The 72089-nt window shown below is 40.6% G+C and overlaps 1 protein-coding gene and 1 long non-coding RNA gene across 2 annotated transcripts; one reads left to right on the plus strand and one right to left on the minus strand.

Annotated features, from left to right (window-relative positions):
- The first annotated feature begins 40942 nt into the window (after positions 1-40942).
- Positions 40943-43790, plus strand: LOC149210176 (uncharacterized). Its single transcript, XR_016252942.1, has 2 exons — positions 40943-41906; positions 42003-43790. It is a non-coding gene; the product is annotated as an uncharacterized LOC149210176 (long non-coding RNA).
- An 895-nt stretch (positions 43791-44685) lies between these two features.
- LOC149210177 (pentatricopeptide repeat-containing protein At3g24000, mitochondrial-like) lies at positions 44686-45789 on the minus strand. The gene is made up of 4 exons (XM_089398897.1): positions 45555-45789; positions 45206-45439; positions 44913-45117; positions 44686-44800 (listed from the first exon to the last, which is right to left on the minus strand). Exons 1-4 carry the CDS (start codon positions 45787-45789, stop codon positions 44686-44688), a joined length of 789 nt encoding a protein of 262 aa, XP_089255023.1.
- Positions 45790-72089: the final 26300 nt, after the last annotated feature.

Genomic DNA, 72089 nt, shown 5'->3' on the forward strand with positions numbered 1-72089 from the left:
GTTTGCATTGATTGATAAGCCAATTCAAAAGGGCTCAAAAGCATCTCATTGCCATAAGAGGATAACTTAGACTCTAAAGGCACTATCCATGGATCAAGAGATTGCTTAGTGCTTGATGTAATGATGTTTACCTCGGAAAAATTAGAATAAAAATTCGGTGGAGGCATTGCAAAGGTTCCCACCAATGATGAGTCTTTGAGTAGACCAACACTAATATCCTCATACGAAGAATTCGTTTTTCCACAAAATGTATATTGCTCGTAGAGTTAGGGTCTGAAGTGTAGTAAAACAATTGGTCTACTTTGAAAATTTTTCCTTTGTGAGGAAACTGTATCATTCAGAATAATGACGAGACTACCGCTGACATCGCATAGGTCCAACTTCGACCAAGCAAAAAGTTATAATCTAGCTGAGCATCTACAAATTCAACTTCGATTACAACGGTTTTTCCTTCTAGATCTATGGGAATATCATTCAGGATCCCATATTGAAAAAAACCTCTTCCATCAAAGGCTATCAGAGTGGTAGGAAATTTATTAATGGTTGGAGAGCCTAAATCTTTCCAACAAGAAATCAACATAATGCATGTAGAAGCTCCTTCATCAACAACCACACAAAATAATCGTCTAGTTTTAACAAAAATTGGAATCTAGATTTCCAGTTGATGAGGGACTCTCAGGATATGACTCTCAAGATCAAAGATAATTAAGTTAGAATGTTATGGCTCAATAGCTCCTATAGATGACAATAAAAACTTTCACTGTGTCAGCCATGTTTGCAACATTTCTAGAGTTGACATTACGGAAGAAGACATAGACAAGTCTTCAACAATGTTATAATTTTGTGCAGCTCTAGCATGCAGGTTGAAAGTTGATTTCCAACGTATGTTGGGTTGTGTTATATTCTTTCCACGACTAGCCCACGTAGTTAACCGGGGGTTTAGAGGGGGGGCAAAGCCCCCCCCTTCATTGCACCAATTGCGTAGCGGGGGGCTCACAGGGGGTTTGAGGGGTGCAGTTAACCCCACTCTATGGGGTCTCGGGCAGCGCCCCAGAAAATTTTGGTTTTGGAACTTATGTTAGGTTGGGTGGACCCACCTATGGTTTTGTGCATGATTTTCACACATGTTTTTGGACGCGGTGGTTTTCGGTCCATGGTTTTCGACGCGATGGTTTTCGGTCCATGGTGTTGGTTGCTTCGGCATGTATAAATATGTATTATAACATTGAAAAGAACATAATGAAAAATCAAGCTGGTAGTCCTGATTTTGGATCCAGGGGAAAATCTTTGTGTATATGTGTTTTATGTGTTATGCTCTCGCATTGTTTATTTTTTGTGTTTTAGAATTCGTATGCAGATAATTTTTGGACGGGATTCAAACCTACATTTGTATCAAAGCTGTTTTTGGCTTCAAGGGGATGCCTTTGTTGCTGAGGAGTTTCGCTCAGGCCTGTGATAGACCTTGTTCAGTGGGAGATCTATGAGATCGATTTTGGTGGTGAAAGAAGATGGTGAGCAGTGGAAAGATAGAGATCGAGAAATTTAATGGTCAGAGTTTTGAGTTGTGGAAACTCAAGATGGAGGATCTGTTGGTGGATAAAGATCAGTGGATCGCAGTAGATCCGGGGACCAAACCCAGATGCGGTCAAACCTACATTTGGTATCAGAGCTATTTTTGGCTTCAAGGGGGCGATTTTGTTGCTGAGAGGTTTCGCTCGGGCCTGTAGTGGACCCTGTTCAGTGGGAGATCTGCGATATCAATTCTGGTGGTGAAAGAAGATGGCGAGCAGTGGAAAGATAGAGATCGAGAAATTTAATGGTCAGAGTTTTGAGTTGTGGAAACTCAAGATGGAGGATCTGTTGGTGGATAAAGATCAGTGGATCGTAGTAGATCCAGGTACTAAACCAACGGGAGTGTCCGATGAAGAATGGAAGAGGTTGGATCAGAAGGCAAAGAGCACAATACGATTTTGTGTCTCAAATTCAGTATCGTTGAATGTATCAGGGGAAGCTATGGCAAAGGCTTTGTGGGACAAGTTAGGGACTTTGTACCAATCTAAGTCTCTGGTGAATAAACTGTTCTTGCGGAAAAAGTTGTATAACCTGAGGATGAAACATGGAGACTCGGTGATAGAGCATATAAATGCATTTAATACTATGGTAAGTCAGTTAGCATCTGTTGATATTAAAATTTTAGATGAAGATAAGTACATCAGTTTGTTGTGTTCTCTACCAGATTCGTGGGATAGTCTGGTTATTGCAATAGGCAGCAATGCAACTGCCTTGCAGTTCGATGAAATAGTCTCATCATTGCTGACGGAGGAGATGAGACAGAAAAATATGGAGAGCCAGAATGGTGATTCCTTGTCTGTACGAGGACGGTCCCATAAAAGGAACAAAAATAATTCATCGAGTGGGAGATCTAAATCTAGAGGGAGATCTAAATCTCCAAGAAAACCTGTAAAGGTGGTGTGCTGGAAATGTGGAAAGGAAGGGCACTAAAAAAGGGACTGTAAATCTAAAGCTCCTGATAAAGGAAAGGGATCTGATGATGCTCCTTCTGTAGAGGTGAAAACCACCTCAGATGAAAGTGGGGATGTGTACTTGGCTTCTTCAAGTACACATGTAGATCATGAGGCATGGTTGATTGACTGAGGTGCATCCTTTCACTTCACTCCCCATAGAGAGTGGTTCTGCGAGTATAAGAAATACGATGGTGGTGACGTCTTCTTAGGGGATGATAGGAAGGATAGAATCGTTAGTCACGGAAAAATAAAGTTGAAGTTGCAAGGTGGAAGGATTAGAACACTTATGGGTGTTCTGCATATTCCTGCATTGGCCAGAAATCTGATTTTTGTAAGCAAATTGGATGATGCAGCTATAAAAACAGTGTTCGAGAAGGATACCTGCAAGATGGTTCGAGGAGCATTGGTATTGATGCAGGGAGTTCGGATTGGAACTCTGTACAAGCTGCAAGGTAGCATGGTTGTTGATGGGTGCAACAGTTCTGTGGTTCCTGAAAGTGGAGTAGAAAATATAGTATTCTCTGGAGATAAGACCATGCTATGGCATCAAAGGCTTGGACATATTGGAGAGAAGGGCCTTCGAATACTTCATGGTAAAGGTATGGTAGAAGGTATGAGTAATAGCTCTCTGGATTTTGATTTATGTGAAAATTGTGTATATGGACAGATAATGGTGGAGAGTTTTGCAGTAAGGAATTTGAAGAATTCTGTAAGAAGTGTGGTATAGCACGACAGAAGTGTTGGAAATAATACTGAGGGGGGGGGTGAATCAGTATTATCAAGTCAAACAATTTTTCATTTTCAACCTTAGATATATATATATATATATATGCTACTTCAGATATGGGAACCCATGCATACATGCCACTATGTCTAAAGCAACTAGCATATATCTAGTAAACTTAAGATTTAGTTAATCCATTTGATCTTTAATCAGTGCATCAGAACTTCATTAACCATAAGAATAGTAAACAGGTGCAGTAAACAGAATAGATCATCACACATATGAACACAAGATATAAGGTGGAAACCCAATGTGGGTGAAAACCACCTACTGCAATGCGTCTCTATCTTCTTGTTAATAAGAAACTTCTTTTTACAATATTTCTGTAATGCTACAGTCTTATACCAGTACGCAGGCTTCTACCTGTAGAAGGCTACAACCTTTTCTTGTTCTCTAACTTCTCCTGGAAGGGAGCTACAACCCCCTTATCTCTTGTACTAGTTGATGTACTAGTACGTAGGTGCTGACCTACAGAAGGCTACAACCTTCTCTTTTCTTACAGGGACCACGTTTCATACATTTTCAAACTGGATCCATAAATAACATCAAATGAATCTGCATCAACCAATCCCCTTTGCACCAACCAAAACTGAACCAATCAATCACTTCTCTGAATGTTGTAACCAGAATATAGTAACGGTAACTAGACACCAATCCTGAACCTAGAATACTGCAGCAATAAACAAAAGTAGCTAAACGAGGAGGGCAAATGGCGACGGCTAGGGTTTGTTCGAGCAGAGGTTTTGATGCTGCCGCAGCGGTTCCCAAGCCCACCTCAGGGGCCGAAGCTGATCCAGGGATTGGGGCGACGACGATCACTGCTGGCAGACGGTCATTCTTGCATACGCCTTCAAAGAAATGGCATGTCGCCTGCAGAAAAAGCTGCAAATACACCCAGATCAACGCGGAATGGCAGCTGTGGGGTTATCCGTCGCAAGGAATCACGTGATCCTGGACTGGAAACAAAAATTAAGATATCAACGAGACCGGGAGGTAAGGTTTTCAAAGGAGTCACATTTTTTTAAGAGGATACATGAAGAGGCCTGTCTCTGGCGGAAGATCGAGGCCCTAAGTGGCGATCTTAAATTAAGAAGATGTCGTGCCGTGTGGCTTTTAGAGGACAAGCTCTGCAAAATCGCACAGAGAAAAGGTAGGGGAGGGCTGCATGAAGCAGATCCGATCCCTCCCTCAGCACAGGGGCCCAAACACTATAGTTTCGGCTTGGATCTTCACGATCTAGGCTATATACGAGCACATCGCGAACCCAGGCAGCAGATCGAGGGCACCAATCATAGATCGAGCAGGGTTTTAGCAGATCCAGGCAAGTTCAAGGAAAATCAAACAAAAACAGGGCCAGATCTGGAGGTCTACTTACAGCCAGAGCAGGTAACAAATTCTTGTTTTCAGATTCTGATTAAACCCCCTCAGGGAAAAACTTGTTTAGTATGGGTTCATGCAGGAAGCACCTCCTTACAGCTGAAACAACAGATTTGGGCTGAAATGGGATACCCAGTTCAGATCCAACATCTGGTCAGTGGCAGGCGGTCTCTCCAGGATCTTAGATCGATCGACAGTTATGAGATTGGGCCAGGATCAATCATTACCTTAAACTTCAGACTGAGAGGAGGGGCCTTGCCCCAAGGACAACCAAGCTCCTTAGGGGGGGAAAAGGGCAAAAAATATGCACCCCAGCACCAACCCAAAGGAGGTTTATCCTACAAAAACATTCTTCAGGGCAGCAGAGACATAGGGTCTTCTTCAGATCAAGGCGGTCACATACCCAGGCCATACATAGTAGATCAGTCAGAGCAAACCCCAGCCTTGAATTTAGATTCTTCAGGGCTTGACGATTTCGTAAAGTCCTACGAAACGCAAGCCCTAAAATGCCGCTTCAACAGTTTTTGCCTAAACCTTTGGATCTTTTCCATTGGATTTTCACCAGCTGGACCATGGAATGTGACATTCATCTATGTTCAAAGGGGTTTTTTATAGTAAAATTTACATCCAAGGAAGTCAGAGATACAGTCCTCAGCACAGGGCCATGGTTTTGGGGAACATCGGGGCTATTTATGACCCCATGGTTTCCAGATTTTGACCCAAACAAAATGACTGTAACCAAAATGCCGGTCTGGGTCAGACTATACAATCTTCCTCTGCACTTTTGGAATGAAAAAGTCTTGGAAGGCATTGGGAACAGCTTAGGGAAATATATCAAAACGGACCTGGAAAGGATTGATGAAAGGATCTACACTTTCGCACGTATTTGTGTGGAAGTAGATTTAAGTAAAGGGCTGCCAGACAATATAAGGCTGATCTACAAACAACAAAACTGGCTGCAAGTACTGGATTATGAAAACACCGCTTTCAGATGCAGGCTATGTAGGCAGACAGGACACCTGCAAAGTTCATGTCCAGAAGACAAGAAAGTAAACAGCAAAAAGAAGCAGAAAGGGAAGCAGAAGAAAGGATGGAAATTCTCACCCCCAGACTCAGAGGAAGAAGAATCAGAAGCAGAGGTGGAAGAGGCCCCTGCAGAGAAGACTGAGGTATCTCAAGAAATGGAGAATCAGAAGGAAACCACACCGAACAACAAGACAGAGATGACAAGAGTGGATCCAAGCATGGGAGGCATCAAACGGCAGCACCACTCTGACACTTTAGACTCAGACAAAGAAACTAGCCCACAGAATGCAGAAACGCAGATAGTCATTGCTTCGACCGAGCCCACTCAAGGAGAGTGGCGTAAGGTCGAAAAGAAAAAGGGGAGAAAAACTTGATATGTACATTTCAGTTTTTTGCCCCTTTCTTCCTCTCTCCTCTCTTCTCTTTTTCTTTCTTCATGCACGTTAGTCTTCTAACGTTGCGGTGGGTGAAAATGCACTCGAGCCCTTGTGGCAGCCTACAGAATGTTTCAGAGCATATGCTAGTGTAACTTTTCATTATCTTTTTAATAAAAAGTTACTGTTTTTTCCTTTGGAAAAAATAAACAAAAGTAGCTAAAACATATTTTATGAGACGTACGCTGCGTCAAGATGAAGAACCTGCATGCATACACTTCTGTATTAAGGTAAACCAACATATACGCTATTTTGAATTATCGAACTAGCGTGTATACGCGCCTTTGCTATGCTGAACCTACGTACAGATCTGTAAAAGATAATTTACCCTTTTCAAATATTCAAACATCAATCATACCTAGATTATCAGATTTATAGATCAAGTCATGCACCAAATAAAACAGATCAAAATTACACAAAGATACTTCTCTTCAAGCCTTAAGATCTTGACCCATCAATAGAACTTATCCTTCTTCTAGTGCTCATGTTCCTCCTTGATTCAGATCCAGCTATGCACCATAACCAAATGACCAGTATTCTAGATCTTGCTCTTCATAAGATATTCAATACTTGAGTACCTTTGCCTAATGATCTCCTTCCCCTTTTATAGTATTAGGCCTTACTCAGTACCATGGTTCAAAACCACTTAGAACCAATACTTGGGACCCAATACCTGGGTTCAACACTTCGGACGAGATACCATGGTCCAAAACCATAGGTCCAAATACCAAGGACTAAATACCATGGACTAAAAACAAGTTTTCCCACATGTACACGCTTTTCCTTGCATGAAAGTGCATGCATATGCATACGCGCCTTTTGATCGGCGATCCCACGTTTATACGCAATTTTGTTAAGTGGAATCTGCGTATATCTCTTTTTCTTTCATTCTGAGAGCCTGAACTGTAATCTGTCATCTGAGTGAGTTGCCATCAAGGACAACACCTGTGTCATAGTGCCAAACCTGAGTCATAATGCCAAAAATCTCCCCCTTTGGACTTGATGGCAACCCCGAGTCACTCAAATTCATTCTCCCCCTTTGTCATCAAGGGAAAAGGGTTATGCTCCCCCTGAGTACATGCTGAAATCTCTGCTCTACTGTGTTGTCCATACTCCCCCTGACTGTAGGCAAGGTCTGCAAAAAGATGTTCTACAAGAAATAACATGACTCTATACATCATAAATGACCTTCCTATCACCAAAGACTCATACGTACATCCATCTCCCAACCAAGTGGGGATGTACCAAGATTGACTCATCCACCCAACCAAGTGGGGATACATCAATAGTTTACACATGATAGAACAAGAACATTACATCATCCATCCTAGACATAGTAGGGAAACCAACATAGGCCGTTACATGACCTTGATAATAGAATAAATACATGACATAGAGACTAAAATATCTAAGACAAGACTATGATAGTCATCAACAACTATCATCGGTAGCATCTTCCAATCATCATCTAGACCAGCAACCATGATCTCCCTTTGTAATTATTCCACAAAGATCTTCTAAGATAGTGCCAACAATGCATTATTAGAAGTATATGCTCCCCCTGAACCTGTGCCAGTGGGTCTCTGTCAGACCCATATCATACTCTTTTCATCCTGAGTCTGGCCCACTGATTGTCTTCAAACCAACATATACACGACTGTATCCATAGAAACAGGCATATGTACGCGGATTCTCTTCATGAAACTCACATACAACCACTTTTCTTTGAAACAGATAAGTGTCAACAACGAAATGATGCATCAACTACTCCCAGCTTCTGTCTGAGGTATTCAAATGTCTCCCTGGGCAGTGGTTTGGTGAATATATCAACAACCTATTCCTTGGAGGGAACATACTCCAATTTGACCTTTTTTTCAAGCACTTGTTCCAGAGAAAATGATATTTGATGGGTATGTGCTTGGTCTTTGAATGCATGACTGGATTCTTTGAAATACTGATTGCACTTGTATTATCACCTAAAATGGAGATAGGTGGAGTACAAGTGATTTGAAAGTCTTGCAAAGTTTGCATCATCCAAAGGAGTTGTGTGCAACATGATGCAGCAACCACATATTCTGCTTCAGCTATAGATAATGTGATTGAACTTTGTTTCTTGCTGAACCAAGACACTAATCTGGAACCCATAAAGAATGCACCGCCACTAGTGCTTTTTCTATCATCCACACTTCCTGCCCAATCTGCATCTATATATGCATGAAGTGTGAGATTTGTATCTCTAGGATACCATAAGCCATAGTTTTGTGTTCCTTGGAGATATTTGAAAATCCTTTTAACTGCCTGAAGGTGTGCTTCTTATGGATTTGCCTGAAATATTCCGACTATTCCCACTGCATGGATGATGTCTAGTCGGGTACCTGTCAGATATAGCAGACTACCAATCATGGATCTATAGGTTGGTTGATGTACTGTTGTTGATTCATCATTTGTGCTGAGGCTGCATCCTGTTACCATAGGGGTACATACTAGTTTTGAATATTCCATGCCATATTTCTTCAATATCTGCTTGAGGTACTTGGTTTGTGACAAAAGGATACCGTCTTTGTTTTGTTGGACTTGTAAACCAAGAAAATATGTGAGCTCACCAAGCAAGGACCTTTCAAATTCTTTCTACATCACCAAAGCAAAGTTTTGACTCATGGCTTCTTCATTACTACCAAAGATGATATCATCAACATACACAACAAGTATTAGTAATTTATCATTGTTAATTTTTATATATAGATTGTTATCTGCTGATCCTTTTGAAAAACCTTGTTGATAGAGGTATTTGTCTAGACGATAATACCAAGCCCTTGGAGCCTGTTTAAGACCAAAGAGTGCCTTCCTAAGTCTGCATACAAGTTTTGGATCATCTCCAAGGATGAATCCATCTGGTTGCTCAATATACACTTCTTCTTCTAAGTCTCCATTTAGAAAGGCAGATTTCACATCCATTTGATATACTTTGAACTTCTAAAAGCTAGAAATAGCAAGGAACATCCTTATGGCTTCAAGTCTAGCAACTGGTGCAAAAGTTTCTTCAAAGTCTATACCTTCTTGTTGAGCATACCCTTTACAAACAAGTCTGGCCTTGTTTCTAATAACATCTCCATTTTAATTTAGCTTGTTTTTTAATATCCATTTGGTCCCTATGACATTCTTATCATTAGGTCTAGGAACCAATTCCCAAGTGTTATTATTTTCAATCTGCTCAAGTTCTTCATTCATGGCCTTGACCCAGCATTCATCTTTGCATGCTTCACTTACATTTCATGGTTCAACGGAGGAGAGCAATGCTAGATAGCTTGAAGATTCTGTAATAGTTATTCTTGTTTGAACACCTGCCTCTTTCTGCACCAAAATTTGAGTCTCTGGATGATTCTTCTGTACATACCTGGATGGAGTCTTTTCTTGTACCCTCATCTGTTCTTCTGGTGCCTCATAGGTTTCTTCTTCATCATTAGTCTAATTTGAAGTTGAAGGATAGTCCTCTTCATCTTCAAAATCTTCGGTTTTTATCTACTTTGGATTGTCACCTGCTTCATCAACCACCACATCAATACTTTCAACAATTTTTCCAAGTCTTTTATTGTAGCACTTATATCCTTTACTTCGGGAAGAGTAACCAAGGAGAATGCCTTCATCTGCTCTAGGTTCAAACTTGCCAAGATTTTCATCAGTCCTTTTGATGTAACAATTGCTTCCAAAAACTTTGAAGTATTTTACCTTGGGAGTCTTACCATATCAAAGTTCATGAGGAGTTTGAGTACTATTTACCCGGATGTTTGTTTTGTTGAGAATAGTAACGGCAGCAAATGCAGCTTCACCCCAGAAGGTTGTAGGACTTCCAGATTCATCAAGCATAGCACGAGCCATTTGTTGAACCGTTCTGTTCATCCTTTCCACTACTCCATTTTGCTGAGGAGTCCTTGCAGTAGAGAATTTCATTATTATTCCATGTTCTTCACAAAAATTGAAAAATTCATCCGAGGTAAATTCCCCTCCTCAATCAGACCTGAGGCATTTGATTCTGCGATTTGATTCATTTTCAACCAAGGCTTTGAACGCTTTGAACTTTTCGAAATCTTCGTCTTTATGCTTCAAAAGTCCTATCCAACACATCCTGGAAAAGTCATCAATGAACATATAAAGTATTCTTCTCCTTGAGGTGACATTTTCCTTAATGGACCACATAAATCAGTATGGACAAGTTCAAGTGGCTTACTAGCTGATCCTTCTTTCTCAAGGAAATGAGTTCTAGTTTGCTTACCAAACTGACATGATTTGCATATTGTATTGTCTAGAATTCTGATGTCAGGGAGATCACGAACCGCCTGATATTTGCATGCTTTCCTTATCTGAGGGAAGCTTAGATGCCCCAACCTTCTGTGCCATAGCCAATGTTCATCATTTTTGCTTAGATAGCATTGTTGTTGTCCTCCCTTGAGTATGTATAAATTATTTGGAGTTCTTATGCCTTTGATCATTGTTTCTCCGATATCAAGCTCACGAACAATACATCCATTTGATCGAAATATTACCTCATTTCCTTGATCACACATTTGAATAACACTCAATAGATTATTCTTTAAGCCATCAACATACATAATATTTCTAGCTTTGACCTTTTCTTTCAAAATAACAGAACCTTTACTTTTTATGAGTGCATGGGTGTCATTTCCAAATGAGACCTTCTGCTCCTTTTCTAAGGCACTATATGACTGAATTTTTTCTTTATCACCTGTCATATGTTTCGAACATCCACTGTCGATGTACCACTGATTTTCCTGTCCTTCCCCATATAAGGCTATACCACATCTTTCTGGCTGCGGTTCTTTCTTTCTCCATGTTTTGGGACCCAATGAAGGTTGCTCCTTCTAAGATGTTCGCCAAAACTTACTCCTACATTCAGAATCTTCATGACCGAAGTTGTTACAAATAGAGCATTCTATTTCATTTTCCAGAGCAGAAAAGTTATTGTAGGTCCTCTTGATGATCCCAGTCATGCTCCTTTGATTTCGTGCTTCTCGAGTCATGATGGTCTTGTAGGCAACACATTGAGCAGCTTTGTGTCCAAAGTTATGACATGAAAAACATTGGCCATTAAAGAAATTCCTACGATTATCAAATCTACCATCCAGGTGATTTCAGTTTCCATTGACATTCATTCTTGAGGCAAATTGAGAATGATTTACCTGCGGATGGTTGTAGCTTCTGTTCATCCTTGAAGTAGATTGACCCCGATTTACTCGGTGATCTGCTTTATGCCTTTGCTGACGATTGTCAACCTGTTCACTTCTCCTTGCCGCATCAAGATAACTTTTGGAGGTGGATGGCTTCTGTGCTTGAGATGCTTCTTCAGTATATCCAAGACCTATCTTGATTAGAGGAGAACACTGCACTTTGATCATCTCATCTAAAGTTTCAGATTCTTTAGCAAATATAACATTAAGAGCTTTTGTTTTCTCAATATCTTTTTTAAGTCCCACAATTTCACATTCTAACTTTTCATTGTGTTTTTCCCTTTCAGCAAGTTGGAATTTCAGAGTATCTATGATCATACTCTTTTCTTATAAACAAATTTTAAGTTTAGAAATTTCTTCATAGAGATCATCTTCATCTATAGCATCCAAGAAATCATCATCTTCAAAAGCCATCAAAAGTCTATAATCATTACCATGTTCATCTTCATCACTATTTGAAAGTCCATCGTTGTCTTCATGTGTATAATAGCTCTTCCTACTTACATTCTATTTTTTGTTCCATTTAACTGGTTCCTTACCTTTATCAAGCTTATCTTTATGAGGACATTTGGCTGCATAGTAACCGACTCTCCCACAAACAAAGCATTTCAAAGGTAGCTTACCTCTGAATCTTCCAGAGCCCCGTTGAAGGTTCTTGAAAAAGTTTGATTCTTCCTCTCCTTCTGACGTATGTCCTGACTCATTGTATTCTCCGTTTGAAGTTTTGAATGTGGGTTCTCTAATTTCTAAAGGACCCCCTTTTCTCATTTTGAAAGCAATTAGGATTTCGTGCAGTTGTGACATGGTAATACTCTGAAGATTCTGCTTTTCTTCTATGGCAGAAACTTTTGATTCAAACTTAGAAGACAAAGATCTTAAAACATTTTCAACTAAAGTAACTTCTTTTATCTCTTCACCCAAGTTTTTCATGCGATTAACAATCTCATATATACGTAAGAAATAATTAGCCACACTTTCATCATTATGCACTCTGAGAGTTTCATATTGAATTTTGAGAGATTGTAGTTTTGCACGTTTTACCTGATCATCTCCTTCATAGCTTAGAATGATCTTGTCCCATATTTCTTTGGCAGTTTTGAGCTGCATAACCTTGACAACTTTTGATTGAGATAGACTCCCCAATAGAGTATTGGCAGCCTTTGGATTTGTTTCATACTGCTTTTTACCAACTGTATTTGTAGGAGTTGTTAATGGGAATGTGTATCCTCCTTCCACGATATCCAAAAATTCTGCACCAAGAGATTGAATATAGGCTATGGTTCTTACCTTCCAATAGATGAAGTTGCTCCCATCAAAGATTGGTGGCCTGATGGATGCCTCCATTTCGTAGTTGCTCATGGTGATAGATCTTCCTTTGATCGATCAAGCTTCTTCTGAAGGACCTGCTCTGAAACCAATTGTTGGAAATAATACTGAGAGGGGGGGTGAATCAGTATTATCAAGTCAAACAATTTTTCATTTTCAACCTTAGATATATATATGCTACTTCAGATATGGGAACCCGTGCATACACGCAACTGTGTCTAAAGCAACTAGCATATATCTAGTAAACTTAAGATTTAGTTAATCCATTTGATCTTTAATCAGTGCATCAGAACTTCATTAACCATAAGAACAGTAAATAGGTGCAGTAAACAGAACAGATCATCACACATATGAACACAAGATATAAGGTGGAAACCCAATGTGGGTGAAAACCACCTGCTCCAATGCATCTCTATCTTCTTGTTAATAAGAAACTTCTTTTTACAATATTTCTATACTGCTGCAGTCTTATACCAGTACGCAGGCTTCTACCTGCAAAAGGCTACAACCTTCTCTCGTTCTCCAGCTTCTCCTGGAAGGGGGCTACAACCCCCTTAGCTCTTATACTAGTTGATGTACTAGTACGTAGGTGCTGACCTACAGAAGTCTACAACCTTCTCTTTTCTTCCAGGGACCACGTTTCATACATTTTCAAATTGGATCCATAAATAACATCAAATTGAATCTATATCAACCAATCCCCTTTGCACCAACAAAAACTGAATCAATCAATCACTTCGCTGAATGATATAACCAGAATATAGTAACAGTAACCAGACACCAATCCTGAACCCATAATACTGTAGCAATAAACAGAAGTAGCTAAAACATATTTTATGAGACGTACACTACTTCAAGATGAAGAACCTGCATGCATACACTTCTATGTTAAGGAAAACCAGCGTATACGCTATTTTGAATTACCGAACTAGCGTGTATACATGCCTTTGCTATGTTGAACCTACGTACAGATCTATAAAAGATAATTTATCCTTTTCAAATATTCGGATATCAATCATACCCAGATTATCAGATTTACAAATCAAGTCATGCACCAAATAAAACAGATCAAAATTACACAAAGATACTTCTCTTCAAGCCTTAAGATCTTGACCCATCAATAACTTATCCTTCTTCTAGCGCTCAGGTTCCTCCTTGATTCAGATCCAGCTATGCACCATAACCCAATGACCAGTATTCTAGATCTTGCTCTTCATAAGATATTCAATACTTGAGTACCTTTGCCTAACGATCTCCTTCCCCTTTTGTAGTCTTAAGCCTTAATACCATGGTCCAAAACCACTTAGAACCAATACTTGGGACCCAATACCTGGGTTCAACACTTCAGATGAGATACCATGGTCCAAAACTATAGCCGGTCCAAATACCAAGGACTAAATACCATGGACTAAAAACAAGTTTTCCCACATGTACGTGCTTTCCTTGCATTAAAGTGCGTGCATATGCATATGCACCTTTTGATCGGCAATCCCGCATGTATACGCGATTTTGTTAAGTGGAACCTGCGTATATCTCTTCTTCTTTCATTCTGAGAACCTGAACTGTGATCTGTCATCTGAGTGAGTTGCCATCAAGGACAACACCTGTGTCATAGTGCCAAGCCTGAGTCATAATGCCAACAAGAAAACTACTCCATATACACCTCAGCAAAATGGAGTTGCAGAAAGAATGAACAAGACGTTGACGGAAAGGGCAAGAAGCATGCTCAATGGTGCCAGGTTAGGACAAGAATTCTGGGCAAAGGTGGTGGAGACAGCATGTTACCTAGTCAATAGATCACCTTCATCAACATTAGAGGATAAAACTCCACAAGAGGTATGGACTGGTAAGAAACCCTCTCTTTCACATCTGAGGGTATTTCGATGTGATGCATATGTACATGTTCCAAAGGAGAAACGAACCAAGTTGGATAGTAAATCTGAAAAGTGCATCTTTATTGGGTATAAGGATGGTTTAAAGGGTTATAAGATTTGGAACCCAGTAACAAGGAAGGTTGTGTACATCCGAGATGTGGTGTTCAGAGAGGTGAAAGATGTTATTAAACGTGAATCCAACCAAAGGAACTTGAGAAGATAGAGTTTGAGCTAAAGGAGGAAGAATCAGACACTACAACGGAGGAGGAATTAGAAGATGAAGAGCCACAAACTCCAGGTGTGATAAGATCAGTTCGAGAAAGAAGGCAGCCAAAAAGGTATAGTCCATCTGATTTCTGTTCAAATTTTGCTTTATCTATTACTAATGATGATCCCAGAACTATGAAGGAAGCAGTAGATTCAAAGGATGGAAAACTCTGGAAAGAGGCCATGGTTGATGAAATGGCATCTTTGCACAAAAATGAGGCTTGGGATCTGGTGGAGTTTCTGGCTGGAAGGAAACCCATTGGCAACAAATGGGTGTTCAAGAAGAAGACAAATGCAGAAGGAAAGGTGGAGAAATACAATGCTCGGTTGGTAGCAAAAGCTTATTCCCAGGTGCCAGGAATTGATTTTGGTGATATTTTTTCTCCTGTTGCTAAGGTAACTTCTAATAGATTACTTTTATCTGCTGTTGTTGCTTTTGATTTTGAGGTAGAACAGATGGATGTGAAGACAACATTTCTTCACAGGGATCTGGAAGAGGAAATCTACATGAAGCAACATGAAGGATTTGCGGTGAAGGGTAAGAAAAAACTGGTATGCAAGTTAAAGAATTCTTTGTATTGGTTAACACAGTCACCAAGGTTGTGGTATCAGAAATTTGATACATTTATATGGGGACTTGGCTTCACCAGAAGCAAAGCAGATCACTGTGTGTATTTTAAATTAATTGGTGATCGTGTTATTTATTTGATCTTGTATGTGGATGATATGTTGCTAGTTGGAAATGACAAAGAAATTATCCAGGATTTGAAGACCCAATTGTCCTCCAAATTCGACATGAAAGATCTTGGTGTTGCAAGCTATATTTTGGGCATGGAAATTAAAAGAGATCAAGCAAAGAGGAAGCTCTAGTTAAACCAAAGGAAGTATGTCGAGACAATATTGTAGAGATTTAATATGCAGGATAGGAAACCGGTGAAGGTTCCTATTCCTGTAGGTGTAAAGTTATCCACTGAACAGTGTCCCAAGACACAAGAAGAGGAAGAGGACATGTCCCGTGTTCCATATGCAAGTGTAGTCGGCAGCCTGATGTATGCAATGGTTTGTACTAGACCAGACATTGCACATGTAGTGGGAGTATTGAGCAGGTTTATGTCAAAACCAGAAAAGGAGCATTGGACAGTAGTGAAGTAGGTTTTCAGGTATTTGCGTGGCACTAATGATTATGGTTTGTGCTACCAAGGAAGACCAGGATTGGACAGAGTGTTGGATATTTGTGTCTTTGTTGATGCAGACTGGGTTGGAGATCTGGATCAAAGAAGATCTACAAGTGGGTATGTGTTTAACCTATTTGGAGGTGCAGTCAGTTGGATGAGTAAGAAACAATCTGTAGTGGCACTATCAACTACAGAGGCAGAATACATGGCAACCACTCATGCAAGCAAGGAAGCAGTTTGGTTGTAGAGATTGTGTTCAACTATGGGGTTAGTATAGGGAGCTATAAGGATAGACTATGACAGCCAAAGTGCAATTTTCTTGGCAAAGAACCCTGCATATCATTCAAAGACAAAGAAAATTGATGTTCAGTATCACTTTGTGAGGGATATGATATAAGACAAAAAGGTGTTGTTGGTAAAGGTGGACACTTTGAAGAATACTGCAGATGCATTGACAAAATCTGTGAGCTCTGAGAAGTTCTCTTGGTGTAGAGAAACAATGGGCGTTGCAGGGCTAGATAAATGACTAAGCTCTCTTGTGGCCCCTTGTGGAAAGAAAACAACAAGTGGGAGAATGTTGGGTTGTGTTATATTCTTTCCACAACTAGCCCACGTAGTTAACCAAGGGGTTAGAGGGGGGGTGGAGCGCCCCCCTTCGTTGCGCCAATTGTGTAGCGGGGGGGTCACAGGGGCTTTGAGGGGTGCAGTTAACCCCACTCTATGGGGTCTGAGGCAGCACCCCAAAAAATTTTGGTTTTGGAACCTATGTTAGGTTGGGCGGACCCACCTATGGTTTTGTGCATGATTTTCACACATGTTTTTGGATGCGATGGTTGTCGATCCATGGTATTGGATGCTTCGGCATGTATAAATATGTATTATAACATTGAAAGGAACATAATGAAAAATCAAGCTGATAGTCCCAGTTTTGGGATCCAGGGGAAAATATCTGTGTATATGTGTTTTATGTGTTATGCTCTCGCATTGTTTATTTTCTATGTTTTAGAATTCATATGCAGCTAATTTATGTACGGGGTTCAAACCTACAAAGTACACCTTTAGGAGGTAGTCATATCATCATGTCAGGATTTGGATTCTCAATCTGAAATGGTTCAAAAGGAGAAGGAGGAATTGAATTGGAAGGTTGATGAGATGAACTAGCCTCATTTCCATTTTTGACAGGATGCTTTGACCCATAATCTTTGGATCTCATAGCTACCAGAAATTCTTGTTAATACTTCATCAAGATATCTTGCAATGTGGAAGAGGAAGATGTGTTATGAGAAACCAGTTTGATGTCTTGAGAAGGAAATGGATCCTTCAAAATAATGGGAGTTGGAGAACCTTTAATGAATTTAGAAACCTATGCCTGATGTGGGAATTCCTTCATATAATGATCCTCATTGAAAATAAGGCAAGGATAGCGAGGTTTTCATTTTTTGTCAGTGGGCTTAGCTTTAGCAGGTTTCTCTTTTGGAGTAGAATTTTGTTTCAATTTACCTTTCCCCTTATTTTTTCCCGCGATTGATTTTGTTTTTCTAGTAGATGATTCTATGATATTAACCTCAGAAATAATTTTGGGAGGAAGGATTTTAGATGATGTATCTTGTATGGCCAAATTCTGAGTATTTTTTGAATTATTATTTTTCCCTTTAGACTGTTGGCTAACAGAACCTATAATGCCATCAACGACATTATCCTGATCCTGTAGGAGATGTAATAATGGGTTCAACCATAGGGTGAGGTAAATTCGGGATTTTTTCATAAAACGTTCCATATTGAGTGTAGAATAAGTTTAAGTACTGGGCATGAGAAATTACTTGCTCTTCCTTGATGACACCTCCCTTGGCAACATATTCCTTGATAAAGAGAAGAAGTGACTTTACAAACCACTCAACTAAAATTTGATCTAGAATGAAAACTTTGACTAAGCGATGTCTACGTCTCCATTCATGGATATGATAGAGATTGGAGTCAACTTCAATTATTTTAATGAATTCAATAGTATGGTACCAGTATCATAACATATTGGTAACTGAAAGTGGGTTAAAAATGTTGTTGCTAGGGAGTTAAAGTTATGGAAAGAGGTGCAAGGTAGCTCAATGTACCATTTAGCTGCCAAACTGATTAAAGTTTGTTGGAAAAGGCGTAGACAGATGGAATCATTGATCAAAGAATTCGATGCTCACCAAAGATGATATGTCATCACGTGATTAGATGGATCCTCACTTGATTTACCTTCAAATTTGGGTATGTCACTTTGTAACTTGGTAGGTATCGCCGACCAAAATGGATAATAATAAATAGGATCATTAGTTAACAAGGATCAATCGGGTATATCTAATGTTGAAATAAACGGTAACTGCCGACTAGGGACTTACGGTAAAGTTTTATAACCTTGCGGGTTAATACCAACCCCTGGAGGCAAATATCCAGGATATCCAAGAATATCCTGAGCAGTTGGAACTGAAATTCTACCAGGGTAGGCAGGGTGAATCATACCAGGTTGAGGTTGAACAAATACTTGATAAGCATGAACGAGGTATGGTTGAGTCTGGAAAGGTTGAGCTTGAGTAATATTTCCCTTGAGGTTGCACTTGCAAAGGTTGACCTTGAACAAATTGACTTTGAACAAACTAGCTTTGAAAGAATTGACCTTGAAAAGGTGGGTTTTGGAAAGTTTGGCCTTGGAAAGGCGAAATTTGAAAAAAAAATCTTGAAAAGGTGGAACCTAGTAAGCCTGACCTTGAAAAGGTGTTTGCATTGTTCCAACAATAGGTTTCCCAATAGGAATCTATGGTATAGACTAGACCATAAGAACAGTTTGATAAGAAGAAGCGTGAGGGATTGCCTGAGTAGTTTGAGGAACACATATTTGAGGGGTTACTAGAATGGTTGTTTGTGATAATCCTGGAATAGGTGGTTGAGGAGAACATGGAGTCAACTGTGAAGCAGTTGTTTGAGTAGGTGTCTATGGTGAACTCTGAACAGGTCGTTGAATCGGTAGCTGAAAAGGTGTCTGATGATCCAGGTGGATGTTGGTGGCCACCCACCTATCCTATTTGGACCCCCACAACTGTCTCTTTCAGTCTTTTCAGTTTCCTAAATTGTAGCAAAGTTTACTATTTTTAGTAGTTTTTCGGGTCCTGAACTTCTGGAGCCATTTTGAGGCCCTAAACGATGTTTTTTGGGAAATCTAGGGGCAACCTAGGTCCATAGACCAATGTTTCCCTTCCCAATGTGGTAGTGCTCGGATAGATATTTCTAACGAGCTACTGAATGCGTCAAACAGAGATCGTATGCCAAAGTTACGACCCCAGGAAATTGATGTACCAATTTACCCAAATGGGGCCCACAATTTGGCGTTTCATCTTCTAGGGTTAGGTTTCGGGATGTGAAGGGTTTTTCATTGTTTCTCAACAATAAATAGGCCTTTGAGCCTCATTGTAACACAGTTTAGAGGCATGTATCCGTCACATCTCTTCTCAGAGATAAGCTACCATCGCCCTAGCTGGTTTCTTTCCGTTTTTGTTTGTAAGCATATCTCAGTATATTACATTAATGAAATGAAGTATTATTTCCGTTGCATCTTTGTGTTTATGGTTATCTCTGTAATTTGTTGCGTTCCTGTTTAAATTCGGATCAGTGGTATCAGAGCGGTCTACTTTTTCTCTGTTTTTCTTTGCATGTCCCCAACGAGGTCGGGATATAAGGAATTAGGGCTTGAACTGGTCGAACCTTTGCAAGACCAACCTCGCAAATCCCAACAACCTCCCATGGCAGATGAAAAGAAAGACAAGGGAGTAGGAGATCCTATCAAAATCTTGCTTGAAGAAGCCCTCGAGCGACAACGGAACGCGATGATGGATAGCTTTGCGTAGATTCTTCAGCGGCTACCCAGAGGCGACGCATTGGCTTCCAACAGCTACTCTGGAAACGCCACACCCTTCAAGGTACAAGTTAATTTTGAAATCCCCATCTTCGAGGGTCAAATAGACGCAAATGTCGTAGATAAATGGTTAAATCTGCTAGAAGGGTATTTTTCTGTTCATGAATTTTTGAGTTGGGAAAAGATTGTTTTCACTCTTCTTAAAGCAGCCCCCCACGTCAAGGACTGTGGGAAACCTACTGCGAGCAGAAAAATGAAAGCATAGGCTCATTATTTTCAGCCACACCCACTTGGGATTCATTTCGGGATGCCATCAAGGAGCAGTACTACCCTGTCAAAAGCTACGAGGACAAATACATAAAGTGGACCATGCTGCGACAGGGAAGGGACCAAGATGTGCCAGAGTTCACCAACATTTTTCATACCCTTCACACACAGTTGGGTATCAAAGATTTTGAGCTGCATCTGGTACTCAAATACCGCGGTTTCCTACATAGATACATCTAGGAAGAGATGGAGTTCCTGAACATCTCCTCACTCGGCACGACATACCGATACGCTGTCAAAATCGAGCAAAAGTTCAAACAGAAAAAGCGAGACTTTGGATCTAAAAATTCGAAGCCCAAAGGACAAAGCCAAGGCAGGGTGATCCAAGACAACTCGTCGAAGCCGCAAGAAAAGAACAACACCATGAAGCCGAAGAAGGACACAGGAAAGTGGTGTGAGTTCCACAAGAGCCCCACTCACAACACAAGTGAGTGTCGGACCAAGCAGTCACTGGTGGCCGGGTTGAAGGCTTCCGAATCAGATGCATGTTCCGACCCTGAGCTAGAACCCGACAAGGGGAATGGCAAAGGGAAGCAGATCATTGATGCAGATCCCAACGCCATTGTTGCCACTGCCAAGATCTAGAAAAATGAGCCCAAAAATCCAGAGGAAGGGGAGAATCTTTTCCACTCACAGATGTGGGTGAAGGGTTCGCCGCTGTAATTCATTGTCGACAATGGCAGCCAAAAGAACCTCATTTCAGCAGAGGTTGTGAAGCGGTTGGGCCTACTGACTACACCACACCTGCAACCGTACAATATCGGGTGGCTTCATGAAGGACGAGATCTCAAAGTTCGCCAGTAGTGTCGCCTTCCCTACAGCATCAAGCCCTTCACAGACGAGGTATTGTGTGATGTTACACCTCTGGATGTTTGTGATGTACTATTAGGGCAACCATACTGGTGGAGGCGACATGTTGTGTATGAGTCAAGGCCTCGCGCTGTCATTATTTCTTTGGGTGATTCATTATACAGGATACCGGAGGTAGCCCCACCTACCGCCACCTCTTTGATCACTGCTAAGAAAGGCAACAAGCTCATCTCCCAGACAGGAAATTCATCTATCTGGTTCACTCCCAAAGTAAGGGGAAGATCGTTACTACATCCATGATCCCAGCAAAGGGTTCCTCCACGCAGCAGCAACAACAAAGGGATACGGTCATGACAAAACACAGGAACAACTTCTACTCACCCACAGGGGTACCACACAAGTTTCAGGTGGGAGACAAAGTTTGGTTACATCTGCAGAGAAAACGCCTTACCAGAACCCATGAGAAACTCAGACCACTCCGACATGGTCCTTACACCAGTACTAAGGCTATGGGAAACAATGCTTTGAAGCACAAAATTCCTCCATTCCTTCGTTTGCACCGAGTGTTCAATGTGGATCCTCGTCGACCATGCTTCCCACCATTTCTGGACACATCAGAGATTGCAGAATACCTCACCAGAGACCCAGCTCAGCAGAAGCTTCCTCATCTCAGGGAGCAACTCAACGCAATGGGGACCATTTCTTCCTAAGGGGGGAGGAATGATCCAGGTGGATGTTGGTGGCCACCCACCTATCCCATTTGGATCCCCACAACTGTCTCTTTCAGTCTTTTCAGTTTCCCAAATTGTAGCAAAGTTTACTAGTTTTAGCAGTTTTTCGGGTCCTGAACTTCTGGAGCCGTTTTGAGGCCCTAAATGAAATTTTTTTGGGAAATATAGGGGCAACACCCAAATTGGTAGTGCTCGGATAGATCTTTCTAACGAGCTATTGAACGCGTCAAACGGAGATCGTATGCCAAAGTTACAACCCCGAGAAATTGATGTACCAATTTACCCAAACGGGGCTCACAATTTGGCGTTTCATCTTCTAGGGTTAGGTTTCGGGATGTGAAGGGTTTTTCATTGTTTCTAAAAAATAAATAGGCCTTCGAGCCTCATTGTAACACAGTTCAGATGCATGTAGCTGCCACATCTCTTCTCAGAGATAAGCTACCATCACCCTAGCTGGTTTCTTTCCATTTCTGTTTGTAAGCATATCTCAGTATTTTACATTAATGAAACGAAGTATTATTTCCGCTGCATCTTTGTGTTTATGGTTATCTCTGTAATTTGTTGCGTTCTTGTTTAAATCTGGATCATCTGAGGAATCCCTTGGACAAGTTTCTATATGGGTATTGCAATACCTGGAACATTTATTGGAGGAATGGTTTGTCTAGTAGGTTGAATAGGTTGAAAAATCGACACTTGTGGAGCACCTAGACCATACTATTGAATAAAATAAGGATTCCAAATTGTGTTCGTCCCAAGATAAGGAGTACCATATAAAGGTTGATTTATATAAGGTTGACCTAGGTCGGGCTGAGGTATCTGACCACAGGTACTAGCAAAAGTTTGACTCCCAATGAAAGGTTGTCCTCCAAGTGGAGGATAAGGTGGTTTCCCCCTAGGATGGTAATAAACGCTAGTTGTGGTTACTTGAGGGTCACTTGAATTACCAGAAACCATGTGAATTTTTTGGTCTGACACTCTAAGCGCTCTAGGCAGAGAATTTGTGCTCTGAATAGTAGATGTAGACAAACCAGATGACCAAGTAGAAGGTTGGGGAGAAGAGGATGCTCCTAAAAGGGTCCCAGTAAGTGATAGGTACCCAGGAGGAATTGATGGACCACCATACAATAGTGATTCCAGGGAGGTGCTAAACATAGATGAATAAATGGGTTGGCTCCCAATAGGAATTTTTTGACATAGTTACTTCTGGTGAATAAAAAGGAATGCATGGTGGTCATAAATTTTGACCTAAAAAACTCAATTTTTTAGAATACCAAGGGTCAGGTCGGGAAGGAGAAAAAGGAACTCTTGGTTCAAAATTTTCAGCACCAGTAAATGGAGAATGAGGTGTCTCTATTTCTTCGGTAACATATTCATTAATAATTAACCCGGTAGGTAATTCAGTTGTTACTATCATCTTTCTTCAAGGTGAAGGTGGCTCAAGAGTAGGAGTTATAACAACTGAAGGTGATTTAAGCTGAGAAAGTTCAGACTCAGGTTCTTCTACTTTTGGTTCGATAAGTTTAGTTTCTGAGACTTCACCAGTGTCAAATTCTGTTTGAACTACCTCGGTAACTTTTGGATCAGAGTGAACTAAGCCTGATTCTACTTACTATTTTGGATTAAATTCGGTTCTATTTTCTTTGATTGTAAAATTATTGATGTTTCAGGTTTTTCTGAGGCTTTTGATCCTATATATTTTGACTTTTCCATTTTTATCTTTTCCAACTGACTTGGTGTATATTCAAGAGGTTGATCTTACATTCTACACGATTGTCTTGGAGATTCAACTAGAATTAAAATTTATCACAAAATTAAACAATATTGACTATCTAACCCTAAGGTCTCTAAAAAGTAAAAACAAACAACTAACACACACTAAAAAAATCTAAGGATTTAAACCATGCAAACACGTTTTTCACAATAAAATCACCAGTTGGTAATGAAATCCAACATCACATAAATTAAAGTGAAAAGTGGCTAAGATATGAGCGAGTGGAACTAGTTACACTGATAACCTGCTTAATGAAACGATCAAGTGGAAGTAAATTCACTTATGCCATCTCAAGCGAAGATTACCCTCCAAAAAGTCCAAGTGAGTCTAGTCAACGTTTGTTCCAGGTACAACAAGACCTTCCCTCTGCTCTCACCTTGGGTAATAGCCCTAGGAGTATGGTCATTAATTTTACAAACTACAACAACTCAACCTGGGGGGACATTCGTAAATCAAATGTACACACAAGGGTAGAGTAACAAAGCTCAATCCCCTTGAAATCTCCTCAACATGGTTAATTGGTGATTTAATTGGATTACGGAGGTTAAGCATTTTGTTGTTAAAAACATAATGAAATGGTGAAGCTCCTACATGCATGATATATTGTTTTTATCCTTAATGAGGTATCCTTAAGTGACAATGGCATATGACATCCCAGACTGGTTGGGATCAATAATAAAGTTCCTATGGAACAATGACAAATCACCATATTTAGTGCATCTTCTCCCACCTATACATATTTTCTTGTAAAACAACCCTTCTCACTCCCTTCTACACAATATGACGAAACAAAATCACTTACTATAGAAGGAGGAGGGTCATCGTGATAGTTCTTCTTATAAAATTCCCGGAAAGTTTCTTAATGAAGCTTAAATTTAACATGATATTGGTAACAACACGTGTCACAGATTGTTTTAGGACTAATAAGCCATGGCTTCAATTTCTAAAACATCCTTATGGATATATTCACATGGTGATTTCCTTCCTGAAATTCCTTGAACAGTGCAATTTCTGTCATTTTTACAATGTGCTTAGCGTGTTCCACATACTAACCTTTATCTATGCCATCCTTGTAGCACGGTTGTAGCTAGTTGAGTTTGAATTGAGATGGTTATGTTGGCATTGATGTCATCCTTTTGATGATGTAGGATGATGGCAGCGATTGGTAATTTCTCATGTGTTAGTGGTGTTGTCATATTGAGGACTATGGTAGATTAGGTCATCATGCTTATGTTCCTATTCATGATTTTTAGTTCTTGTTCATGAATTTTTGCAGTAGTATGTTGACCTTATTATGATGTTAAATATGTGATTTAGTGTGTTACAAAGGTGTTGCAACTTGTGCAGGTGCTTGAGGAGAGTTAAGGACTTCTTGGTAGTTTTCCTAAACCCTTTTTTGTTGCCTTCTAGGTTAACTTTGTAGTGGCACTTGGGAGACATGGTTGATCCATTTACATAAGTGTCACAAGGCTTGAAAGTGGTTTGGACGCATGCATAGATGTTGAAGAATATGATCCATCAGGTGGCAAAGGTTCAAAGCTGAGGGTCTTATGCTTTTCCTTATGTTTTGCCCCAACTGCATGGATATAGGCTTATGCATGTAGTTGAAAGGCTCCAACCACTAGCAGACCATTTTTTGCATGTGGTTATAACCAAAAATCTCTAGTCTTGTGGGTGAAGTTATGGCTTAAAAATAAAATTGTTAATGTTGTCCTTTAGAGGCCTCAGGCTACAACAATTGGAGTCCAAGTATGACACTTCCATAATTCTATCTAGGGCATTGAACAGGAAAATGAGCAAGCAATGGCAAAAGATACAAAGGTAGAGAAACCATCAGCAACAAGTGATGTTGGTGTACTGGCACCAAAGGAAGAATCCTAGGTGAGGGAACCAATAAATAATTCAACAAGTCCAATTGATGTGGATTCAGGAATCAAGGACTGACTCCTAGACCATGGATTTTATGGTGAACATGTTTTCCTTTATTTTTGAAGAATTTTTTACGTTGCCCCTCAAAATGTATGTATATTTTGAATATTTTTTTAGCAATAATGGTAAATTTCTATGAGAAATTAAGCTATATATATTGTCGTTAACAACCCTTCCAAACATATCCCGTTAGACTTGTTTGTGGTGAATTGTGAATTAGAAGATGATATTTTTCACAAATCCATTTAGTATTAGCACAAAGTCTCAATGAAATTATTGTATCATTGTCATAAGCGTTCAACAATAGCAAATGAAGGTGAACGTTATGCAGTGGCAGTGTTGACATTCTACACGAAAAGAGTTTAAGTAAGATCTAGATTAGAGGAGATTGTTGAACAAGAAGTATTGTAGGATATGATATTTTGGAATGGGGGTTGGTAAGAGTTTTGTTGTCAAAAACATAATAAAATGTTGAAGCTCCTACATGCATGATATATTGTTTGTATCCTTAATGAGGTATCCATAGATGAAACATTTAGGTTAGGGAACTGATCTAAAATGTTGGGAAAACTTGTTAATGTTATGCAAGCTTCCTCATAAGTAATAGAAAAAATGTGTTTAGGATCATCTCAAATTAACCAAAATGTGAGGAATTATGTGTCAAGTATTGAGTGTCTTTTATGAACAATTTATGAGATTAATTAGTTGTTTAAAACACATATACAACAAGTAAATTGCAGAGAAATAAAACACATCAAACTCATAAACACAAAGCTGATAAAGGAGTTCACCCCTCCTAGGCTACATCTCCTTGGACCTACTTCAATGACTAGGCCCTCTTTAGATTAATGGTCAATTCTATGATTGCATGCACTTGCAGTGATCGAATGGCTTTGCAACCTGCTCCATTGGATTTAGAAGACCCAAAAATGACTCTCCAAGCTTTGAAATTGGACTTAAGCTGATCTAGGCTTGACCTCCTCTCCTGGTGGCCCTAAGCTTCCTTAAAATTCAACGTAGAAAAATCACATACATAAGTGTCTTTCTTCCTCTACAACCTATTCCATTATGTTCAGAGCATCCAATCATCTAGGAATGACTCTTTCCGAGCTAAAATTCATAAACTACAAAAGTTATGGTCTCTTCAGTTTTCCCTAGGAAAACTCCATAAAATCTGGAGAAACTCCAATTAACCCTGCCAAATTTGGCACAATGTCGGATTTTTCGGACCTTCCAAACTACCGCCAAGTTAATCCACAACTAATTAGTGGATAAGAATGTTTTAATTAGAATTAATACCACTTAATTCACCGCGTTAGACTAAATGTTAACGGTTAAGGGGTTAGCAATCACATGTGGCGGTTAAGGTTAGTGGTTACCTCCCAATCCACCACGTTTAACTCTTTAATTACAATCCACAACCATTGAATGTTAAGAAACATGTGTGTGGCAAAGCGGTAAGGCTTTGGGTTTGTGTGGGCAAGGTCGCAAGTTCTATTCCACCGACTTGCTAAATAATTTTACCCGACCTTTGAGAGGGCACGTGGCAGCCTCCGAGCTTGCCACGTGTCAACCTCTTATTAGTCCACCTAAAATGCACTTGACCAATAACGTACAAACACTAGCCAAAATCCGCTTGAGCCATATGTCGAAATATCTCAAGAATATTCCTTGGAATATTCTTTTTGCTGACTGGGATATACGGATGCCTAGTTAACATCCCAGTAAGCCTGTACCAAAATTTTCCTTGTTTGACAAAATGATTAGAACGAGACATCTTTCTCATATGAGCTCCATTTTGAGTGAAACAAGTTGTGTTGGGATCGTATCACCGAGACAGACACAGTTGTTTAGGTTTTGAGTGATTCTGAAAATTTTGATTTTTGAGCAAATTTTTGCCCCTAATCCAAATTCTCATCTCCTTCCCATTGACAGGCTTTTGGACCCATAAAAGTTGGTTATCTGATGAGATATGAATACTCTTCTCCTTTCCAAGTTCTATCAATTGATTCTACTTGGAAAAATCTCTATGACAACCACTTGGGTTCACTAACATGTCTTCCCTTGCAAATGGCTTGGCACTTCAACCAATGTTCTCCTTTTGTTGCTGACCCAATCCAATGCTTGTTGGTTTCTTGTTGATTAGACACCTTATTGTACCAAAGTGATCCATCGGTGCTTGGAAAGTTAACTGATGGCCTTCCCACTGAGAATCATGTTCCTCCTTTACAACACATGCATTTGATGCAAGCTTCTCCTTGGAAACCACTTTTCCAAGTTAAGACCATCTGAGTGAACTACAACAATGAGTTCCAATATCAGTAATAATCAAGAAAATAAATGACCATTCTTTTTCCTCCATGGTTCCAAATTCCACATCTGGAAGAATGCATTCACCATCTCTTTTACTTCTTGGCGTCAACACATCAAATTATCTACAATAGTTGTAATTGTTTTTGGCATTTTTGTCCACTTTCGCTTCTTTATTCCATCATCCTCCAGTATTAACATGTTTCTCATGTCATGATTTGAGAATGAAGGCTAATCATGAGCCTCTTCCTCAAGTGTGGACCTTCCAAAATCCTGTGACATCTTGTCACAAGTAACACCATTAACCTTGAAAAACACTCATGCAAGAATATAACTTGACAACCTCTTCCTTTTGCTTCTTCAAAGCAACAAATGTCACATCATGTGAACATCGCCATGTACTCTTACATCTTGGTGTATAAACCATAGACTAAACACAAGTCGACAAAACATGATTCTTCAATCAACTGAATTTCAAGTCAAGAAAAAGCATGTACAACAACTTGACTATTTACAACAAGAATTCCACATTTTCATGAAACAAACTGTCACATATCCCTTTCATCTTTGGAGACAAAATCAACTCTTCCAAGTCCATATAACATACATGTAACAATCAATTGACCACATAGGCCGACACTCATGCATGTGCAAATGATCAACATTCTCAATTTGACAACATACATGTTAACAAAGCTATCAACCAACACAAGTCAATCACTCATGCATGTTCAAGCACAATGAAACTATTAAAAATTTCATTGTTCACACACACAAATTCTCATGCATGTATAATAGTTCTCAACTCTCTCACAAGTACAATCACAAGTACAAGAATCCCATTCTTATGTACGAGTACTTAAAGCACTGAAATGACCAAATTTGCTGCAATGAAGTGAGTCAACATACTCCACTTTCAAACACCTTCCTGGTGTAAACATGCAAGTTCAAGAATGCAACATGTATGCAAATTTGTAGTTGCAAATTGCCATCTTTGCTGCATCTAAGTGAGTCAACATAAGTCTACTTTTCCAACATCTTGCTTCATGCAATATGCAACATACTTTTAGGAGAAAAGAAATGCATCCAAATAACAAGGAAATGCATCAATAAGGCAAGATTTGCATCAATTATCAAAAGAAATTCAAGGCTTTAATTGGTTAAGAAATCTAACCATCTCTTTCCAAACCATTTCAATGGTGCTTCTTTCAGTTGCACTTCATCATGTGTATCATTCCAACCCACATCAATTATGGAATCCTCTTTTCCATTCTTTTCAAAATCTCTTTCCACCTTTTTCAAATGTCATGGATGACTTGTTGGATGCAAAGTCCAAAACTTGTCTACAAGATGACCCTGCTTATGGAAATGAGTGCAAAATAATTGCATCTTCTTTTCAACATGGTTTCCATTATCCAATGGACCTTTGGCTTTCTACCTATTTTGTTTTGAAAGTTTCCTATGTATGGCTATCCTCTTCCAACACCTCGAAACAATATGGTTATTCAAACTAGAAAAGGAACATGTAAATTTTCTCCAAATCTTATGTGAAGATTTACCATATTTATTATAAAGAAACTTGATTAAAGACAGATTTATACCTTGCACATTCACCTCTGTCGCCTTCTTTAGGAGGTGAATTTGATGAGGTAGTGGCTCTCTTTGGAATACCAACAATGGTTTCAATGACCTTAGAGCTTTCAACATCCTCTTGTTTGCCATTTCCACTAGTTGCATGCTTATGAGCATCTTCTTGCAAAGTGGGTATAAAACTTTTGCATTCCTCATGAACACAAACTTCACAAGCTTGAGGTAATGAACATGTAATGAAAGTCCTTCTTGGAACACCTTCATGTGCCTCCTTGGCTTTGGAGCATTCTCCATCATGTTGTCCATAACCAAGACCCAAATACCTAGGCATTTCCTCAACAACAATTGGCTCAACTATGCCTTGTGCATGTTTGCCTAACCCTTTACCTTCATAGCCCATTTTCATCAATAATTTGGACCCTATTCCTCTAGTTTGTCTTTCAAAAGCACCAAAACATTCATTTTGACAGGAAATTGAAGATAAACTTGAATTGCATACCTCATTTTCATATACATACTTGGCCAGGGTTCCCTTGGCATCATGGAGTTGAATCTCCATCTCATGCATCTTTTCAAGAAGCTCTTTCTTCTCCTCCTTCATGGCCATCAACTCCTCTTGAAGTATAGTGTTCTCCTTCCTATCTTCATTCATCTCTTGCATCATATCTCTCATGATGATAAGCTCTTGCAATGTCTCTAAATCAAAGAGTCTTGCTAAGGAAGATGGATTAGAAACATAACTTGTTGAAGCTGCCATCACAATTGTAATGTGTAAAAAAGCTTCACAAAGCTTCAAAAATTTTCTCAACAAAGAAGCATCTCCCTTCTTCAGCTTACACATATAAACTTGCACACAGCTAATTTCTCCTTGCACAAATACAAAACCAATAGCTAATTTTCTAGCTAACCCTGGCAAACCATATCAGGGTTAAAATGAGCTAACAATGCTCTGATACCAACATGATCTGAAATGTTGGGAAAACTTGTTAATGCTATGTAAGCTCCCTCATTAGTATTAGAAAAAATGTGTTTAGGATCGTCTCACATTAACCAAAATGTGAGGAATTATGTATCAAGTATTGTGTGTCTTTTATGAGAAATTTACGAGATTAATTAGTTGTTTAAAACACATATACATAAAGTAAATTGCAAAGAAATAAAACACAACAAACTCATAAACACAAAGCTGATAAAGGAGTTCACCCCTCCTGGGCTACATCTCCTTGGACCAGTTTCAATGGCTAGGCCCTCTTTGGATTAATGGTCAATTATTTGATTACATGCACCTGCAATGCTCTAATGGCTTTGCAACTTGCTCCATTGGATTCAGAAGACCCAAAACCCCAAAAATGACTCTCCAAGCTCTGCAATTGGACTTTAGCTGATCTAGGCTTAACCTCCTCTCCTAGTGGCCCTAGGCTTCCTTAAACTTCAACGTAGAAAAATCACGTACATAAGTGTCTTTCTGCCTCTACAACCTATTCCACTGTGTTTAGAGCATCCAAATCATCTAGGAATGACTATTTCTGAGCCAAAATTGGTCGAAAACTGCAAAAGTTATGGTCTCTTCAATCTTCCCTAGGAAAACTCCACCAAGTCTAGAGAAACTCCAGTTAAACCCGCCAAATGTGGCGCAATGCCGAATTTGTTGGACCTGCCAAACTACCGCCAAGTTAATCCACATTTAATTAGTGGATAAAAATGGTTTAATTAGCGTTAATACCACTTAATTTGTGTGATTAAGGGGTTAGCGTTCACATGCGGTTAAGGTTAGTGGCTACCTCCCAATGTGGCACGTTTAACTCTTTAATTACAAGCTGCAACCATTGAATGTTAAGAAACATGTATGTGGCATAACGGTAAGGATTTGGGTTTGTGTGGGTGAGATCACGGGTTCAATTTCGCACCTGCTAAATAGTTTTACCCGACCTTTGAAAGGGCACGTGGTGGCCTCTGGGCTTGCCACATGTCAGCCTCTCATTGGTCCACCTAAAATGCACTTGACTAATAACATACAAACACTTGTCAAAATCTGATTGAGCCCTATGTCAAAATATTTTAGGAATATTCCTTGGAATATTCTTTTTACTGACTGGATTCTACAAATGCCTAGTCAGCATCCCAGTCAGCTTGTACCAAAATTTTGCCTGTTTGACAAAACGATTAGAACCCGATATCTTTCTCATACGAGCTCTGTTTTGAGTGAAACAAGTTGCATTGGGATTGTATCACCAAGACAAATGCGATCACTCAAGTTTTGAGCAATTATGAGCACTTTGATTTTTGAGAAAAATTTTGCCCCTAATCCAGATTTTGATCAGGAATAGTTGTGTTCTGCACAAAAGAGCTTGTTCTTAATGTCACTTATATCAACATATTTTGTATCTCAGAAATGAGTCTAGATTCCTAAAAACATCAATCAAATAATATCTAGTGATTATTCATGTATTTGATTGCACTATGACACTTTGAAATTTATGAGTTTTCTATTTTCACTCTAAAAGCCACTTAGTAACAAAATTGAATTTTTGTACAGTCCATTTTGGTCTCATGCAAAAAAAAGGTCAGTGCTAGTGAGTCAAGGCATAGTGTTTGTTCTGTACGATGACACACTCTAGGGTTTGCCACTGATCAACCAACTTGTCGAACAAAAAAACTAGCTTGGGGCTATTGGGAAAGACCCTCTCTCTCGTACCTCCGCTATTAAATATTTTTGGATAACAATGTTACATTACTCATCCCAGAAGAATCTTACCAAGTAGCTTTCTTTGCATTGCAGTATATTTTTATCCTTTAACAAGTTAGGGGGTGAATAAGCACCTTATTGTTGGACCCAACATGCCCCCAACACCCAGTATTTTCACTTCTTCGCAGGGAATTATCAAGGAAATACAACATATAATGTTATCAATATAACTCCCGCAAGTTACAGTTATCAATATAACACTAGCAAGTTATAGTCGAATTATAAATTTAACATATTCAGTACTTCCCGACGGGGCCTGACGGTAATGCACAACTTGTTCATATTTAGAAAGTCATAATATCTATTGTGAACATTTAAATCTTGCTCTGCTTAGGCTTCTAATCCAGGGGGTTGTACTAATAACAATAAGGGGTTACACTAGTAGTATAGGGACCTAACATGCCCCTCTCCTTCAAAAAGTGTTGACCTCAACGCTTGAGTAGTTCTTAATGCTTCTGTATAAATTGTTGTCCTCCCATGTGGAATCTTCAGTGGGTAATTTCTTCCACTTGATGAGATACTCTGAAATTGATCTATTTTGTAGCTGTTGATTTCTTGGTTATGTGACTGCTTTAGGTTCCAATATGATTTTTCCTACCTTGTCAAGTTCTCGTAGTACTGTCTGAACTGGGATCTTCTGCAAATTTTGAATGAGTTCCCACTCCTTTATGCATATGGATATTTGTAAGACCTGATGTTTGGAGGAACACTTCCTAGAATCAAATGAATAGCATGATCATGATCACGAATAGCTGGGAGGCATTTGGGAGTCTCAAATACCTTGGAATGATTGTCCAAAACATTTTGGAGATCTGGAGAAATACATGATTTCGATGTGGGATCCTCTAGTGAACATAATTGTGAAATTACACCTCGTTGTTCTTTATTTAAAAGCTTTCTCACGCTGTTAGAGTTGATTATCTTTCCCGGTTTCCCTTCAATACCCCTCAATTCAACTTCCTTTCCTTCCCAAAAAAATTTCAAGAAAATCTCTTGAAAATTAAAAGCTATCGTACCCAAAGATTGTAACCATTGAACTCCTAGTAAAACATCAACACTACCCATTGGAATGGAAAGCATTGGGATATTCAATACATATTCTCCCATGGATAGCTTGATATTATGGCACTTTCCAGAGCAATTTATGGTTCCTCCACTTGCAACCATCACTTGACACTCTGGTGTTGGATATAGGAAGCAATTCAATTCCTTGGCTATCTTACAATGAATAAAATTATGGATACTACCCGAATCAATCAACACTATTACCTTTTTCTTCTTGATATGTCCTTCTATCCTGATAGTTTGAGGAGTGGTAATTTCTTCCAATGCATTACAAGATATGGTCGGATTCATTTTTTGATACTCAATGTGATCTTTCACTTCTTGAACATTTTTCTTCTTGATATGTCCTTCTATATTGATAGTTTGAGGAGTGATAATTCCGGCCAATGCATTACAAGATATGGTCAGATTCATTCCTTCTTTCTCGATGTGATCTTTCACTTCTTGAACCTTTTTCTTCTTGATGTCCTTCTATCTTGAGAGTTTGAGGAGTGGTAATTCTTTCCAATGCTTTAAAAGATATGGTCAGATTCATTTCTTCTTTCTCTAGGGTCGGTTCCTGGTGTATATCCTCTTCTTTTGATGTTTCTTGATACTTTTCTTCCTCCTCTTCATAATCTATGTAAAATAGTTTCTTCTTAGCATAGTTATGACCTTTAGTGTATTTGCTATCACAATTGTAACAAAGCCCTTTTTCTCTTTTTTCTTCCAATTTTTGTGGTGTAAACCTTGTAGGTTGTGGAAGGCTAGGAGAAAAAACACTTCCATAATTATAGTAGTGAGTGGTGGGATTCCTTGTTTCCATAATTTCGCTTTCAATTTTTCTTGCGAACCTGAATGCCTTCTCCAATGAATCAGGTTCCCAAAGATGAACGTCGTGTTGAATGTTATCCTTTAAAGTCTCTATGAAGACATCAACCATTTTCTTCTCTGGAATATCATTTACCTTTATATTCATTTTTTGGAAGTCCTCTGTGTGCTCTGCCATTGAACCCTTTTGTTTGAGATTTATCAATTGGCTAAAGAAGATGTTTCTCTTTGTATCCTCATAATGTGCTATCATTTCCTCAGTGAAAATTGACCACGTGACAAGTGGTTTACGAGAACAAAGCCCTTTATACCATAAAAATTGATTTGGTTCAAAATAATTAGATGCAATATGTACCTTTTGTAACAGTGGTACACCATGTAGATAAAAATATTTCTCCATCTGTAGTATCCAATTTACCGAATCCTTGCCATCAAACTTCCTCATATCTCTTTTTCTTGATTTTAGGAGCTCACTCTTGAATATGTTGTATCTCTGAAATTTTGGATCTCCAAGGTCTGCAATTGTGCCCTGCGGTAGCCCTTTGCATCCTCTTTCCAATGCCATCAGTCTGATCGAAATTGGATTCTCCAAGAAATAGTTATGCCCAATCTCTCAAGATGACCTAATTATATTCTTTTTCAGTAGAGCGAACTTGTACAAAGTGACTCGCATCACTGTTTCAACCTTCGCAACTGAAGTTGATACACAGAAAACTATAGGACGTCCTCTTTCTGTAACTTCTTACGAAATTGAAATATGATGCTCAGAGAGAAAGTTATGACGATTTTCCCAAGGTCACCTATTTGGAATGTAATTCGGGAGTCTATAAAAACCCTAACTTCCTCAGATAATATCTCTGCAAATATAGTGAGACAAGATATGAAATTCGGGCCCGAGGTTCAATGATATTTAGTCTCAAATGGGTTTCTTTTAGCTTCTGAAATGCCGCAGAAAAATAGTTATAGCAAAAATTCCAAGATGACTTGTTTGGAGCAGCGAAACCCTAGAATCCAAAGCTCTAATATCAAATGTTATGAAACCAACTCACAAAAAGATAGAAAGTAAATATCAACGCCTTAGAAATCAGCCTCTTCGAGGGGGAAACCTCCTTTACATTACACAAATGAACAATTCTTGGGTGATACAAATGACAAAACCTCATTTCTATATATAGGAGTCTCAGGGGTCATAATATAATCAGAGCCGACAAAACAATAATAATGTAAAGGCACAATAATAACAATAGTGGGCTTCTATGGGGCACAATAATGACAATATGGGGACTACATGGGCACAACAATATAATAAGGAGGTTTTACTAATAACAATAAGGGGTTACACTAGTAGTATAGGGACCTAACAGATTCACTTGCAGCTAATTTGATCTAGGTGGATATTGGTGGCCACCCGCCTATTCAACTTGGACCCCCACCATTGTTATGTTAGTTTTTTTTTTTTTGGTTTCCTTAATTGTAGCACAATTTACTATTTTTGGCAGTTTTTCAGGTCCTGAACTTCTGGAGCCGTTTTGAGGCCCTAAACGATGTTTTTTGGCAATATTCCATTGATTGATTTCATTGAAATCAAGTTTTCAGTTGTAATTCTCGGCCATATCTTTCCAACGAGGTATTATGTGTGTCAAACAGAGATAATATGACCAAGTTACGATTATGAGAAGTTGGCTGCCCAACTAACCCCAACGGGGCCCATAAACTCTTGGTGTTACATCACCTCGGGTTAGGGTTTTGGTTGTTTAGGGTTTTCTCTTATTATTCAATAATAAAAAGGCCCTTACGCCTCATTGTAGCTGAGTTCAGGGGCATGTAGCTGCCACATCTCTTCTCAGTGATAAGCTACCATCGCCTGAGATAGTTTCATTTCCAATCTGTTTGCAAGCATATTTCATTATTTGATATTAATGAAAGGAAGTGTTATTTCTACTGCATCTCTGTACTTATGGTTATATATTTAATTTGTTGCGTACCTGCTTAAATTCGGATCAAATTTTCCAACCACTATCCTTGTTTATATTGTTGGCTCGTATTTCACCTTCAATAGCTTCCCTGAACTTCATGTGGTGATAGTGATATATTTTAGCCAAGACCAGAAAATCTTCAATAAGAATATGATGCTTAGTTTTCCTCAGAATGGTTAGTTAGGGTTGAAGAGTGAGAACGATTATGTTTGATATCAACAAAAAACTCTTGAATTCTAAGTCTAATAGAATGGCTAGTCTCACCCATAAAGTTTCCGATAAGAGTATGGGATCATATAAACCTCTTTCGTGTTTGAATGGTCAAAGGGGTCTTTGATTGAATTGAGGGAGGATCTAATAGTGAGGAGAGGTTTAAAGGAAATGAGATGTATATATGTTTAACTTACATATTTAATTGTTTTCATAATTATTCATAATAAAAGATGTTGTCTAACAACTATACGTTTCAGAGTTTTTGGTCGAAATTCGAGAAAACAATTTTTGGTCAAATTATGATTTTTTTTCTATTTAAAATGTGTTTTTTGCTGCATATATAGATTCAACACCATCAAAAACCCCTTGGCACTTGGACTATGGAGAGTTCAGGGCTCAAACTTGTGATTCCAACAAATCTCAACCAAATTCTAGGCAAATTCGACAAGAAATATCGTTGAAATAACTCCAAAACCTATAACAAGTAAACTACTACATAATAAACATATATTCCACTCAAGTCACCTTATTTAATATTACTCCACTAATTTTTATAGTTATTCTTTTTTAATTCATTAATTAATATTTATGTATTAATTTTACATTTTCTAAGGTTTTCTTCTAACTGCCATTTGTTTTGACTTTTTTGACTTAGCCCATTAGACCTTAGGGTTCCTCCCCTATTTATTAATCAGGCTTAATCAAATTTTCCACATTAATTTGTTGCGAAAATTAATCATATTAGATGGTTCAAATTTGTTTATTCTTTTTTGACTTAGCCCATTAGATCTTAGAGTTCCTCCCGTATTTATTCATTAGGCTTAATCATTTTTTTCTTCAAACCATGATACTGTAACAAAATCTATTTACAAGGTTTTATAACAAAACCAAGTTAAAAATCTCCATGATAAAGTGAAATGAATCTTTACCATTAAATTTTTTAATATATATATATATATATATATATATATCTTTTTTTTGAATTATTATTAAGAATAAATTAAAATAAAATAAAAATTAATTAATTTTTATAAATTCTAATTTTGATTTCTATCTAAATTAATAAGTCAATTTTATTTATTTTTTAACCATGTGAAATGACACACTATGATTCATGATACATGTGGTTTCATACCTTGTTGTGAACTCACGAGTATTGTTTTTTTGGAAGAAAAACAATATCTTGCTATTCATAATTGAATCAAAGATATTTACATTAAACATGTTTTGTAGGGAGCTCAATAAACCCTGAAAAAAATAGCTATAACTAAGTGTGGAAACATCTATAAGGGACTGCCAACAATCGAAAAGGAATCTTTACAATCATCTGTCCAGACTGCCAAGGATAATATCAAAGCAAAAAACAGACTTTTGACATACAATTAAATACAACTGATAGGAAACACCATTTAATTCGAGACTATATCAAAAATTTCAATGGCAATTTACAATAAGACCAATAAATCGAAGCAAAGAAAAGAGGATCAAGGGACCCATATAACATAATTTAAGAAATTTTGGTACAAATGATATAAACCAAAATGAAGTCTCTTTCTATTAAGCCACTCTTCTAATTGAATGGTCCCAAGCTGAAACAATAAACCCATTTTTGACAGTGAATCTGCTTGAAAATTGATTTCTTTGTAAACATGAAAGAATAATATGGACTGAAATCCACTGATTAGCTTCTCTACTTTGGTCTTCCAGTAGGACAAATTCAGAACTTGCAAGTCACTCTTCCCAGAAAGCCAATCTATGATAATCTTGGAGTCTCCACCAATAGATAACTATAGGATGTGTAATGAATTTTCTATGTCCATGAGACCCTAGGCAATTAGGAGTTCTTCTTTAGTATTGTTGCCAAGGCCAAACCCCAGGCTAGCTTTTATAACATGATTTCTAGCTAGAACGATAATAAATCCACTTGCACAAATTCCCCCTTGTGCTGCACAATAAAAGAACAAAACAAGATATTGAAGATTAAGAGCTAGGCTGGCTACATTTCTCTTGTGTAGGGCCTTGATCTTGGGTGGATATTCCCGCGAAAAGGCTACCACTTTGGATGTGGCCATAATCAAGTTGGGCTTTTTATTTTCAAAAATAAGATTTGTTCCTTAAGCCCCATATTTTCGAAGCAATGAAAATGGGAAGAGTTTCCTGTTAATATACAGGAACAAAAGACAATCATCAAAGGAATCAAACTGCTTTGACATTTTAGTCCCAATAGTAACAAGGATATTAAACCATAAAGATTTAACAATCCCGCACTAGAGAAGAATATGATATATGTTTTCCCCATTTCAATTGCATAGAACAACACAAATGTTGGTACCTTGGAAGCCCCTTCTTTGCAAGTTATCCCAGGATAATATTTTATTCTTCATTACTAACCATAAGAAGATTTTGAGTTTTTTATAAAAGTTCCATTTCCAGATTATAGAATGCCACCAAGAGTTTTCCACCTGACAAGGAGAGGTAGTGATTGTCATATTTGCAATTACCTTTTTGGAAGAGTTGTCCGAAACCCAAACAAGATTATCCTTTTCATGGGAAAGACTTAAACCATTGAGTGTCAAATTATAAGCTTATCCTTTCATTGGAAACACTTAAACCATTGAGTGTCAGATTGTAAGCTTATCCTTTTCATTGGAAAAACTTAAACCATTAAGTGTAAATAGAACGATCTCATTCGAAAGCAATATTGACTTCCAAAGATAAATCAGAAAAAAAGAGCCAATGACCTCTAAAATAATCAAAAGAAAAAAAAACTGAATACTTAGACTAACACAAATAAATTCATGGAATTAAAAAAATTAACCAAAAACTAACCGAAAAATAGTAAAACATTTCACCCAAAAAAAATCTTTAACCAAATAAATCCAGCCATTTTTGTCAATTTTCCATAACAAAAACTTAAAAATCCAAGAAAGAGTAAGACTTTCTATAAATAAACTTTAATAAAAATCACATCCAATTTTTTATTAAAATATTAAGTTTAATATTTATATCCACCATGATTTTTATAAAAAAAAACAAGTATCACAGATGGACCTAAATATTCAAATTATTATTTTTTAGTATAATATATTTAAAAAAAAATATCATGGATCGACATAAATATTAAATTTAATATTTTTGTCGATCCATGATAAATGTCATACATTATACGACAAGACAGGAAAAGGTTTGTGGAATGCGTGCAAAGGCATGTGATGTCTACTCAATGTGTATCGGTATTGACATCTTTGAATACTATACACCTTCATGAAATGAAATTGCCTACAACTTCCCCGCTCACTTCCACTAATTCGTTTTTAATTATTTTATGACCTTTGAAAAAAGAATTTCTCCAGAAAAACGTGTCATGTGTGTTGGCCTCTGTGAATTCTTGTCCCGATTACAACTGTAACATGAAGAAGATGCTGTTAAACTATGCCAGTTGTCATCGATTATATGTAGAAACAAGATATTTTCACCAGAAAAGATTCGTGCACACTATACAAGGACACCCAGGCGGAGGAATTGGTTAGATAGTAAAAGTGGCCAGAATAATGTTTTTATGGTGAAAATGGATTTAGATAAATAAAAAATCAAAATTTTTAGGGTATTCAAGATTTTGTTTATCTTGAAATTTGATAGCTGTATAGCTGTAACCCGATTTTATAAAAATCTCTTCCAAATTTTATCTAAATATTCCTAGTTGAAAAAAACCAATCTGTTTAAAATATGGTGATAAGTTTAAACTATGCCAGTTGTCATCGATTATATCTAGAAACAAGATATTTTCACTTAGAAAAGATTCGTGCAAATTATACAAAGACACCCAGGCCGAGGAATTGGTCAGATGGTCAAAAGTGGTCAGAATAATGTTTTTATGGTGAAAATGGATTTAGCACAATAAAAAAATCAAAGCTTTTTAAGATCTTGTTTATCTTGAAATTTGATAGCTGTAACCCAGCTTTATAAAAATCTCTTCCAAATTTTATCTAAATATTCCGAGTAGAAAAAAAACAATCTGTTTAAAATATGGTGATAAGTTTAAACCATGTCAATTATCATCCACGGACCCACGATGTAAAGACTACAAAAAAAAGAAGGAAAGATTCATGCAAATCAAACTACATGAAATGTCGTAGTCTAAACAGAGTAATTTTTGCCTGGAAAATTACAAAAATTTTAGTAATATTTTGATAAATTCCGGTAAGAATTTTTGTAAATCCAAAATAAGTTATAGTTCTTAAATTTCAAGATTTTAAATGCCCCATAAATTTTGATAGTACCAATCCATTTCCACTTTCATGATTTAAATACTGCTTTTAAATTCCAACGAAATACTGCTCTAAATTCCAACGAAAAGTGATCCTCCCCTCGGTAAACTTGTCCACATGAAATTGCTAGACCAGAAGTGGCCATGGAATCATTTCCTCCTCCGCCTGGGTAGACTTGTCCAGATGAAATTGCTAGGAACTTGCGGCTTCCATCGTTCAAATGATAAATTAAAAAAATATGAAAAAGAGGTCATGTCAAGTGGCCATGGAGTCATTTCCTCCTCAGCCTGGGTAGGCTTGTCCACATGAAATTGCTAGACTTGTCCAGATGAAATTGCTAGGAACTTGCTACTTCCATCGTTCAAATAATAAATTAAAAAAATATGAAAAAGAGGTCATGTCAGTTATCATCCACGCTGTCATGAGTACAAAAAGGAAAGATTCGTGCAAACCAAATCACACGAAATTGCCAGGAACTCGCTACTTCCATCGTTCAAATAATAAATTAAAAAAATATGAAAAAGAGGTGATAAATTTCGTTTCTGAGAACCGTGCTTGCTCAAGTGAGATCAGAAACTCGGAAATCTACCGGATTTCAGAGCGGTTTCGTTCTCAAATTATTGGCAAGCATTGAGAGAGACAGAGTGCAACAGAGGCCGAATGATCTAATGATAACTTGGGTCACCTGCTTGGTAACCACTTTGCATTTGTTCTGAGATCAACCAGAGGATCGTGTAGTTCCAATCTGTTGAATTATGGCATCCTCTCATCCTCCACCTCTGCATCCACCAGACGATCGTGTAATTCCAATCTGTGGCAGTATGGCATCGTCGGATCCTCCTCGGACTCTGCATCCGCTTCGTACGCTAACAGCAACTGTTATGTGTACAAGGTATTCATTGACCACCGTGGCCCTGATTGCATGATAACATTGACCACCTATCTCTACGATCATCTTTGCAACCATAGATTGAGAGTATTTCTGAATGAGCAAGAATTGCAAGAGGGAGATCACCTTAACTTCTCAAATAGAAGAAGCTATTGGAACACCCTCAGTCCATATCGCGATTTTCTCTCCTAGATATGCCGAATCAAATTGGTGTTTCAAAGAGATCGTGTTGAAGGTGGAGTTTAGGACAACTATCATTCAGATCTTCTACAGTGTCCAGCCATCAGAACTTCGGTGGACACAGCGCGAAACAGGACTGTATGATAGGGTCTTGAGCATGCTCCCATGGAATCCTTACATTCTTCGCAGTCCTAGGGGCGAAAATGGAGTGTATGCTAAATCCCTTTGGGAAATCCAATAAAAAAGAACAGGCGGCTGTCAAACTGGTCAGAAGAAACCCCGATATGACTCCAACACTATTAAAGATTCTAGCGCAGCTCTTTTCAATGTTGGAGGCAGAAGCGGTTTTGACATGGAAAAACTTATAATGGGTAAGAACTCTAATTCTTCCTTTAAGCTTTAGTTTATTGGATTGATAGGCATATTGCATTTCTGACTCTTGATTGTACTCTGGATATTGTTTATAGTGACCAGCAACAGCTTCTCAAAAGGTTGTGGAAGGTTTTCACTTGTCTGTCTGCTTTCAGTTGCAGAGGCTCCCAGATTCCCTTAGCGGGTTGACGAGCCTCCAAACTCTTGACTTATCTGGCTGCTCCCAGCTGCAGAGTCTCCCAGCTTCGCTTAGCAGATTGACCAGCGTCCAATCTGCGGCGGCTCCCAGATTCCATTGGCAGCTTGACGAACCTCCAAACTCTTTCTTGACCCGCCAGTTCCATCTGCAGAGGCTCCCAAATTCCCTTGGCAGCTTGACGAACCTCCAAACCCTTCACTTATTCGTCTGCTCCTTCTTGCCAGAGGCTCCCAAATTCCTTTGGTGGCTTGACGAACCTCCAAACCCTTCACTCTTCCGCTGCTACCAGCTGCAGAGAGGCTCCCAGATTCCCTTGGCATCTTGACGAGTCTCCAAACCCTTCACTTGTTCCGCTGCTACCAGCTGATGCGGCTCCCAGATTCCCTCCTCGACTTGACGAATCCCCAAACCCTTGAATTTTTTGGCTGCTACCACTACGAGGCAACCAGATTCCCTTGACGGCTTGACAAGCCTACAAGCTCTGCTCTTGTCGGGCTGCTCCCACTTGCAGAGGCTACAAGTCTCCCTCGGCAGCCTGACGAACCTCCAAGCTCTTGACTTATCGGATTGCTCCCATCTGCCGAGTCTCCCAGAATTTCTTGGCAGCTTGATGAGCCTCCACACGATTGACTTGTCTAGTTGCTCCGACATGCAGAGGCGTCCATACTCCTTTGGCAACTTTACTAACCTCAAGACGATTGATTTGTCCGGCTGCTCCGACTTGCAGAGGCTCCCAGACTCCTGTGGCAACTCAGCGAACCTCCAAAGGGTTGACTTCTTCGGCTGCTCCAGTTTGCAAGGGTTACCAGGTTCCTTTGGCAACTTAACGAGTCGTTACTTGTCCACCTGCTCCTAAATTCTGCATTTAAAAAGCAAATCGTTGCAAATACTCTCATTCAGTCTGCTGAGGAGCTTGAAGGAATTGGAGCGCAACGTTTGCTACGGATTGAAATGTCTACTCGATTCTATTAGAATGTTGGCTCTCAGTCGAACAATCAGTGTTGAAAATAGCGGGTTGTCAGCGAAGCAACCAGCCATGAAAAAAAATGGAGGGGCAATTGAAACATTTAGCAATTTAAAAGACTCTTAGGAGGTATATCCTATTCTGAAGATGTTCTCCTCAACCTTCAAGATGTCGAAATTAAGAATTGTAATGGTCTGGTAGAGGTTGGAGCATTTCCAACAACTCTGACTAACTCTAAAGTGGAAGGCTGGTGGCGCATTGAGGAGAGTAGGAGGGCTTTCTGGTCTTTCAAAACTTCAAATGCTGAACACTAGCAGCTGCATAGAAAATGAGGAGCTGCCAAGTCAGCATTTGTATTTTTGAAGGCATTGTGTGCATTTAATTCTGTCCATTTGAAGGCCTTGAAGAGCTTACGGAGGTTAGAACATTTGACGAAGCTTCGAAAGCCGAATATTAACTGGTGCATGAATTGGAGGAACTTCCAAGGACTTGTGTATTTTTTTATTTTCAAAGAAAATTTTATGGACACTATGGACTTGATGTATGCTTTTTCAAAGAAAACACGATGGAAAATTTAGCAGACAATTTTTTATACTTCTCCTATTTAGGGATGTCATTCCTATATTTATTTTTTCTTTATACTCTTCCCATGTATTTTTCTTCTTCCCATATATTTTTTCCGAAGAAAACTCTATGGAAAATTTAAGAGATGTTTACTTATACTCTTCCCTAATCCATCGATGTCATCCCTATATTCATTTTTTTATGCTCTTAACTATATTCACGAATGTCATCATACCTATATTCAGGAATGCCATCTCTATTTTTATGGATGATGGATGCTTTCCCAGCGAACCCATCCGCAGACTTGAGAGCCTAACGCAGGGATTTGAACGCGGCGATGTGCACCAGGCAGCTGCTAGCACAAAGTTAGCCAAATGCTACACTGACAACAAATATCCGACCGCACTGACAACAACTGATTGAGGTAACCCCTTGAATCTAGGATTTTAATATATATATAAAACATCAATTCATTTGTGATGACTTGTAACCCTGTAGAATGTTTCTTAGTTGGTTTGAAGTTATTAAGGAAGGAGAGTTATGATAGTTCCCTATTTGCTTAAAAATTATATATATAAAAAACTAACTGAATGTTGTATGAATGTGCTTATTTGATAGTTAAAGGTCTGATCAGAATATTGTTTCTGGGATCATAACAATTTGCTTTTAGAATTTGAATACCCTATCCCTATAAGTAATTAGTAATTTTAATATAAAATAATCTCGGCCACATTAACCCTCTCAATCGGGGCCAAAAGCAGAGAGTGGATCTTCAACTGCTCTGCTATATTGGAAGCTGAAACAGACTATAGCCACTAGTCCCCTGCAGACAATGAAAGCTCCACATGCCTATGCTTTTTATAGCTTGCGTCACTGAATGTCGCTACTAACCTGTCGAGTGACACTACCCATCCTTGATGTAATGGTCAGTTGGCATTCCTCAGCAATTCCTCTTGTAGCAAATTCTGGATATGGATACAGTGGCAGCGTAGACTGGAGGGTTTTCAATAGCTCGAACAACCATTATTGCAAACACCTTTTATAGTCTAATTCAATTGCCAACTTCTCTCATGGTAATATTGAGTTTGTTTCTCCTAAACCATTCAATATAAACATCATTGAGAACATAACCCGTGAGCTTGACAACAGCCAATGTCTGAAGCCTCCTATAGAATGCAATCACCATTTTGTTTATTTACTTCAATCCAGCTCCATCCTGGTGTTTTATTTATGCCTTTACTTTCATCATTTTAGGTACCTTTTCAATGTGCTCTCCACCTGCCAGCTGTAGCGTAGATGTTTAATAGAAGCACATGAGTTGCAGGAATTTTACGGTCCAACTCGAAAATGTGTTCTGCCACATACTCTCCTAGTTCTTGATTTCTATTTGTTCTACAGACACCAAGCAAACCAAATCCATATAATCTCTCATAAGCTTTTGTTGGCATTTTGTTGATAAAGTCCTCTGCTATGTCTATATAGCCTGCACGGCCAAGGTCAACGACACAGCTATAGTGCTCCACTGCAGGTGTGATACTGTAATGCACTCTCATACAGTTTTAAGTACTGACAGCCCTCATCAATTAGTCCTGCATGTGACCATAACGACAAATCACAAAGCAAGTTAACATGGGCTGGTCTCGTCCTAGAGAGTTTCATTTGCTCAAACGGTTTGAGGGCTTCATTTCCACAGCCAACCAAAGCATATCTTGCAATCATTGTTGTCCACGAGACAACATTCGTCTTATGCATTTTGTCAAATAATTCACAGCCATTATGCATGCCCCCACATTCCTGGAGCATGTCTATCAAGGAATTTATCACAGCTTTATCAGATCGAAATCCATCTCTGATTAATTGTTCATGTATCTTCAAGCCTATCTTCAAGCCCGGTTCTAAAACAGGTAAGTTGGCACATACAGAAGAATACTGGAAAAGGTTTTAAATCTGTCCTAAGTTCTAACCACTGCCTATTGCATATTGTGAAAATGCCTCGGGGCTCTATTCCCTGCCCATTTTGAGCATACTCTGCCGTCCATGATACAACGTCTAGTTGATGCATTTGGTTAAACAGTTTAAAGGCTCTCTGAGCGCTCCCACATTTGGCCTCCTCACACTGATACCCAAACTTAATTACATTCTCATGAATCTCCATACCCTGTTACAGAGCTCCCAAACCAGCGCACAGTGGGAGAATACTAGAAAAGGTTTTCAAATCAGCCCTCACATTTGTCTAAAAGAATGGAGAGTTTCTTCACCATTACCACTCTGTGCAAATCCTGGAATCATCGCATTCCATGACACTAGATTGCGTTGAGGCATTTCATTAAGTAGCTCTCAGCCATGTCAATCAACCCATTCTGTGCATGTCCTGTGATCATTGCCGTTCAGGTACATATATCACTATGGGGTATTTTCTGAAAGAGCTTCTGAGACGGATTTAGTAGACACGTATGCCCACATTTTGCATACGTGTCTACTAAATCAGACTGAAATACGTTACTTATGATTTCCCAATACATCTGCAGGCCTAGTTTCAGAGATGGCAGCTTGGTACAAGCTTGAAGAACGCTGACGAAGGTGAATTCATTGGGTTTCAAATGGGCTGGCTGCATTTCGCCAAACAGTGGTAGTGGCTCCTAGATTTTGAATATTTCAAATCTTGAACTGACAGGAGCAAGAACTTTACTCCAACCTATTTCATATCCACAATCTATAATAAATATAAACTTAAGTGATCCCAGATGCGATTTGATTTTAGACAAACTCGATCGTCTTTTATTCACGGCCTTCATCATTCAATATTGCCAAGCTTTATATTTTAATTTTATGTTAAATAATATCCGATCATTTCAGAGATCTTTGCACAAATTCCCAATTTTGAAATGCGAAAGCTTTCGCCAAATTCCGCCAGATTTCACTTTTGCACACTTGCTTTAAAGTAGCAGGTGAACTTATCGACCCTGACCAAGTTCCCCATCTTTCTGGGGTATCTGACGGGTTTTTCCCCATCTTTCTGGGGTATCTGACGGGTTTTCTCTGTCTGTAAATCAATCACCAAGCCTTTCGAAGGCAATCCTCTCTATTGCGATATATTGAATATACCAGGATGTCCTAGGATTGGTTCATTGTTCTGTATGGCTTAACTTTTGCTGATGTTCCGACGACCTTGGTTACTTTGGCTCATATTCCGAGGACTTTGGTTGCTTCAGTTTTGGACTTAGGTCAGTTCTATATCTGCAAATTTTGCAAAATTTATTTAAATGGCCTTCAGATTTGGACTTAGGTCAGTTCTATATCTGTAAATTCTACAAAATTTATTTAACTGGCTTACAGTAACAATTTCCCTAGTCTAACCAGTATTGAAATTTGCTCGGAAAATAATGAAAATTCTAGCAAGGTTTTGTTAAAATTGGGCAATTATTTTTGTATGCCTTAACTTTGGCTCATGTTACGACTTTGGTTACTTTGGCTCATATTCCAAGAACTTTAGTTGCTTCAGTTTTGGACGGTAAGTTCTATATCTCCAAATTCTCATGTTACAATTTTGGTTTTTTTCAGAGAAAAAAACAGCATAGCTTTATATTAAGAGTATATAAAGATCTTCAATACATAATTCAAGATAACTGATATGGCATGGATATGCCCAGACCTCTTCATAAAATGCATACAGATTTTCCATACAGGCAGATAATGCCTATCATCCTTAGCAAAAAACATTATGTCAGACCAGATCAGAAATACACATAAAAGAGAACAGAGACATATATAATACATCTCCAGGACCAGTTGATCAAGAAGCTTGATGGAGATGTGTCAAAACTTTACAAGGCTGTACCATATAGAGATTCATTCAAAAATATATAAGGAGGGGGCAGATACCCCTGCCTTGGTGAGGAGGATCCAAACAAAAATGAAAATGACAATCTGAAAGGCAGAAACCCCATGCAGAACCACAATCACGCAGCATCAGATGGGATCACATGTTGATGTAGAGGAATTTTGGTGAGGAATCGTGGCAAGCCAATATATGCTGAAGAATAGCTTGGAGCGGTTCCTTGGAGTCTTGGAAAATGTGCGCATTCCTCCAGTTCCACAGATACCAGCATGTGATAATGAACAGTGATCTCCAAGAGGGGGATTGTCTACTCCACCAGAGAAAACCTTCCTGAACAGAAGAAAAAATGATGTGAGGGAAAACAAAATATGTAGACAAATCATACCAGATTATGAGGGACGTAGGGCACTGAAAGAACATATGCAAATTTGATTCCGAGGCATTGAGGCACATGGAGCATCTACTTGGACCCTGCCAGCTTCTCCTTTGAAGAGTCTCCCATGTGAGATTTTTGTTCCGAAATAGCAACCAAGAGAAAATGATCATCTTCATCGGGCATACAGCTTTCCAAAAACATAGAGGAAAAAGCGGAGGAGGACTTCCAGCAACAACGGAAATCATGTCAGCGTAAATGTTCTTGACGCTCACAGGTTTATGGAGAGACCATACCAGACTATCTTTTGTGCCCGTTCGGGAGATCCCCAAACAATCAAGTCTCGCTTTTACCATCAACCAAAGGGGAAGCATCGGACGGGGTAAATGCAACTCCTCCCCATCCTTCCAAATCGGAGAGGCACCAGACCATCCCTTGATCAACTTATCCCACGTAAAAACTCCCAGCCTATGAAGATTACATAACAGTGGATGGGGAAATGTGAAACCCCGACCAGATGAAATAGAGTCAAAAGCAATAAAAATGTTAGATCCAGTATATAAGGTCCAGCAATTTTTTTTTTATGAAAAATGGATGGACTTTTCTCAGGCTTTGCCATATCATCGAGCCGCTTCTGGTGCCAAGGATCCGCTTCCTGTACCAAAAGTCTACGGTCTTTCCCTTCAGATATTTAGTCTTTACGAGCCTGCTCCACGGCCCATCCCCATATATTCCTCTATAGAGAGACTTACAAAGAAGAGCATTACCAAAGGTGCGAATGTTTTTCAAGCCCCATCCACCCATACTTTTTGGAATAGAGATAGAGGCCATCTTGACAAGATGAATTTTACACTGATATGCGTGACCTCCCCATAGAAAGTTAGCAATCAACCTATTCATCTGCTTTATAATACTGTTGGGAAGATAGAAAATGTGAGTCCAGTAGACTGATAATTGACAGAGGACAGTCTGAGCTAATATAAGTCTGCCAGCAAGTGAGAGGAATTTATATTCCCATCGAGCGATCTTCTTGTAAAACCTATCCAGTAGCCATTGCCAATCCCTAATTGTATATCCTTTTGCCTTTAATGAAAAGCCCAGGTATTTGAACCCGTGATGAATTGAATATGGAGCTATACCCATCAGGTTTGATATCCAATGAACAATATCCAGCTTTACATCATTGTGAAACAAGAAAGATTTTAGATATCATTTTGGGATTCAACTGCGTTATGTAAGATCATTCACGTATGACCATTTCCATGAGAGGTAGTCGTAACTGACTAATTTCTCATGATTTTTGAATAGTTCACTTAGCACTCATTGCATCGGGTGATGCTCACAGGGGTGAAGAAGTGGGATTGAAACTAGTGAAATGTGGAGAACGAATCACATAGCATCAATCATCACTTCCGGGGCTTGCACCCGGTAACCAGGACTTCCCAGGAGGTCACCCATCCCAGAACTCCTCTGGCTCAAGCGCGCTTAACTGTGGAGTTTTTCCCCACAATCAAGCCCACTTAGCTTGCTACCCCATTTGCAAAACCTTAGCAAGTATTGTGCCTCATGAACCATTCAAGTAGAGATCCCTTGACTCTTTTTGAATTTAAGTATGGGGGTTTTACGCAGTGCATTATATTAGATATCATTTTGGGATTCAACTGCGTTATGTAAGATCATTCACGTATGACCATTTCCATGAGAGGTAGTCGTAACTGACTAATTTCTCATGATTTTTGAATAGTTCACTTAGCACTCATTGCATCGGGTGATGCTCACAGGGGTGAAGAAGTGGGATTGAAACTAGTGAAATGTGGAGAACGAATCACATAGCATCAATCATCACTTCCGGGGCTTGCACCCGGTAACCAGGACTTCCCAGGAGGTCACCCATCCCAGAACTCCTCTGGCTCAAGTGCGCTTAACTGTGGAGTTTTTCCTTATTTATAAACAGACCTGTAGCCTTCTGGAATCTTGAAAGAATGTCATTTATGCAAGCCCAGGAGGCCCTGCAGAGCATAGCAAAGATGAGAACATCATCAACAAAAAGATTATGTGAAATGGAGATGTTCTTACAGATCTTAACCGGAAGACATCTCTTATCCGCGACGACTTTGTTAATCTGGAGACTAAGAGAGTTCATCACCAGAATGAATAGCAATGGGGAAAGGGGACATCCCTGTCGGAGTCCTCTCTCTGCTTGAAAAAAGACCGAGGGGATTCCATTCACAATCACCGAATATTTTACATTCTCCACACAAGACATGACCCAATTAACACCTTGGGACTTTAGTCCAATCTTAGCCAACATGATTCTCAGAAAGCCCCAATCGACACAATCATAAGCTTTTTGCAAGTCAATCTTGAGAATTTCCGCATCCAAATTCTTTGATATCATTGTAAAAAGACTTTCTTGGGTCATGGCGACCGCGTCCAAAATGAACCTGCCTTTTAAAAAAGCATGTTGGTCTTTGGTGATATAGGAGTTTAGTAAAGGCTTCATTCTCTCGGCAACAATTTTTGATATAATCTTGAACATGATGTTACATAAAGATGTTGGACACCTAATTCTCAATGGGTTAGTGTGGAAGCCGAATGGACAAAAGGAGTCCAAGAGACCTTGGGATCTGAAACCCAAGAGTCACATATTGTACTATAAATGTATATCTCATGTTAATAAAAAATGTATTGTCATGTTTTATCTTTCATTTTTCTCTCGCTGCCCATGTGTGTTTAACATGGTATCAGAGCGGGGACCTTCCTGACCTGTCCAATCTCATATTTTAGCCACTTGTTTTGTGGCCTCTCTATGCATATTCGGAAGAGCGTTTCTGAGTGAGCGAACATCTCGCGTTGTGTGCATACTATGCTGAACGCTACACTGTCCTGATGATCTGACATTCTGGATCCTCTGTTATCTATTTTTGAGTTGGGCTCTCTCCATACAATCTGCCTGCAAAAGCATTGTGAGTTCAATTATCTTTGGTACCCTTTGTTGGATTCCCTGGCAGCATCGAAAAAAAAAACGCTCCTTCCTGCTCAAACCTGCCATCAAATCTGTCACCACTGCCCTTGAAGGAACTGCCATTGCCCTTGAAGGAACCGTTACAGTCTTTCTATGTACCGGTGTCACTGGTATATTCCTGGTTATAACATTCAGTTTTGTCAGCGATGTCAGGCCAGTGCTGTATTGCAAGGCACAAGCAAATCACATTATTAAGGGTTGTCTGAGATCAAACGTTACTTCTTTTGATGCGACTGCACTGCTCTGGCAAGGTTAGCTGCTTGTTCTGCATATAATCTCGGCATCATATGCATGTTATATTCCCTGCTTGAACGTTGGCCCAAACGTTGTTAGTCGGTCTCCATACTCATATCCGCTGCATACGTTCTGTATCACTAGCGTGGAATGCTGTGTATTATTGGCGTGAATATTGTGGTGTTGAATGCTACTAAATGCACATCGGAATCACAAACTGCTCCTCTGCATTTATCTGTCCCCAACAGTCACACATTTCATGAATCCATAGCACCATTCTGCTCGCAGCAATTCCGTCTCCCCACAGTCAGCCTACGAACAGTCGACCCTCCGTATAGCGGCCTTTCGACCCTCCATTGGCTCAGGCGTATCGAGGCTGCCAAGGAGATTGCTTCCACCCTTTCTCGGAGCCCTAATGTGGTCTACTTGCCCTCTGGCAACAACATGCTATTGGGCTTGAACCCTTCGCATTGAACACGAGGCTACTGATCCATCTTTAGATGGTAAGAAGTTGATGATGAGCCCAAGTCACGGATGCGATCAACATGTCCAGTATTTCTTGATAAATATACAAGAAATTATTTCTGTATATTTTTTATGCGGTGGACGTTTTTTGGGCAAAGAATATTCATATTACCGATTTAGAACTCGACAATATATCAAGATGCAGAGAAATAACAAGCTTAAGCCTTCTAGGAAAAATTAAGCTTTTCGAAAAACGGCTTTGCTCGGATATATATGTTATATGTTATTAATTTATCAAGGTTGGGATGTATATGTTATCTGTTATTCATTTATCAAGGTTGGAGCGTTCCATGTATGTTTGAAGACAAAGTTGATGTGACCCGTTTTAAAGTAGTGAGTTTAATGGATCTGATATGCGTTGAATGTTCGATGATCTGATTCTCGTGTAAGCCCATTTCATTGAAGCTTTCGTGAACTCCATCGTAGCTTGCAAAGAGCTCGTCTCCTTCTGTTGAAAGTATTTCCTTCATCTTGGCGTCATACTGACGAGCGTTGAACAAAGTCGCATCTGCTACCGCTCCGGCCATGATTATTAAGATTTAATCCAAGCTGAGATCGAATAGCAGAAATGGTTCACGAAGCCAATTCGCAAAGCAGAGCAGACAGCAGCAACAACGAACCCAACTTCAGTTGACTGACCGCATGGTATATTCCAAGGCAAAAACTATCGTTGGGGAGGAGAATCGAACTGGTGGTAGTTGAATACTCTTCACCTGTGTGAGCATCCCTAGCACTGTGTCGCGCTGGTCACAATTTTGTGGAAGGCTATTTTGGGTGGTTTGAACTTGTTACTGCTAGCTGGTTGGACGTGTGGCTATATTGGAGTCTAAACTGATTGCTTCAGACCTGAGTATCACATCCCTGTACCACGAGCTGGAGTATCACACCTCTCTGTGACAGCTATTGTATATGAGGTGAATTAGTTAAAGTTCTGGGGTATGGTCATCTTGGAGATGGTAACCTACATCTGTGATCAATCTGGTATGTGCATTTGAGCATCAATTCATTTGCAATGAGATCCCTGTAGAGTGCTTCACTAGTTTTCCATCACGCTACACCAACTCACAATGTGGATTCGCTCTTGCAATGAGATCCTTGTAAAGTGATTCGTTAGTTTTCCCTCATGCTACACCATCTCGCAGCATCGATTTTCTCTTGATATATATTTCTTCCATTAGGAAGGCCGAGTCACCTAAACCCCGTGCCAAGTCCGAGACAAATTTGGGTGTGTGGACAGAGTTATCACCAGTTGGGAAGTAACGTGGGTGTTTGGGCCGAAGTGCCAGTGGCTTATAGGCTGTTTGTGGATGGACCAATGCCTCATATTGTTGGCTGTGTGTATCAGTTTGAAAGGCACCAGAAATCCTCATACACCAAGAATACCTTTGTGACTAATTGTTACGCTATCCGCTGAGGCCGAGTATCCCATTTATTTGCTAAACAGGTTCACATAATAGATTAAGCTATCTGTCTTTAAAAGAGAAAGCCGAGCACTAGTTTGGGTCATCATAGTTCAAAGGAGTGGGCATTCGCTGATTCCATATCTGACATATTCTCTGTGGCAGAGTATTTCGAGATCCGAGTTCAATTATAGTATGTGGTAGTCTCAAGGCCGAGTTAATTTGACTCAAAGGTTGAATTGTTGTCACAACAGTGGTTTTCAAGACTGAATTATTGCATAATATTAGAGGGCGGAATATTTGTATCCGATTTATAAAATCAGTCTCACAATTATTATCTTCCTGGGCACAGACTGTCATTTTGTTGACTATATTCCTTGTTGTTGGAGCAGCATTCTGGGTCTGAAAGTCCTTGCTGGAATTTACTCTCATTGCTTCTCTTCATTGCTAGAAAGTGGTAAGATCAGAGAATATTAATTTGTACCCCAGTCAAAGCATATGAATATTCAAGTCCTGCCCATGACATGGTGTTATAATTATTGAAGTTTTGATAGTCATCATTTCTGATTTGAAAGTGAAGGAGTACTTGAAGGATCCAAGCAAGTTTGCAGTTGCTATTGCCCCAATTGTGGCATTGTATTTAAAACCCATTATAGTTTCTGTCTACATATATTGATTCTCTGATTCATTCGCTGCACATTTATACAAGATATTGATATGTACTATTACTTTCTGCATAAAGTAATAATTGTGATCAGTTTTTAAGGTGTAAATCTGACATTGAAGAAAAATGGCCAGAATCAGTGAAGTATTAGAGTTCATGAAAACTCTTATACAATCTACTGTTGGTGACACATTACAAATCAGCATAGGATCTCTCTCAGAAATTCAGACATGTCTACAAAATGCACAGGAAAAGATTGATTTTTTGCAGATTGAATCACAACTACAGCAAGAAGAGCTACATCAAAATAGACATCATTCTGTACCTGTTTTTGTTTAGAACATTGAAACAATTACCCATCAGCAGAAAGTAACAGTTGTACATGCAGATGCAAAAACTCAGTCAGCACTTCTCAAGCCCATCATCAGACTTTGGGAACAGCTTGTTCACAACAAGCACAAAACTGGTCTTGGATATGACAAGGACTTGTCTTTTCATATTCCAGACTATGCCAAGCCCATTCAGTTTCAGAGTGTTGGATTCATTCATGACAGTTCAGCTTCAGCTGTTCCGGACTTTGCCCTTCTTCCACAGCAGCAACAACAACAACAAAAACACATCGTGAAATGCCAACACTGTGACCGAGTTGGCCATTTGAAAGATCACTGTTTTGATCTTCATCCATGTAAGCACTGTCATAAAACCAGCCATTCTTCACACAGATGCTTCAGAAACAAACGTCCTGCAAGAACAAAGATTCATCTTGGATGGATCACTTCTTGGCAATGGGCATCAACAGCCAAGAAGATATTCCAAACACATGTCAGAACTTGTTCTAGAGTATTGAACAATCTTGCAGTTGAGTTTTCTCCATCATCTCACCTTGTATCTGACAGGGGGGGAAATGATGGTCATCTACAAGCTTCAAAGCCACATCAAGCGAGCCTGAGCCACAACCTGCCACACCAGTTTCAGAGTTGTAGCCAGAGACAAAGATGCCCGTGAACATGCCTTTAGTTGGCAATCTGGGACACTTCCTCTAGCAGAAGACTTCAGCTTCTTGCCAGTTTTGGAAGAATTCCAAGAACACAATTAGGGACACTTCCTCTAACAGAAGACTCCAGCTTCTTGCCAGTTTTGGAAGAGTTCCAGGAATTGCATTAAGCATTCCAGAGTTGTTGGTCATCCTTAAACCATCACAAGTTGAGACTTCCCTTTTCAGGTTGAAGTTCTCCCTTTTATGCGGGGTGAGACCTCCCTTTCATGGTTGAAGGTTTCCCTCTTCAAATCAATAAGAGCACTTCCTCTAGCAGAAGACTTCAGCTTCTTGCCTATTTTGGAAGAGTTCCGAGAACTGCACTAAGCGTTCTAGTGTTGGTGGTCATCCTTAAACCACCGCTCTTTATACCAACATTTTAGAGAGCACATTCAACCTTGTGTTGCCATGCATTTTTTGCACATTTTGTATTACAGCTCTTTTCTTGGACTCATACATAACCCTTCGGATTAAGGGGGGAATGTTGGACACCTAATCCTCAATGGGTTAGTGTGGAAGCCGAATGGACAAAAGGAGTCCAAGAGACCTTGAGATCTGAAACCCAAGAGTCACATATTGTACTATAAATGTATATCTCATGTTAATAAAAAATGTATTGTCATGTTTTATCTTTCATTTTTCTCTAGCTGCCCATGTGTGTTTAACAGATTGGCCGAAAATCCAGAAAGGATTCAGTCCTATGCTTCTTTGGAATAAGCGCGATGAAGGTTGAGGTGGTTTCCGAGTGAATGTTTCCAGCCATCCGGGAAGCATCAACCATGCGCAGCAGATCCGATTTGAAGAGGTCAAAGAAATGAAGGAAAAATTCTATTGGCCAACCATCAGGCCCCGGGCTTTTATCCTTTTTGAAGGATTTAATGGCCTTTAGAAGTTCATCTTCAGAGATAGGCTTTATGAAGTCTTCATTTGCAGCATCATTAAACATTTCAGGCACCAGCTCTACACCCCAAAGGGCGTCTTGGAAGATAACCTCCCTTCTCCTGTATTGATTTTGAAAATACCGCACTGCCTCCGACGTGATCTGATGCTGAGATATGAGTATATTTCCCTGATCATCTTTTATGCTCCAGATAGAATTTTTTTCCCTTCTTGCGCTTGCGAATTTGTGGAAGAACTTAGTATTTCTGTCTCCTGCTTTTAGCTAGATGGCTCTGCTCTTGAGACGCCATGATTCCTCCTCTTTTAGAAGGATCATATTTTTCCTTTTTTCCAGCTTTCTAATCATGTTCTTCATATCAAAGGAAAGGTAATTGGGGTCTGACAACTCACAGAGGGAGTCCAGTTCCTTGCGAATGCAGTTTAATTCCTCTTTATCCATTTTCTTTTTATTTTTTTGCCACTCTTTCGAAACTGCCTTCAATCTGTTTAACTTTTCGCGGAATGGCATGAAAGGAGCCATTTCGGACTCTTGTATGCTTTTCCAATTCCCTGATATGACTTCATTAAAAGACTGGTCCTCCAAGTGTATTCTATTGAATTTAAAAGGGTATCCGGCTCTGTTTATGTTCCCGTGCCAGGTAAGGAGGATAGGCCTGTGATCAGATGAATGATCATTCCCGATTGATAATACAGGCATACCTAGATTTCCAATAATACTAGCATGTATAATGACTCTGTCAATTCTCTTGGCTATGTATGCCTGCCCAGTCCTGCAGTTGTCCCATGTGGGCATCATTCTGTCAGGAGCAATGTCCGCCAAGTCCCTGTAGAGTAATTCCTTCTTTATTCTCTCAGCCAGAGAATCAATTTTCCTGCAATTCCCCCAGCATTCATCAGAACTAAGAGTCAAGTTAAAATCGCCAGCTAATAGCAACGATTCAACCTCAAGAATGTGTGATTCAAAAAGCCTTTCCCAAAAGGGAAGTTTGTTTTTATATGGAGCATAGATATTCAGCAAGTTGAGAGAAAAAGATTGACCCCTGATTGATGCATGGATTAAAATCCCAGCACAGCATTTGTAGGCTTTTGCCATAATCCAGGCTGGATCCCATAGAACCACTAGACCACCCGACTGACCATTTGCTTCAGTTGCCACCATATGCCACGTGGGAAACATTTTCCTAAAGTAAGCTATGGATGCAAAGCTGGGATGCATGGTCTCCTGTATGAATATGATCTTTGGATGGGCCATGTAGAAAACATCCTTTAGCGCATTGAATTTGGGGGCTGCGCCCAATCCCCTGATGTTCATAGAGACAAGGAATGTCATTTTGATGACTCACCAGCCTCGCATGCTCTAAGGGGCCGAAACTCAGGTGAATCCAGAACAGGGACTTCCACTAAGGAAAAATTTCTCACATCATGCTCAGAAGCTACAGTTCTCCCTCTAAAATGACGACTACCCCCCTTTGTTTTCTTCCTGACAGTAATATTTTTTGCGGATTGTGGACTAATGAAAGGATGGGGCGGGCTGGATGGTTTGTGAATGGTGAGTGGCTCAAGTTCCAGCGAGGTCCTATTGAGGAGACAGTCGATATCACTATCAAAATTATTAACCAGAGAATCAGAGGAAACATTGCCCGGGGAAGGACTATGACGAGGGTCATATTCTTGAGTCTGGATAGGTTCCTTGCCCTTCGATTCAGCATGACAATGTTTGACTGGAGACGGAGAGGAGGATGAAATCTGAATGGGAAGAGTACCTACGACGAAATCCTTTTGATTCATATCAGGGGGAGAAGGAACCGGAATATCCTCTCGAGGTTCAGGAATTTGAGAGCATAAAGGGGGCGAGATGATTGAATCTAAACGGTCTTGAGAGTCTCTATAGGAGCAGCAGAGATCCGGCTCTGAAGAAGGTTCTAAAGACTGAGACTTATGGGCCATATTCTGAGCAGGAATCGGCATATTTTGATGATCCTGTTTTCTAGTGACCCGAATATCATCTTCCCGGGAATACTCAGACTCAGACCTCCTGACCCGCCTGATGTTAGATTTCCTGAATTTTTGAGAGAAACGATGACTGCAATTTCTGATCAAGTGGCCTGTCTTATGACATAAGGAGCATCTGAAGGGGATTCCCCAGAAGTCTAGCCTTTGCTGGATTTTACTATTTCCCCATACAATCTCCAAGTGATCTGGATAACCACCTTTATACGGCTTCTCAATTAGGATCCAGGCAATTCTCTTATCTTTCTCTCCTCTACACCAGGGGTCAACATAAACAAACTTGCCTATCGAATTTCCTATTTTTGAAAGAGATTCTTCCGACCATAGTTCCAAGGGCAAGTTTGGTAGTTTCACCCAAATCAGGCAGTTGGAAGGAGTGTTCTTTAAAGGATCAAACCCTATGTACCAGCGAGATAGGGCTAAGAAGCTTCTTCCAAAAACCCAGGGATTTTTTAAAATGATATCTAAATCAGAGTCTTTCAGGAAGTGGAAGGAATACCATTCCTTCATGAGGCGGGAGATGATAGGAGTGTACCCAATCAAGGGAGCCCACTTGTCCGATAGCCATTTACGCATGTCCTGATCACCCATCTCAGGAAATTGCCACTTCCCAACCAGCGAAAATTTCTTTAGGCTATCAATTCTTTCTGAAAGGGTGGCTCCATCCAAGCATATGGCTTTCGGAGGAGGATCAGTCTTGACGGGATTCTTAGCTTTGTTGAAAAAGGAAGATGGGGATCCGGCTATTTTGGAGAAAGCCTTTTTAGGTTTATGAGCCTCTCTGCAAGCTGGCTTAATAATCATGTCCTCCACTGTGGCTTGCCAGCCTGTAAGGCTTGGTTGCTTTTTCCGATCCTCCTCGGCTTGAATAGCAGCCTGTACAAGCGCTCGCGTGGCTGAAGAGTCCGACTCATCCATGCTATTAATGGGAGTGGGTGAGCACTAATGCCGGCAAGTGCTTTGATGCCGTCAGCCACTTGTGCCAGTACGAGAGATCAAGCTCTATTAAAATTTCCTTCCTTAATATGATCCCCGGATGTAATAAAGCCTGGAGGGAAAGGCCGTAAATAGAATAGACTGTTCTGATAATAATCCCTGGATGAAATAACACCTGGAGAGAAAGGCAAATAATAGAATAGACCGAGGAGATCAGCACCGTAGATCCGATCCTGACAAAAGGATGTGTCGGACAGGGAAAATTAAAGGATCCAGAATGATGAGGACTCGGGATCAGCAAGGTAGAAGACTCCAGAAATGGGAAAAGGAGGCGAAGTCTGACAATTTGGAAAAATCTTCTAGGTGATATGACATAAAAGGACTTTCCCTTCCCTGAGTCAGCATCAAACCTAAATTGGAAGAGATTTGAGCGTACTATGCCAGATAAGGATAGATTGCATGAGCTGGAGATAGATACAGATGTAATTAAGGCAAATGCTGACCAAAGAAAATTTGAAATTTTCAGGTCACCGGAAAGATAGGAAATACCAGGGATTCAACTGGTATTCAGGCAACCATGTTTTACAGCCTATCAGGAAACGGAAGCTGCTATGCGGGAGAATGTTCATGACAATCAACACAGCAACAGACAAGCTGGAAAACACACCACCACTTCCCAATTCTAATACGAAAATCAGTACATGGACTATAGAAGACAATTGAGTTCTTTATCTTGGCATATAAAGACTTCAGCATTTTTTAAGCAGAAACAGATCTACGACAATGCCTTATATGGAAAAAACCAGAGGATTGTCAATACTACTGCGATTCGTCCTCAATCACTTTTGCCAGAAAAACTTAGAACAGATAAGGAGGAAACAGAATAAAACTGACCTTTACTTGCTTTGCCGGAACATACGGGAGAGAGAGCGTCGTTTACCAAACCATCACCTTCAGCGAGATGTCTAGGTACCATCCAGAGCACAAAACCAGATATGAGCTGTTTTTATCCAGCTGTGGAATAGACAATGGAGATTCAACAACCACCCACCCAGAACAAAAGCATTTCTGTAAGAGCCAGAACCATCCGAATCACCATTATAACAAGACTAGACTCCAAAGATGTGCATTCGCCTGAGAGGAAAAACTATCATGTTATGAGACCATCACCCTGGAAAAACAGACAGAGAGCAGACGAAGAATCCCAAGGCCAAAGGCCCAAGGTGGGAAGAGGAAACCGCAGGCAATCTAACTGAGTCGAATATATAACTTAGAGACTAAAACAAAGAAGTAATGACAGGTTCATCACCAGACGTCCTTCTGCATGGGATAAGAATGGAGGCAGCACTACGTGTCCAGGAGAGGAAATGTAAGTGCATGCAAGGGACCACCTATGACAGCCGGGTGTCGCTATTCGGAAGCTTACCGACCCTATTAACCAAAACATGCGTTCTCTGTAGGGGACCAACCAGAAGACGCTCCCAGCCTCCCTAGCTTGTAAACCTATCACCCGAAAGAGGAAGTATGCGCTGTCTGTCTCCGGGAAAGGCGGGTGGCTGAATCCTATTGGAGTCTGTGAAAACCTGTTCCGGCTCCGCAATCTCTCCCGTGTTCCGGCTCCGCAATCTCTCCCTTCTCCGCATCCGATTCTCCTTCAAACTCTGCACGCGGTCTTGTTACGATTTTGGTTACTTTGCCTTATATTCCGAGAACTTTAGTTGCTTCAGTTTTGGACTGAGGTCAGTTCTATATCCGCAAATTCTGCAAAATTTATTTAACTTGTGTGCAGTAACAATTTTTCCTAGTCTAATCAGGGTTGAAATTTGTTCGGAAAATAATAGAAATTTTGGTAGGAGCAATTATTTTTGTATTCCTTAACTTTGGCTCATGTTATGATTTGGGTTACTTTGGCTCATATTCCGATGATTTTGGTTGTTTCAGTTTTAGACCGAGGTCAATTTTATATCTGCAAAATTTATTTAACTGGCTTGTAGCAGGGTTTTGTTAAAATTTGGTAATTATTTTTGAAAATCTGAGTTACAATTATCTAACTTTAAGATTTTGAGTATCTATAATTTTTTTAATAGAGCTGAATCTATTTCCATCATTAAAAATAAGATTCAAACATTCTTACTCAAATTATTCCAAGATTTTAACAAATTTTCACTGTCCAATTGAATTTGATGCCTCATTAGACACTGGCTAATTTCTTGTCACTGCTGCTTTCTGATTTGTCGACCATTGCTTTACCTTTATACTTTATTCCAGGTAAGGAAATTACACTGCAAAGTTTGGTAATCTATATCCGCCACTGCTTTACTTTTATACTTCATTATAGGTGCTGCAAAGTTGTTTTGTCCCTAGCCAACAAAATGAGGAATTTCGTTTGGTAACATAAATTGATGAGAATACTTGAGCTCTATGAAGTTGTTTTGTCCCTACCCATCAAAATGAGGCATTTCATTTGGTAATACAAATTGTTGAGAATACTGAGCTCTATAAGTTGATTGCTTGTCTCGAGTATGGGCAATTGTGGTTGGGATGGCATTGTCACCGGTGCAGTTGATAAAATTAATTTGGATGCTTGGTTATTTCAAGGCGTGTTTTTATTTGACATGCTTTTTAATTTAATATACTTATGCTTGGTTTAATTGTTCTTTGAGTCTTATTTATTTTCTAGGCTTATTCTAAACTTTTGTTCCTAAGTTTTGTTTATTTTTTATGTTTATTCTAAACTTTTTGCTGTTGGGATGGTAATGTCAGTGGGTGCAATTGATAAAAATAATTTGAATGTTTGTTGTTGGGATGGTATTGTCATGGGGTGCAATTGATAAAATTAATTTGGATGTTTGTTTATTCGAAGACGTGCTTTTATATGACATGCCATTTAATTGCTCAAACAATTTGTTGTAATGTTTAATATATTTAAACAATGTATAATATATTTATGTTTAGTTTAATTGTTTTTATTTTTAATGGTTTTTATGGATAATTGTTTTTTAAAGTGTAAAATTTTTAATGATAATTTCCCATCATCCTAGCTACCATCGCCCTAGCTGGTTTATTTCCATTTCTGGTTGTATTCAGTATTTTCCATTAATGAAATGAATCATTATTTCCGCTGCATCTATGTGTTTATGGTTATTGCATCTCTGTATTTATGGCTATCTCTGTAATTTGTTGCGTTCCTGTTTAAATCCGGATCAGTGGTATCAGAGCGGTCTGTTTTTTCTCTGTTTTTCTTTGCATGTCCCCAACGAGGTCGGGATATAAGGAGTTAGGGCTTGAACTGGTCGAACCTTTGCAAGACCAGCCTCGCAAATCCCGACGGCCTCCCATGGCGGATGAGAAGAAAGACGAGGGGGCAGGAGATCCTATTAAAATCTTGCTCGAAGAAGCGCTCGAGCGACAAAGGAACGCGATGATGGATAGCTTTGCGCAGATCCTTCAGCGGCTACCCAGAGGCGACGCATCGGTTACCAACAGCGACTCTGGAAATGCCACACCCTTCAAGGTACAAGTTAATTTTGAAATCCCCATCTTCAAGGGACAAATAGACGCAGATGCCGTAGATAAATGGTTAAATCTGCTAGATGGGTATTTTTCTGTTCATGAATTTTCAAGTCGGGAAAAGATTGTTTTCGCTCTTCTCAAAGCAGCCCCCCACGTCAAGGACTGGTGGGAAACCTACTGCGAGCAGAAGGATGAAAGTACAAGCTCACTATTTTCAGCCGCACCCACTTGGAATGACTTCCGGGATGCCATCAAAGAGCAGTACTACCCCGTCGGAAGCTATGAGGACAAATACATCAAATGGACCACACTGCGGCAGGGACGAGACCAAGATGTGTCGGAGTTCACAAACATTTTTCATACCCTTCGCACACAGTTGGGTATCAAAGATTCTGAGCTGCATCTGGTACTCAAATACCGCGACTGCCTGCACAGATACATCCAGGAAGAGATGGTGTTCTTGAACATCTCCTCACTCGGCAAAGCATACCGATACGCTGTCAAAATCGAGCAAAAGTTCAAACAGAAGAAGCGAGACTTTGGATCTGCAAATCCGAAGCCCAAAGGACAAAGCCAAGGCGGGGTGACCCAAGACAACCCATCAAAGCCGCAAGAAAAGAACAACACCATGAAGCCGAAGAAGGACACAGGGAAGTGGTGTGAGTTCCACAAGAGTCCCACTCATAACACAAGTGAGTGTCGGACCAAGCAGTCGCTGGTGGCTGAGTTGAAGGCTTCCGAATCAGATGCATGCTCCGATCCTGAGCCAGAACCCGAAAAGGGGAATGGCAAAGGGAAGCAGATCATTGATGCGGATCCCAGCGCCACTGTTGCCACCGCCAAGATCCAGAAGAATGAACCTGCAGATCCAGAAGAGGGAGAGCGTCTTTTCCACTCACAGATGTGGGTGAAGGGTTCACCGCTACAATTCATTGTCGACAGTGGTAGCCAAAAGAACCTCGTTTCAGCAGAGGTCGTGAAGCGGTTGGGCCTACCGACTACACCACACCCACAGCCATACAGTATTGGGTGGCTTCATGAAGGACGAGATCTGAAAGTTCGCCAGCAGTGCCGCCTTCCCTACAGCATCAAGCCCTTCACAGACGAGGTATTGTGTGATGTTACACCTCTGGATGTTTGTGATGTATTATTAGGCCAGCCATACTTGTGGAGGCGACATGCTGTGTATGAGTCAAGGCCTCGTGCTGTCATTATTTCTTTGAATAATTCATTATACAGAATACCAGAGGTAGTCCCATCGACTGCCACATCCTTGATCACTACCAAGAAAGGCAGCAAGCTTATATCACAGACCAGGAAATTCATCTGTCTGGTTCACTCCCAAAATAAGGGGAAGATCGTTGCTACATCCATGACCCCTGCAAAGGGTTCCTCCATGCAGCAGCAGCAGCAAAGGAATGCGGTCATGACAGAACACAGGAACAACTTCTCCTCACCCAAAGGGGTACCACACAAGCTTCAAGTGGGCAACAAAGTCTGGTTGCATCGACAGAAGGAACGCCTTACCAGAACCCATCAGAAGCTCAGACCACTCCAACACGGTCCTTACAGCAGTACCAAGGCTATGGGGAACAATGCATTGGAGCACATCATTCCTCCATTCCTTCGCCGGCACCAACTGTTCAATGTGGACCATCGTCAACCATGCTTCCCACCATCACTGGACACATCAGAGATTGCAGGACAAGTTCAGCAGATGGAGGAACTCAACGCAATGGGGACCATTGCTTCCTAAGGGGGGAGGAATGATCCAGGTGGATGTTGGTGGCCACCCACCAACCCATTTGGACCCTCACAACTGTCTCTTTCAGTTTCCTTAATTGCAGCACAGTTTACTATTTTTAGCAGTTTTTCGGGTCCTAAACTTCCGGAGCCGTTTTGAGGCCCCAAACGACGTTTTTTTGGAATTCTGGAGCGACCGAGCGCTATTGTTGCCTCCCAAAGTGGTAGTACTCGGATAGATCTTTCTAACGAGCTATCGTACGCGTCAAACGGAGATCGTATGCCAAAGTTACGACCCCGGGAAATTGATGTACCAATTTACCCAAACGGGGCCCACAATTTGGTGTTTCATCTTCTAGGGTTAGGTTTCGGTATGTGAAGGGTTTTCCATTGTTTCTCAACAATAAATAGGCCTTCGAGCCTCATTGTAATACAGTTCGGAACAGTTCAGAGGCATGTAGCCGCACATCTCTTCTCAGAGATAGCTACCATCGCCCTAGCTGGTTTATTTCCATTTCTGGTTGTATTCAGTGTTTTCCATTAATGAAATGAATCATTATTTCCGCTGCATCTATGTGTTTATGGTTATTGAATCTCTGTATTTATGGTTATCTCTGTAATTTGTTGCGTTCCTGTTTAAATCCGGATCAGTGGTATCAGAGCGGTCTGTTTTTTCTCTGTTTTTCTTTGCATGTCCCCAACGAGGTCGGGATATAAGGAGTTAGGGCTTGAACTGGTCGAACCTTTGCAAGACCAGCCTCGCAAATCCCGACGGCCTCCCATGGCGGATGAGAAGAAAGACGAGGGGGCAGGAGATCCTATCAAAATCTTGCTCGAAGAAGCGCTCGAGCGACAAAGGAACGCGATGATGGATAGCTTTGCGCAGATCCTTCAGCGGCTACCCAGAGGCGACGCATCGGCTGACAACAGCGACTATGGAAATGCCACACCCTTCATGGTACAAGTTAATTTTGAAATCCCCATCTTCAAGGGACAAATAGATGCAGATGCCGTAGATAAATGGTTAAATCTGCTAGATGGGTATTTTTCTGTTCATGAATTTTCAAGTCGGGAAAAGATTGTTTTCGCTCTTCTCAAAGCAGCCCCCCACGTCAAGGACTGGTGGGAAACCTACTGCGAGCAGAAGGATGAAAGTACAAGCTCACTATTTTCAGCCGCACCCACTTGGAATGACTTCCGGGATGCCATCAAAGAGCAGTACTACCCCGTCGGAAGCTATGAGGACAAATACATCAAATGGACCACACTGCGGCAGGGACGAGACCAAGATGTGTCAGAGTTCACAAACATTTTTCATACCCTTCGCACACAGTTGGGTATCAAAGATTCTTAGCTGCATCTGGTACTCAAATACCGCGGCTGCCTGCACAGATACACCCAGGAAGAGATGGTGTTCTTGAACATCTCCTCACTCGGCAAAGCATACCGATACGCTGTCAAAATCGAGCAAAAGTTCAAACAGAAGAAGCGAGACTTTGGATCTGCAAATCCGAAGCCCAAAGGACAAAGCCAAGGCGGGGTGACCCAAGACAACCCATCAAAGCCGCAAGAAAAGAACAACACCATGAAGCCGAAGAAGGACACAGGGAAGTGGTGTGAGTTCCACAAGAGTCCCACTCATAACACAAGTGAGTGTCGGACCAAGCAGTCGCTGGTGGCTGAGTTGAAGGCTTCCGAATCAGATGCATGCTCCGATCCTGAGCCAGAACCCGAAAAGGGGAATGGCAAAGGGAAGCAGATCATTGATGCGGATCCCAGCGCCACTGTTGCCACCACCAAGATCCAGAAGAATGAACCTGCAGATCCAGAAGAGGGAGAGCGTCTTTTCCACTCACAGATGTGGGTGAAGGGTTCACCGCTGCAATTCATTGTCGATAGTGGTAGCCAAAAGAACCTCGTTTCAGCAGAGGTCGTGAAGCGGTTGGGCCTACCGACTACACCACACCCACAGCCATACAGTATTGGGTGGCTTCATGAAGGACGAGATCTGAAAGTTCGCCAGCAGTGCCGCCTTCCCTACAGCATCAAGCCCTTCACAGACGAGGTATTGTGTGATGTTACACCTCTGGATGTTTGTGATGTATTATTAGGCCAGCCATACTTGTGGAGGCGACATGCTGTGTATGAGTCAAGGCCTCGTGCTGTCATTATTTCTTTGAATAATTCATTATACAGAATACCAGAGGTAGCCCCACCGACTGCCACATCCTTGATCACTACCAAGAAAGGCAGCAAGCTCATATCACAGACCAGGAAATTCATCTGTCTGGTTCACTCCCAAAATAAGGGGAAGATCGTTGCTACATCCATGACCCCTGCAAAGGGTTCCTCCATGCAGCAGCAGCAGCAAAGGAATACGGTCATGACAGAACACAGGAACAACTTCTCCTCACCCAAAGGGGTACCACACAAGCTTCAAGTGGGCAACAAAGTCTGGTTGCATCGACAGAAGGAACGCCTTACCAGAACCCATCAGAAGCTCAGACCACTCCAACATGGTCCTTACAGCAGTACCAAGGCTATGGGGAACAATGCATTGGAGCACATCATTCCTCCATTCCTTCGCCGGCACCAAATGTTCAATGTGGACCATCGTCAACCATGCTTCCCACCATCACTGGACACATCAAAGATTGCAGGACAAGTTCAGCAGATGGAGGAACTCAACGCAATGGGGACCATTGCTTCCTAAGGGGGGAGGAATGATTCAGGTGGATGTTGGTGGCCACCCACCAACCCATTTGGACCCTCACAACTGTCTCTTTCAGTTTCCTTAATTGCAGCACAGTTTACTATTTTTAGCAGTTTTTCGGGTCCTAAACTTCCGGAGCCGTTTTGAGGCCCCAAACGACGTTTTTTTGGAATTCTGGGGCGACCGAGCCTTAATTGTTGCCTCCCAAAGTGGTAGTACTCGGATAGATCTTTTTAACGAGCTATCGTACGCGTCAAACGGAGATCGTATGCCAAAGTTACGACCCCAGGAAATTGATGTACCAATTTACCCAAACGGGGCCCACAATTTGGCGTTTCATCTTCTAGGGTTAGGTTTCGGTATGTGAAGGGTTTTCCATTGTTTCTCAACAATAAATAGGCCTTCGAGCCTCATTGTAATACAATTCGGAACAGTTCAGAGGCATGTAGCCGCACATCTCTTCTCAGAGATAGCTACCATCGCCCTAGCTGGTTTATTTCCATTTCTGGTTGTATTCAGTGTTTTCCATTAATGAAATGAATCATTATTTCCGCTGCATCTATGTGTTTATGGTTATTGCATCTCTGTATTTATGGTTATCTCTGTAATTTGTTGCGTTCCTGTTTAAATCCGGATCAGTGGTATCAGAGCGGTCTGTTTTTTCTCTGTTTTTCTTTGCATGTCCCCAACGAGGTCGGGATATAAGGAGTTAGGGCTTGAACTGGTCGAACCTTTGCAAGACCAGCCTCGCAAATTCCGACGGCCTCCCATGGCGGATGAGAAGAAAGACGAGGGGGCAGGAGATCCTATCAAAATCTTGCTCGAAGAAGCGCTCGAGCGACAAAGGAACGCGATGATGGATAGCTTTGCGCAGATCCTTCAGCGGCTACCCAGAGGCGACGCATCGGCTGCCAATAGCGACTCTGGAAATGCCACACCCTTCAAGGTACAAGTTAATTTTGAAATCCCCATCTTCAAGGGACAAATAGACGCAGATGCCGTAGATAAATGGTTAAATCTGCTAGATGGGTATTTTTCTGTTCATGAATTTTCAAGTCGGGAAAAGATTGTTTTCGCTCTTCTCAAAGCAGCCCCCCACGTCAAGGACTGGTGGGAAACCTACTGCGAGCAGAAGGATGAAAGTGCAAGCTCACTATTTTCAGCCGCACCCACTTGGAATGACTTCCGGGATGCCATCAAAGAGCAGTACTACCCTGTCGGAAGCTATGAGGACAAATACATCAAATGGACCACACTGCGGCAGGGACGAGACCAAGATGTGTCGGAGTTCACAAACATTTTTCATACCCTTCGCACACAGTTGGGTATCAAAGATTCTGAGTTGCATCTGGTACTCAAATACCGCGGCTGCCTGCACAGATACATCCAGGAAGAGATGGTGTTCTTGAACATCTCCTCACTCGGCAAAGCATACCGATACGCTGTCAAAATCGAGCAAAAGTTCAAACAGAAGAAGCGAGACTTTGGATCTGCAAATCCGAAGCCCAAAGGACAAAGCCAAGGCGGGGTGACCCAAGACAACCCATCAAAGCCGCAAGAAAAGAACAACACCATGAAGCCGAAGAAGGACACAGGGAAGTGGTGTGAGTTCCACAAGAGTCCCACTCATAACACAAGTGAGTGTCGGACCAAGCAGTCGTTGGTGGCTGAGTTGAAGGCTTCCGAATCAGATGCATGCTCCGATCCTGAGCCAGAACCCGAAAAGGGGAATGGCAAAGGGAAGCAGATCATTGATGCGGATCCCAGCGCCACTATTGCCACCGCCAAGATCCAGAAGAATGAACCTGCAGATCCAGAAGAGGGAGAGCGTCTTTTCCACTCACAGATGTGGGTGAAGGGTTCACCGCTGCAATTCATTGTCGACAGTGGTAGCCAAAAGAACCTCGTTTCAGCAGAGGTCGTGAAGCGGTTGGGCCTACCGACTACACCACACCCACAGCCATACAGTATTGGGTGGCTTCATGAAGGACGAGATCTGAAAGTTCGCCAGCAGTGCCGCCTTCCCTACAGCATCAAGCCCTTCACAGACGAGGTATTGTGTGATGTTACACCTTTGGATGTTTGTGATGTATTATTAAGCCAGCCATACTTGTGGAGGCGACATGCTGTGTATGAGTCAAGGCCTCGTGCTGTCATTATTTCTTTGAATAATTCATTATACAGAATACCAGAGGTAGCCCCATCGACTGCCACATCCTTGATCACTACCAAGAAAGGCAGCAAGCTCATATCACAGACCAGGAAATTCATCTGTCTGGTTCACTCCCAAAATAAGGGGAAGATCGTTGCTACATCCATGACCCCTGCAAAGGGTTCCTCCATGCAGCAGCAGCAGCAAAGGAATACGGTCATGACAGAACACAGGAACAACTTCTCCTCACCCAAAGGGGTACCACACAAGCTTCAAGTGGGCAACAAAGTCTGGTTGCATCGACAGAAGGAACGCCTTACCAGAACCCATCAGAAGCTCAGACCACTCCAACACGGTCCTTACAGCAGTACCAAGGCTATGGGGAACAATGCATTGGAGCACATCATTCCTCCATTCCTTCGCCGGCACCAAATGTTCAATGTGGACCATCGTCAACCATGCTTCCCACCATCACTGGACACATCAGAGATTGCAGGACAAGTTCAGCAGATGGAGGAACTCAACGCAATGGGGACCATTGCTTCCTAAGGGGGGAGGAATGATCCAGGTGGTTGTTGGTGGCCACCCACCAACCCATTTGGACCCTCACAACTGTCTCTTTCAGTTTCCTTAATTGCAGCACAGTTTACTATTTTTAGCAGTTTTTCGGGTCCTAAACTTCCGGAGCCGTTTTGAGGCCCCAAACGATGTTTTTTTGGAATTCTGGGGCGACCGAGCGCTATTGTTGCCTCCCAAAGTGGTAGTACTCGGATAGATCTTTCTAACGAGCTATCGTACGCGTCAAACGGAGATCGTATGCCAAAGTTACGACCCCGGGAAATTGATGTACCAATTTACCCAAACGGGGCCCACAATTTGGCGTTTCATCTTCTAGGGTTAGGTTTCGGTATGTGAAGGGTTTTCCATTGTTTCTCAACAATAAATAGGCCTTCGAGCCTCATTGTAATACAGTTCGGAACAGTTCAGAGGCATGTAGCCGCACATCTCTTCTCAGAGATAGCTACCATCGCCCTAGCTGGTTTATTTCCATTTCTGGTTGTATTTAGTGTTTTCCATTAATGAAATGAATCATTATTTCCGCTGCATCTATGTGTTTATGGTTATTGCATATCTGTATTTATGGTTATCTCTGTAATTTGTTGCGTTCCTGTTTAAATCCGGATCAGTGGTATCAGAGTGGTCTGTTTTTTCTCTGTTTTTCTTTGCATGTCCCCAACGAGGTCGGGATATAAGGAGTTAGGGCTTGAACTGGTCGAACCTTTGCAAGACCAGCCTCGCAAATCCCGACGGCCTCCCATGGCGGATGAGAAGAAAGACGAGGGGGCAGGAGATCCTATCAAAATCTTGCTCGAAGAAGCGCTCGAGCGACAAAGGAACGCGATGATGGATAGCTTTGCGCAGATCCTTCAGCGGCTACCCAGAGGCGACGCATCGGCTGCCAACAGCGACTCTGGAAATGCCACACCCTTCAAGGTACAAGTTAATTTTGAAATCCCCATCTTCAAGGGACAAATAGACGCAGATGCCGTAGATAAATGGTTAAATCTGCTAGATGGGTATTTTTCTGTTCATGAATTTTCAAGTCGGGAAAAGATTGTTTTCGCTCTTCTCAAAGCAGCCCCCCACGTCAAGGACTGGTGGGAAACCTACTGCGAGCAGAAGGATGAAAGTACAAGCTCACTATTTTCAGCCGCACCCACTTGGAATGACTTCCGGGATGCCATCAAAGAGCAGTACTACCCTGTCGGAAGCTATGAGGACAAATACATCAAATGGACCACACTGCGGCAGGGACGAGACCAAGATGTGTCGGAGTTCACAAACATTTTTCATACCCTTCGCACACAGTTGGGTATCAAAGATTCTGAGCTGCATCTGGTACTCAAATACCGCGGCTGCCTGCACAGATACATCCAGGAAGAGATGGTGTTCTTGAACATCTCCTCACTCGGCAAAGCATACCGATACGCTGTCAAAATCGAGCAAAAGTTCAAACAGAAAAAGCGAGACTTTGGATCTGCAAATCCGAAGCCCAAAGGACAAAGCCAAGGCGGGGTGACCCAAGACAACCCATCAAAGCCGCAAGAAAAGAACAACACCATGAAGCCGAAGAAGGACACAGGGAAGTGGTGTGAGTTCCACAAGAGTCCCACTCATAACACAAGTGAGTGTCGGACCAAGCAGTCGCTGGTGGCTGAGTTGAAGGCTTCCGAATCAGATGCATGCTCCGATCCTGAGCCAGAACCCGAAAAGGGGAATGGCAAAGGGAAGCAGATCATTGATGCGGATCCCAGCGCCACTGTTGCCACCGCCAAGATCCAGAAGAATGAACCTGCAGATCCAGAAGAGGGAGAGCATCTTTTCCACTCACAGATGTGGGTGAAGGGTTCACCGCTGCAATTCATTGTCGACAGTGGTAGCCAAAAGAACCTCGTTTCAGCAGAGGTCGTGAAGCGGTTGGGCCTACCGACTACACCACACCCACAGCCATACAGTATTGGGTGGCTTCATGAAGGACGAGATCTGAAAGTTCGCCAGCAGTGCCGCCTTCCCTACAGCATCAAGCCCTTCACAGACGAGGTATTGTGTGATGTTACACCTCTGGATGTTTGTGATGTATTATTAGGCCAGCCATACTTGTGGAGGCGACATGCTGTGTATGAGTCAAGGCCTCGTGCTGTCATTATTTCTTTGAATAATTCATTATACAGAATACCAGAGGTAGTCCCATCGACTGCCACATCCTTGATCACTACCAAGAAAGGCAGCAAGCTCATATCACAGACCAGGAAATTCATCTGTCTGGTTCACTCCCAAAATAAGGGGAAGATCGTTGCTACATCCATGACCCCTGCAAAGGGTTCCTCCATGCAGCAGCAGCAGCAAAGGAATGCGGTCATGACAGAACACAGGAACAACTTCTCCTCACCCAAAGGGGTACCACACAAGCTTCAAGTGGGCAACAAAGTCTGGTTGCATCGACAGAAGGAACGCCTTACCAGAACCCATCAGAAGCTCAGACCACTCCAACATGGTCCTTACAGCAGTACCAAGGCTATGGGGAACAATGCATTGGAGCACATCATTCCTCCATTCCTTCGCCGGCACCAAATGTTCAATGTGGACCATCGTCAACCATGCTTCCCACCATCACTGGACACATCAGAGATTGCAGGACAAGTTCAGCAGATGGAGGAACTCAACGCAATGGGGACCATTGCTTCCTAAGGGGGGAGGAATGATCCAGGTGGATGTTGGTGGCCACCCACCAACCCATTTGGACCCTCACAACTGTCTCTTTCAGTTTCCTTAATTGCAGCACAGTTTACTATTTTTAGCAGTTTTTCGGGTCCTAAACTTCCGGAGCCGTTT

This window comes from Pinus tabuliformis, chromosome 1_2 (genome assembly GCF_031772625.1).
Source record: "Pinus tabuliformis cultivar Carrire ecotype Pingquan chromosome 1_2, CPIR1, whole genome shotgun sequence".
Classification (NCBI taxonomy): Eukaryota; Viridiplantae; Streptophyta; class Pinopsida; order Pinales; family Pinaceae; genus Pinus; species Pinus tabuliformis.

Bases quoted from the DNA above. Each gene is read 5' to 3' on its own strand.
- LOC149210177 (XM_089398897.1), bottom strand. From the start codon at position 45,789: ATGGAGATTCATGAGAATGTAATTAAGTTTGGGTATCAGTGTGAGGAG. The intron at 45,440-45,554 runs GTATGTGCCAAC...ATTCCTTGATAG, and splicing joins ACCTTTTCCAGTATTCTTCT to ACATGCTCCAGGAATGTGGG. The intron at 44,801-44,912 runs GTGGAGAGCACA...TGCATTCTATAG, and splicing joins ATCTACGCTACAGCTGGCAG to GAGGCTTCAGACATTGGCTG.